Raw genomic sequence first — 72089 nt, 5'->3', positions numbered from 1 at the left:
AACAACGTATAGCTCATTGAACTAATGCTATTTCAAGATGATCATTTCAGAAAGTTCAATGATTGGCATGGCATGGATTAGGAATGTGGACCCCTCAAAATGCTAAGGACACATATTGGCTCAAGCTCAAGACTCTACATTTTCATTTTAGTGATCCAAGATCACATTGAGTCCATAGGAAAATCCAATACTATTAAAAGGGGATGAGGTGTTGCTTAATGGCTTGCTTGCTCAAAATGCTTAGTGATATGCTCCAAAAGTCCTCAACCACTTTCTCATATCCACATATGTCCCAAACCAAAAATCAAACTCGCCCCCATCGAAATTATCTATTTGGCGCCACCGAGTTCATTTGACATAGCCACTGCCAGAAACCCTAGTCACTTCGGTCTCACTGATAGGGATCTCGGTCTCACCGAGATGGGATTGCAAACTCTCTGTTTCCCTTCGTAATGTTTCGGTCCAACCGAGATGAGCGATCAGTGCCACCGAGTTCGCAATGCAAACTCTCTGTTTCCTTTTCGTAACGTTTCGGTCTCACTGAAATGAGCGATTCGGTCCCACCGAGTTTGCCTGACCAACTCTCTGCTTGCCTATTACAAAAATCGGTCCTACCGAGTTTATGTGATCGGTCTCACCGACATTATGTTATGCCCTAACCCTAATGAAACCAGTCCTATCAAGTTGACATGTCGGTCCCACCAAAAATCCTAACGTTCACATTTTGAACTAAGTCGGTCTGACCGAGTTTTCTGATTCGGTCCCACCGAGTTTGGTAAATCATGTGTAACGGTTAGATTTTGTGTGGAGGCTATAAATACCCCTCCACCCACTCTTCATTCATGGAGAGAGCCATCAGAACATGCCTACACTTCTAGCATACATTTTCTAAGAGAGAACCACCTACTCATGTGTTGAGACCAAGATATTCCATTCCAACCACAAAAATCTTGATCTCTAGCCTTCCCCAAGTTGCTTTCCACTCAAATCTTCTTTCCATCAAATCCAAATCTATGAGAGAGAGTTGAGTGTTGGGGAGACTATCATTTGAAGCACAAGAGCAAGGAGTTAATCATCAACACACCATCTATTACCTTTTGGACAGTGGTGTCTCCTAGATTGGTTAGGTGTCACTTGGGAGCCTCCGTCAAGATTGTGGAGTTGAACCAAGGAGTTTGTACAGGCAAGGAGATCGCCTACTTCGTGAAGATCTACCCTAGTGAGGCAAGTCCTTCGTGGGCGATGGCCATGGTGGGATAGACAAGGTTGCTTCTTCGTGGACCCTTCGTGGGTGGAGCCCTCCGTGGATTCGCGCAACCGTTACCCTTCATGGGTTGAAGTCTCCATCAACGTGGATGTACGATAGCACCACCTATCGGAACCACGCCAAAATTCTCTTTGTCTACATTGCATTTGCTCCCTCCAAACTCCTCCCTTTACCTTCATATGCAAATGTTTTACGTTCCGCTGCTATACTCTTAGACTTGCATGTGTAGGTTGATTGCTTGAATTGTTCTAAGTTGCTAAAATCTACCAAGACTTAAAATTGGGAAAAGGCTAGATTTTTATTTGGTCAAGTTGTCTAATCACCCCCCCTCTAGACATACTTTCGATCCTACAATGGGTCGTATGATCGATTGGCCAAACATGGGCCAATAACGGATCGCATTATGGGTCGTAAATGGGCTAGAGTTGGAATTGCCCGTTCATGGGCCGACCATAACAGGCCGTCGTTAATCGGCCGTATTTGATGACGCTATGAAAACGGCCCAATGGATTAACGGGCCACAAACGGGCCAACTGTAACCATGGGCTGAATTTGGCCCACAAGCAAAAAAGGCCAGTGATACGTCTCCAACGTATCTATAATTTTTTATTGTTCCATGCTATTATATATTCTGTTTTGGATGTTTAATGGGCTTTATTATACACTTTTATATTATTTTTGGGACTAACCTATTAACCGGAGGCCCAGCCCAAATTGCTGTTTTTTACCTATTTCAGTGTTTCGCAGAAAAAGAATATCAAACAGAGTCCAAACGGAATGAAACCTTCGGGGGCGTGATTTTTGGAACATAGTGATCCAGAGGACTTGGAGTGGACGTCAAGCAACCAACGAGGAAGCCACGAGGTAGGGGGCTCCTACCCCCCTGGGCGCGCCCTCCACCCTCATGGGCCCCTCGTGGCTCCACCGACCTACTTATTCCTCCTATATATACCTACATACCCTGAAAACATGAGAGCACCACGAAAACCTAATTCCACCGTCGCAACCTTTTGTACCCGTGAGATCCCATCTTGGGGCCTTTTCCGGCGCTCCGCCGGAGGGGGCACTGATCACGGAGGGCTTCTACATCAACACCATAGCCTCTCCAATGATGTGTGAGTAGTTTACCTTAGACCTTCGAGTCCATAGTTATTAGCTAGATGGCTTCTTCTCTCTCTTTGGATCTCAATACAAAGTTCTCCTCGATTCTCTTGGAGATCTATTTGATGTAATCTTATTTTGCGGTGTGTTTGTCGAGATTCGATGAATTGTGGGTTTATGATCAAGATTATCTATGAACACTATTTGAATCTTCTCTGAATTTTTTCATGTATGATTGGTTATCTTTGCAAGTCTCTTCGAATTATCAGTTTGGTTTGGCCTGCTATATTGATCTTTCTTGCAATGGGAGAAGTGCTTAGCTTTGGGTTCAATCTTGCGGTGCTCGATCCCAGTGACAGTAGGGGAAATGACACGTATTGTATTGTTGCCATCGAGGATAAAAATATGGGGTTTATATCATATTGCATGAGTTTATCCCTCTACATCACGTCATCTTGCTTAAAGCGTTACTCCGTTCTTATGAACTTAATACTCTAGATGCATGCTGGATAGCGGTCGATGTGTGGAGTAATAGTAGTAGATGCAGGAAGGAGTCGGTCTACTTGTCACGGACGTGATGCTTATATACATGATCATACCTAGATATTCTCATAACTATGCTCAATTCTATCAATTTCTCTACAGTAATTTGTTCACCCACCGTAATACTTATGATATCTTGAGAGAAGCCACTAGTGAAACCTATGGCCCCCGGGTCTATTTTCCATGATACAAGTTTCCAATCTATTTTATTTTGAAATCTTTACTTTCAATTTATATCATAAAAATACCAAAAATATTTATCTTATTATTATCATCTCTATCAGATCTCACTCTTGCATGCAAGTGGTCGTGAAGGGATTGACAACCCCTTTATCGCGTTGGTTGCGAGGTTCTTATTTGTTTGTGTAGGTACGAGGTGACTCGCGCATGATCTCCTACTAGATTGATACCTTGGTTCTCAAAAATTGAGGGAAATACTTACGCTGCTTTGCTGCATCACCCTTTCCTCTTCAAGGGAAAACCAACGCATGCTCAAGAGGTAGCAAGAAGGATTTCTGGCATCGTTGCCAGGGAGATCTACGCCAAGTCAAGACATACCAAGTACCCATCATAACTCTTATCCCTCGCATTACATTATTTGCCATTTGCCTCTCGTTTTCCTCTCCCCCACTTCACCCTTACCGTTTTATTCGCCCTCTTTTCCTTTATCCCTCTCTTTCCATTCGCTTTATCTTCGCTTGTTTGCTTGTGTGTTGGATTGCTTGCTTGTCATGATGGATCAAGATAATACTAAATTGTCTGACTTTGCCAATACCAATAATAATGATTTTATTAGCACTCTGATTGCTCCTCTTACCGATGCTGAATCTTGTGAAATTAATACTGCTTTGCTGAATCTTGTCATGAAAGATCCGTTTTCTGGCCTTCCTAGTGAAGATGCCGCTACCCACCTAAACAACTTTGTTGATTTGTGTGATATGCAAAAGAAGAAAGATGTGAATAATGATATTTTTAAACTTAATCTATTTTCGTTTTTGCTTAGGGATCGTGCTAAAGCTTGGTTTTCGTCTTTGCCTAAAAATAGTATTGATTCATGGAATAAGTGCAAAGATGCTTTTATCTCTAAGTATTTTCCTCCCGCTAAGATCATCTCTCTTAGAAACAATATTATGAATTTTAAGCAACTTGATCATGAGCATGTTGCACAATCTTGGGAGAGGATGAAATTAATGATACGTAATTGCCCTACACATGGTTTGAATTTATGGATGATTATACAAAAAAAATTATGCGGGGTTGAATTTTGCTTCTAGAAATCTTTTAGATTCGGCCGCGGGAGGCACTTTTATGGAAATCACTTTAGGAGAAGCTACCAAACTCCTAGATAATATTATGGTTAATTATTCTCAATGGCACACTAAAAGATCTACTAGTAAAAAGGTGCATGCAATTGAAGAGATTAATGTTTTGAGTGGAAAGATGGATGAACTTAAGAAATTGTTTGCTAATAAGAGTACTCCTACTGATCCCAATGACATGCCTTTGTCTACTTTAATTGAGAATAATAATGAATCGATGGATATGAATTAGGTTGATAGGAACAATTTTGGTAACAATGCATATAGAGGTAATTTTAATTCTTGGTCGTTTCCTAGTAATTCCTCTAATAATTATGGTAATTCCTACAACAATTCTTATGGAAATTATAATAATATGCCCTCTGATTTTGAATCTAGTATTAAAGAATTTATTAGTTCGCAAAAGAGTTTCAATGCTTTGATTGAAGAAAAATTGCTTAAGATTGATGAGTTGGCTAGGAACGTGGATAGAATTTCTCTTGATGTTGATTCTTTGAAACTAATATCTATTCCACCTAAGCATGATATCCATGAGTCTCTCAAAGCCATGAGAATTTCCATTGATGAGTGCAAGGAAAGAACCGCTAGGATGCGTGCAAAAAAGGCTTGCTTTGTGAAAGCGTGTTCTTCTAGTTTTCATGATAATAAGGATGAAGATCTAAAAGTGATTGATGTGTTCCCTATTAAATCCTTGTTTTGCAATATGAATCTTGATAATGATGGGACTGGATATGAGTCAACTTTAGTTAGAAGGCGTCCCAAAAATTTGGAGTTTTTAGATCTTGATGCAAAAATTGGTAAAAGTGGGATTGAAGAGGTTAAAACTTTAGATAGCAACGAACCCACTATGTTGGATTTCAAGGAATTTAATTATGATAATTGCTCTTTGATAGATTGTATTTCCTTGTTTCAATCCGTGCTAAATTCTCCTCATGCTTATAGTCAAAATAAAGCTTTTACTAAACATATCGTTGATGCTTTAATGCAATCTTATGAAGAAAAACTTGAGTTGGAAGTTTCTATCCCTAGAAAACTTTATGATGAGTGGGAACCTAAAATTAAAATAAAAATTAAAGATCATGAATGATATGCTTTGTGTGATTTGGGTGCTAGTGTTTCCACAACCCCAAAAACTTTGTGTGATTTGCTAGGTTTCTGTGGATTTGATAATTGTTCTTTAAACTTGCACCTTGCGGATTCCACAATAAGAAACCTATGGGAAGAATTAATGATGTTATTATTGTTGCAAATAGGAATCATGTGCCCGTAGATTTCATTGTTCTTGATATATATTGCAATCCTTCATGTCATATTATTCTTGGTAGACCTTTCCTTAGAACAATTAGTGCAATTATTGATATGAAGGAAGGGAATATTATATTCCAATTTCCGTTAAGGAAAGGCATGGAACACTTCCCTAGAAATAAAATTAAATTACCATATGAATCTATTATGAGAGCCACTTATGGATTGCCTACCAAAGATGGCAATACCTAGATCTATCCTCGCTTTTATGCCTAGCTAGGGGCATTAAACGATAGCGCTTGTTGGGAGGCAACCCAATTTTATTTTTATTCCTTGCTTTTTGTTCCTGTTTAGTATCTAGCCTCTGTTTTGGTTGTGTTTTTTATGTTTAATTACTGTTTGTGCCCAGTAGAACCGTTGGGAAGACTTGGGGAAATTCTTTGCGATCTTGCTGTAGAAACAGAAACTTTAGCGCTCGCGAGAATTGCTGCCATTTTTTATTGGAGAGTGATATTTATTTAATTATTTTTTAAGATGATTAATAGATAAATTCCTCATGTCCAGCAATTCATTTTAGAATTTTGGGGGTTCCAGAAGTATGCGTTTGATACAGATTACTACAGACTGTTCTGTTTTTGACAAATTCTGTTTTTCGTGTGTTGTTTGCTTATTTTGATGAATCTATGGCTAGTAATGGAGTTTATAAACCATAGAAAAGTTGTAATACAGTAGGTTTAACACCAATATAAATAAATAATGAGTTCATTACAGTACCTTGAAGTTGTGTTTTGTTTTCTTTCACTAACGGAGCTCACGAGATTTTCTGTTAACTTTTATGTTGTGAAGTTTTCAAGTTTTGGTAAAGATTTGATGGATTATAGAACAAGGAGTGGCAAGAGCCTAAGCTTGGGGATTCCCGAGGCACCCCAAGGTAAAATCCAAGGACACCAAAAAGCCTAAGCTTGGGGATGCCCCGGAAGGCATCCCCTCTTTTGTCTTCGTTCATCGGTAACTTTACTTGGAGCTATATTTTTATTCACCACATGATATGTGTTTTGCTTGGAGCTAAATGTCACTTTCATATACTAGTGGGAATTTTACATTATAGAACTTGGCTTGTATATTCCAACTCAATACAAAGTTATCCCCCTCTCTTGTGGAGATCTATTCGATGTAATCTTCTTTTTGCGGTGTGTTTATTGAGACCGATGAATTGTGGGTTTATGATCACGTCTATTTATGAATAATATTTGATCTTCTCTGAATTATTTTATGTATGATTGGTTATATTTGCAAGTCTCTTGGAATTATCCGTTTGGTTTGGCCAACTAGATTGGTAGTTCTTGCCATGGGAGAAGTGCTTAGCTTTGGGTTCGATCTTGCGGTGTCCTTACCCAGTGACAGAAGGGGCAGCAAGGCACGTATTGCATCGTTGCCATCGAGGATAACAAGATGGGGTTTATTTCATATTGCATGAATTTATCTCTCTACATCATGTCATCTTGCTTAAGGCGTTACTCTGTTTTTAACTTAATACTCTAGATGCATGCTGGATAGCGGTCGATGAGTGGAGTAATAGTAGTAGATGCAGAATCGTTTCGATCTACTTGTCACGGACGTGATGCCTATATACATGATCATGCCTAGATATTCTCATAACTATGCTCAATTGCTCAAGAGCATAAGTATTCTACGGTGGGTGAACAAATTACTATTGAGCAATTGACAGAATTGAGCATAGTTATGAGAATATCTAGGCATGATCATGTATATAGGCATCACGTCCGTGACAAGTAGATTGAAACGATTCTGCATCTACTACTATTACTCCACTCATCGACCGCTATCCAGCATGCATCTAGAGTATTAAGTTAAAAACAGAGTAACGCCTTAAGCAAGATGACATGATGTAGAGAGATAAATTCATGCAATATGAAATAAATCCCATCTTGTTATCCTCGATGGCAACGATGCAATACGTGCCTTGATGCCCCTTCTGTCACTGGGTAAGGACACCGCAAGATCGAACCCAAAGCTAAGCACTTCTCCCATGGCAAGAACTACCAATCTAGTTGGCCAAACCAAACGGATAATTCGAAGAGACTTGCAAAGATAACCAATCATACATAAAAGAATTCAGAGAAGATTCAAATATTATTCATAGTTAGACTTGATCATAAACCCACAATTCATCGGTCTCAACAAACACACCACAAAAAGAAGATTACATCGAATAGATCTCCACAAGAGAGGGGGAGAACTTTGTATTGAGATTCAAAGAGAGAGAAGAAGCCATCTAGCTACTAACTATGGACCCGAAGGTCTGAGGTAAACTACTCACACTTCATCGGAGAGGCTATGATGATGTAGAAGCCCTCCGTGATGACGGCCCTCTTCCGGCGGAGCTCCGGAACAGGCCCCAAGATGGGATCTCGTGGATACAGAAAGTTGCGGCGGTGGAATTAGGTTTTTGGCTCCTCCTCTGATCGTTTGGGGGTACGTGTGTATATATAGGAGGAAGAAGTACGCCGGAGGAGCAACGAGGGGCCCACGAGGCAGGGGGCGCGCCCTAGGGGGGGCGCCCCCCACCCTCGTGACCGCCTCTTTTGTTCCTTGGAGCAGGGTCCAAGTCTCCTGGATCACGTTCGGTGAGAAAATCATGTTCCCGAAGATTTTATTCCGTTTGGACGCCGTTTGATATTCTGTTTCTCCGAAACACTGAAATAGGCAAAAAACAGCAATTCTGGGCTGGGCCTCCGGTTAATAGGTTAGTCCCAAAAATAATATAAAAGTGGAAAATAAAGCTCAATATAGTCCAAAACAGTAGATAATATAGCATGGAGCAATCAAAAATTATAGATACGTTGGAGACGTATCAGGCATCCCCAAGCTTAATTCTTGCTCGTCCTCGAGTAGGTAAATGATAAAAAGAGAATTTTTGATGCGGAGTGCTACTTGGCATAATTTCAATGCAAATCTTCTTAATTGTGGTATGAATATTCAGATTAGAAAGATTCAAGAAAATAGTTTATATTGACATAAAAATAATAATACTTCAAGCATACTAACAAAGCAATTATGTCTTCTCAAAATAACATGGCCAAAGAAAGTTATCCCTACAAAATCATATAGTCTGGCTATGCTCCATCTTCACCACACAAAGTATTTAAATCATGCACAACCCCGATGACAAGCCAAGCAATTGTTTCATACTCTAACTTTTTCAATCTTCACGCAATACATGAGCATGAGCCATGGATATAGCACTATAGGTGGAATAGAATGGTGGTTGTGGAGAAGACAAAAAGGAGGGGAAGATAGTCTCACATCAACTAGGCGTATCAACAGGCTATGGAGATGCCCATCAATAGATATCAATGTGAGTGAGTAGGGATTTCCATGCAATGGATGCACTAGAGATATAAATGTATGAAAGATCAAAATGAAACTAAGTGGGTGTGCATCCAACTTGCTTGCTCACGAAGACCTAGGGCATTTTTGAGGAAGCCCATAACTGGAATATACAAGCCAAGTTCTATAATGTAAAATTCCCACTAGTATATGGAAGTGACAACATATGAGACTCTCTATATGAAGAACATGGTGCTACTTTGAAGAACAATATATGAGACTTGCTATATCATGGTGCTACTTTGAAGCACAAGTGTGGAAAAAAAGATAGTAGCATTGCCCCTTTTTTTGGGGGGCCTTCTTTTTTTTCTTTGGCCTTTCTTTTTTTATTGGGACAATGCTCTATTGAATGATGATCATCACACTTTTATTTATTTACAACTCAATGATTACAACTCGATTCAAAAACAAAGTATGACTCTATATGGATGCCTCCAGCGGTGTACCGGGATATGCAATGAATCAAGAGTGAAAAGTATGAAGAAATTATGAATGGTGACTTTGCCACAAATACTATGTCAACTACATGATCATGCTAAGCAATATGACAATGATGAATGTGTCATGATGAACTAGATGGTGGAAAGTTGCATGGCAATATATCTCGGAATGGCTATGGAAATGCCATAATAGGTAGGTATGGTGGCTGTTTTGAGGAAGGTATATGGTAGGTGTATGATACCGACGAAAGGTGTGCGGTATTAGAGAGGCTAGCAAAGGTGGAAGGGTGAGAGTGCGTATAATCCATGGACTCAACATTAGTCATAAAGAACACACATACTTATTGCAAAAATCTAGAAGTTATCAAAGCAAAGTATTACGTGCATGCTCCTAGGGGGATAGATTGGTAGGAAAAGACCATCGCTCGTCCCCGACCGCCACTCATAAGGAAGACAATCAATAAATAAATCATGCTCCGACTTCGTCACATAACGGTTCACCATACGTGCATGCTACGGGAATCACAAACTTTAACACAAGTATTCTTTAAATTTACAACTACTCAACTAGCATGACTTTAATATTATCACCTCCATATCTCAAAACAATTATCATGCTTCAATCTTTTCTTAGTATTCAACACACTCAAAAGAAAGTTTCACAAATCTTGAATACCAAGCATATTATTATTAAGCAAATTACCATGCTATTAAGAGACTCTCAAAATAATTTAAGTGAAGCATGCGAGATCAATAGTTTCTTTAAAACAAATCCACCACCGTGCTCTAAAAGATCTAAGTGAAGCACATAGAGCAAAATTATAATGCTCAAAAGATATAAGTGAAGCACATAAAGCAAAACTACTTAGCTCAAAAGATATAAGTGAAGCACATAGAGCAAAACTACTTAGCTCAAAAGATATAAGTGAAGCACATAGAGCAAAACTACTTAGCTCAAAAGATATAAGTGAAGCACATAGAGTATTCTATCAAATTTTATTTCATGTATGGCTCTCTCAAAAGGTGTGTACAGCAAGGATGATTGTGGCATACTAAGACAGAAAGACACAAATAATACAATACGCTCCAAGCAAAACACATATCATGTTGGTGAATAAAAATATAGCTCCAAGTAAATTACCGATGGAAGTGGACGAAAGAGGGGATGCCTTCCGGGGCATCCCCAAGCTTTGACTTTTTGGTGTCCTTGGATTATCTTGGGGGTGCCATGGGAATCCCCAAGCTTAGGCTCTTTCCACTCCTTGTTCCATGATCCATCAAAAGAATTCACCCAAAACTTGAAAACTTCACAACACAAAACTCAAAATAGAAAACTCGTGAGCTCCGTTAGCGAAAGAAAACAAAAGACCACTTCAAGGTACTGTAATGAACTCATTATTTATTTATATTGGTGTTAAACCTACTGTATTCCAACTTCTCTATGGATTATAAACTATTTTACTAGCCATAGATTCATCAAAATAAGCAAACAACACACGAAAAACAGAATCTGTCAAAAACAGAACAGTCTGTAGTAATCTGTAGCTAGCGCAAGATCTGGAACCCCAAAAATTATAAAATAAATTGCTGGACGTGAGTAATTTATCTATTAATCATCTGCAAAAATAATTAACTAAATAGCACTCTTCAAATAAAAATGACAGTATTTCACGTGAGCGCTAAAGTTTCTGTTTTTTACAGCAAGTTAAACAAGACTTTCCCCAAGTCTTCCCAATGGTTCTACTTGGCACAAACACTAATTAAACACAAAAAACACAACCAAAACAGAGGCTAAATAATTTATTTATTACTAATCAGGAGAAAAAAGCAAGGAATAAAAATAAAATTGGTTTTCCTCCCAACAAGCGCTATCGTTTAACGCCCCTAGCTAGGCATAAAAGCGAGGATAGATCTAGGTATTGCCATCTTTGGTAGGCAATCCATAAGTGGCTCTCATGATAGTTTCATATGGTAATTTTATTTTCTTTCTTGGAAAGTGTTCCATGCCCTTTTTTAATGGAAATTGAAATCTACTATTCCCTTCCTTCATATCAATAATCGCACCAACTGTTCTAAGGAAAGGTCTACCAAGAATAATAGGGCAAGAAGGATTGCAATCTATTTCAAGAGCAATGAAATCTATGGGCACATAATTCCTATTTGCAACAATAAGAACATCATTAATCCTTTCCATAGGTTTCTTAATAGTGGAATCCGCAAGATGCAAGTTTAGAGAGCAATCATCAAAATTACGGAAATCTAGTAAATCACACAAAGTTTTGGGAATAGTAGAGACACTAGCACCCAAATCACACAAAGCGTAAAACTCATGATCTTTAATTTTAATTTTAATAGTTGGTTCCCACTCATCATAGAGTTTTCTAGGGATAGAAACTTTCGACTCAAGTTTTTCTTCATAAGATTGCATCAAGGCATCAACAATATGTTTGGTGAAGGCTTTATTTTGACTATAAGCATGTGGAGAATTTAGCACGGATTGCAACAAGGAAATACAATCAATTAAAGAGCAACTTTCATAATTAAATTCCTTGAAATACAATATAGTGGGTTTAGCAATATCTAGATTTTTATTTCTTTCAATCCCACTTTCATCAATTTCATCATTAAGATCTAAATACTCCGAATTTTTAGAATGCCTTCTAGGTAAAGGAAGATCATATTCATTTTCATCAAGATTAATATTGCAAAACAAAGATTCAATAGGGGACACATCAATAACTTTTAGATCTTCATCTTGATTTTCATAGGAATCCGGTTTAGCAGCTATCTTATTAACTAAGGTGGCTTGCATATCCGAAATTTCAGCAGTCATCTTTTCTAGACGAGCAATTTGGGATCTTATGCCATCAAATTCTTTAGACATATCATCAAGCTCTTTATTCATATAACTCATAAAACTTTTTTGTTCTTTAAGCTCGTTTCTAATGAAATTATTATGCTCAAATTGCAAAACCATAAATTTCCTAACGTTGTTTTCGATCTCACTAACCTTTTAAGGTGAAGATCACCAAATCTTGGTTGAGCCATAGCGATAAACAAGCAATCTAACACACGAGCAAACAAAAAAAGCAAGCGGGCAAAAAAGAGGCAAATAGAGAGGGAGGATAGAGAGAGAGAGGGCGAATAAAACGGCAAGGGTGAATTGGGGGGAGAGGAAAATGAGAGGCAAATGGCAAATAATGTAATGCGAGAGATAGGGATTGTGATGGGTACTGGTATGTTGACTTTTTGCGTAGACTCCCCGGTAACGGTGCCAGAAATGGCTCGTTGTCGGGAGTCAAATCTTGACTTGCGCGAACCTCCCCGGCAACGGCGCCAGAAATCCTTCTTGCTACGTCTTGAGCTTGCGTTGGTTTTCCCCGAAGAGGAAGAGATGATGCAGCAGAGTAGCGTAAGTATTTCCCTCAGTTTTTGAGAACCAAGGTATCAATCCAGTAGGAGGCCACGCTCAAGTCCCTCGTACCTGCACAAAGCGATAGCTACTCACAACCAACGTGATTAGGGGTTGCCAATCCCTTCACGGTCACTTACGAGAGTGAGATCTGATAGATATAATATTTTTGGTATAAAAATGCAAAGTAAAAAAGTAAAGGGAAAATAAAAAGCAAAGCAAGATTAAAGTGATGGAGATTGATATGATGAGAATAGACCCGGGGGCCATAGGTTTCACTAGTGGCTTCTCTCAAGAGCATAAGTATTCTATGGTGGGTGAACAAATTACTGTTGAGCAATTGACAGAATTGAGCATAGTTATGAGAATATCTAGGCATGATCATGTATATAGGCATCACGTCTGTGACAAGTAGATCGAAACGATTCTGCATCTACTAGTATTACTCCACTCATCGACCACTATCCAGCATGCATCTAGAGTATTAAGTTAAAAATAAAGTAACGCCTTAAGCAAGATGACATGATGTAGAGAGATAAATTCATGCAATATGAAATAATCCCCATCTTGTTATCCTCGATGGCAACGATGCAATACGTGCCTTGCTGCCCCTTCTATCACTGAGTAAGGACACCACAAGATCGAACGCAAAGCTAAGCACTTCTCCCATGGCAAGAACTACCAATCTAGTTGGCCAAACCAAATGGATAATTCGAAGAGACTTGCAAAGATAACCAATCATACATAAAAGAATTCAGAGAAGATTCAAATATTATTCATAGATAGACTTGATCATAAACCCACAATTCATCGGTCTCAACAAACACACCGCAAAAAGAAGATTACATCGAATAGATCTCCACAAGAGAGGGGGAGAACTTTGTATTGAGATTCAAAGAGAGAGAAGAAGCCATCTAGCTACTAACTATGGACCCGAAGGTCTGAGGTAAACTACTCACACTTCATAGGAGAGGCTATGATGATGTAGAAGCCCTCCATGATGACGGCCCTCTTCTGGCGGAGCTCCGGAACAGGCCCCAAGATGGGATCTCGTGGATACAGAAAGTTGCGGCGGTGGAATTAGGTTTTTGGCTCCTCCTCTGATCGTTTGGGGGTACGTGTGTATATATAGGAGGAAGAAGTACGCCGGAGGAGCAACGAGGGGCCCACGAGGCAGGGGGCGCGCCCTAGGGGGGGCGCCCCCCACCCTCGTGACCGCCTCTTTTGTTCCTTGGAGCAGCGTCCAAGTCTCCTGGATCACGTTCGGTGAGAAAATCACGTTCCCGAAGATTTTATTCCGTTTGGACTCCGTTTGATATTCTGTTTCTCCGAAACACTGAAATAGGCAAAAAACATCAATTCTGGGCTGGGCCTCCGGTTAATAGGTTAGTCCCAAAAATAATATAAAAGTGGAAAATAAAGCCCAATATAGTCCAAAACAGTAGATAATATAGCATGAAGCAATCAAAAATCATAGATACGTTGGAGACATATCAGACCGCTAACCAATTCTCACTTATTATGACAGCCAGTTTTCGGCTTTCTCCACTGAGGTACTTAACCAGGTGAGCTGGAAGTACAATCGCAGTGGTTCTCCCTTTACACTCCTAGCTGAATATGCGGAACGTAAGAGGGTAAACACAAGAGCCGGGCAAACCCAACTATTGGCCCAAGACATAATTCGGAACCAATTCATATAATGCAATATATGAGACGCCAAGCACATGAAATAGGAACTCGTGATGGGGTGATGCTTGGGGCGGGTTTTATAATCGAGCCCCCAGTCTATGAGCTAATTGCATCTAAAGAAAACATTGTACCGAACTAGTTTGTTTCGGCGTCGAAGAGCGGAAAGAGTTATGCAACATGAATGACTGCAATGTGACCATAAAGAATGGTCTTTATTTCCAATGAACTCGAGACATCTAACCGTACAATCCAAACTACTGGAGCAACTGTTACAGATACTTTATTTTAAAAGTAAATTTTACAAAGGAAAGGTTTACACTGGGCCTTTATGCGTGGTTTGACGTCCCTACTATGACCTGCTGCATATCTTCGCCTTTGCTCTTGAGGGGGGGGAGAGAACTCCTTGGGGGGGGGGGATAGAGATCGGCTGACGGGCCGTTGAGAGAGGGTCTTGAGAAGTCGCAGGAACGTATTAGCTTGATGTCGGATAGGTCCTAGATGGTACCTATGATTGTCTGAAGACGTGTTTGACCACAGCTCGGCTAAGCCGAACACTTGGCCCTTGGATGCTTAGTCCCCGCAGTTGCCCATGGTATTTTAAGCGCGAAGTTGTGCATCTGAGGCACTGCGGCTGGAGTGGGCATGTTTTGGGGTGTGTGTCCCTATTTGCGTTGAGCGTAGGGAGGCTCCGGGAGCTGAGATAGGGCTCAGGCCCGTTTGCTTGCCTCTCGCGCCTTGACGGCGGGCTGGTACTTCGGCCCCTCGTTGCCAATTTGGACTTCAGTTGCCAGAGCTGCTGTACGCTCCTGGATCCGGAGTGAGCGCTCCATGTTGCCATTAACAGTGGTAACACCCTTGGGATCCGGGCATCTTTAGCTTCAGATATGCGTAATGAGGGATGGCATTGAAGCGAGCGAACGTCGTATGGCCAAGAAGTGCGTGATAGCCACCGTAGAAAGGGACGATGTCGAAGATCAAATCTTCACTGCAAAAGTTGTCAGGTGAGCCGAACACTACTTCCAAAGTCATAGTGCCCGAGCAGCGGGCTTCGATGCCTAGGATTACTCCTTTTAAAGGTGGTGTTGTTGGGTTTGATCCTTTACGGATCAATACTCATTTTCCTTACTGTATCTGAATAAATCAGATTGAGGCTACTACCTCCGTCCATGAGGACTCTAGTTAGGTGATACCCATCGATAACGGGGTTAAGCACCAGGGTTGCCGATCCTCCATGGCGGATACTGGTTGGGTGGTCCATGCGATCGAAGGTGATCGAGCATGCCGACCATGGGTTGAATTCGGGGCCACCGGCTCTACGGTGTAGACGTCCCAACGCGTGCGCTTCCTCTCCTTCTTAGGTATGTGCGTGGCAAGATCATGTTCATAGTTTTTACCTCAGGAGGGAATTTCTTCTGGCCACGAGGCTCATCATCGTCCTTGCTGCGGGGGCCCTTGCCTTGCTCCTCGGCTATGAGTTTGCCAACCTGTTTGATCACCCAACAGTTACGGTTGGTGTGGTTGGCGGGCTTTTCTGGGGTGCCGTGGATCTGGCGGGGCCTATCCAGGATTTTGTCGAGCGCGGTCGGGCCGTCCTTATTCCCTTTAGAGGGCTTCCGTGGTCCCGATTTTAAGTTGTTAAATCCAACATTTACTATCGTGTCCTCGGCTTCACCACCGTTGTGCCGACGCTTGTTCTTGTTGCGTCGTGGTTTCCCGTTTCTGTCCCGGACTTCTGAGGTGCCGGTGTCTTCGTGGTTGTTGCTTCTACGAGCCAACGAGCTGTCTTCGCCCGCACAAAAGCGGGCCATGAGTGAGGTAAGGGCCGACATTGTCTTCGTCCTGAATGCTGTGTCTAAACACGGCTATCGACTCAACATCCAGACAGTCGACGATTTGGTTCTTATTAGTCAAGAACCGATTCCAAAATTGCCGGGTTGACTCACCGGGCTGTTGGACCACGTGGCTCGGGTCATCGGCATCTGGAGGCCGAACATAAGTGCCTTGAAAGTTAGCTCGGAAAGCATCCCCGAGCTCTTCCCAGCTCCCTATGGAGTTTTCGGGGAGGCGTCGTTCAACCAATGCCTGGCTGGTCCTTTAAGCTTTAATGGCAGGTATTTTATGGCGTGGAGATCATCTCCTTGGGCCATATGAATGTGGAGAAGGAAGTCTTCAATCCACACGATCGGGTCTGTTGTCTCATCGTATTGTTTGATGTTTACGGTTTTAAACCCTTCGGGAAACTAATGCTACATCACCTCATCTGTAAAACACACTGGGTGAATGGCGCCCCTAACCCGGGCCACGTCACGCCGGAGATCGGCTGCCATCCGGGCCCAGTGCTGCTCCCGAGCTCTATCGTATCAGTCGCGCCAAGCTTGGTATCCATCCCGTCCAGCGGGAGTGTATCCTCTAGATCCATATATGGATCTTGTCTGACTTGCTCTAGTGGCCAGGTCGTGTCGTAGGTCGTATGGGTCCTCTAGCAACATTGGTTCCTTGCCTCTCTGACTAGGTAGTGCGGTCGGTCTTCGGCCTCTCCAGCTATCATGTCCCTTCCTCGAGGGGGCGGTTGGGCTGGTGTGCCTAAGTATATCTTGGGGGTGCAGGCTCAAGGGCCTCGTCATTGAATTGTGGCAACAAACATCGGCGTAGGTAGGTTTTGTTCTGATCTTGCCGCTCATTGCCATACCCTTCTTCGGCTGCTAGGACTTTCGTCCATCTGTCATTGAGGGTGTCTTGTTCAGCTTTCATCTGCTTCTTCTTCTTCTTCAGGCTTCGTGAAGTGGCTATAAGTTGCCGCTTGAACCGTTCTTGATCCAATGGGTCCTCAGGGATGATTAAATCCTCAGCTCCAAGGCTGACCTCCTCTTCGGAGAGAGGGAGGTGGTTGCTGTCCTTGTAGTCATTGAGGTCCTCGAGGTTGTACTGATCCTCGCGCCCCTCCGAGTCATCGAGCTGTTGCTCGGGGGCAACATGGTCGTCGAGGTCTTCCATATTGTCTGGGGTATCATTTTTCTCTGGTGCCCATGTTGCTTTCCCTGCCCCTATGCCCCTTGGATCGTCTGCGCTATCGTCGATGTTTGGGCGGCTCCTCGCCGGGCTTATCGCCATCTTTTCTGGGGGTGCCGTTGTCGTTCTTCCCATTGGTGCCATTGCCCTTATCGTTGGGGGTGTCCACCATATAGACATCGTAGGTGGAGGTGGTTGTCCATCGTCCAGTAGTGGGAGGGGTAGTAGCAGTATGAGCCGTGGCGTCGACATCTTCATCCATGTCGTCGGCCTCCTCAGAAGCGTAGTTCAGCAAGTCGGTTAAATCTTCGACTGTGGCTACTAAGTGGGTGTGGGTGGGATGTAAAATTCCCCATGGCCTGCCTCAAGACCGATCTGAGCATAGGTCAAGGACGGGTCATCCGTAATATTCATCGTCTGGATCCGATCTAGCATCTTGCTTAATAGGGAGAGACTAGCCGGATCGGTATCCGAGATTTCTTCGAAGCCAACCTCCGGTATGGTGGTGTGAGGGGCGAGTCTGGCCAAGATTGACTCCTGGTCTTCGGATGCCAAAGTCATATCCGGGCTTGAGGCCGGATCCGAGGAAAGGGCCAACCCAGGGATAGGGTCGGAAAGAGAGTTCGAAGTCAAACCTTCAGTGTTTTCGAGTTCTTCAAGCAAGGCTGAGAACCCGGCGAAGATCAGATCGCCTCGAGCATCAACGACGTACTCTAAGTTGCCGAACCTGATTTGACGCTCAGGGGCAAAGCGTCGACCTGGTCGAGGTGACCCTACGAGTTGGCGTGCAAACGATGCCGCCGAACATGTAGAGCTGGCTGGGAACAAAGATGTCCCTGGTGCGGATGCCGTCTCCGATGACTAGGCGAGCCATCGATCCTTCGACGATCCCACAACGGAATTCTCAATGAAAGCACCAATGTCAGTGTCAAAACCGGCGGATCTCGGGTAGGGGGTCCCGAGTTGTGGATCTTGTATCAATGGGGAACATGGGACACATGGGCAGTATTTTCCCAGGTTGGGCCCTCTCGAAGAGGTAAAACCCTCTGTCCTGCTTGATTGTATTGATATGTATAGGATGGTTACAGAGTCGATCTACCACGAGATCAGATGAACTAAACCCTAGGTAAGTAGGATGATGGTTCTTCTTCTAGCCTCTACGGACTAAACCCTCTTGTTTATATAGACACCAGGGGTACTAGGGTTACATATGGTCGGTTACAATAAAGTGATAAACATGTCGATTCTCCTATCTTGACTTGGAGGACACACCAAGGCTTCGAAGGTTTCTTGTCCGGACACGAAGTCGCCTTATAGCTCGGCCATCTAGTAGTTGCAGAGCGGCCCACCCATCCAGCCCATAAGAGATAGACAGCAACCCAAGGACACCTTAGTCCAGGACTCTCTCACACGGGGCGTGCCAGATTCTGACGAGATCCAGAGCGACGCGCCACCCCCACCTAGCCACACGTTCAGATCCGGTGGCGAGCTTCGCCTCGCCATGCCCTGTCCCACACCATAGTCGTGGTGGCCGGAGTTGTCTTCGATGCGCACAGCCGCGTCGTCACCCGCCTCATCTGCTTGCCAAGACCACTGCTGCAGCCGCGAGATGGGGCAGAGTAGGCGACGGCGAGGAGCACCCGAGGTCATCGAAGTCATGCCCAAAATCCCAGCCATGGTCGCACTAGAGGCCAGGAGCAGCGGATCTAGCTTGGGGAAGGAAGCAGCGGAGGGAGCGTGACGCGCGTCATCGGCGGCCGGAGGAATCAGCCGATGTAGGTGGCAATGTCATAGGTGGTCGTGGGAGGAGAAAGGGTCGTCGTAGGTGTAGTGGGGGTGTGGGGCGGATTTGGCAGCCGCCTGGTCTGTGAGGAGAGGGGTATGAGACGAAGTGGTGGGTGTCAGCGGCGATGTGGGTACGGGAGTCGACGAGGCGATGAGTTTTTTTTCTCTTTGGCTTCGAAGTGGGAGACTAGGAGCTGAGGTTCGAGAGAGGCCAGCAACAGGTGGCAGTCAACATGGGATGTTCAAGGCAAAACCGGGAGACGTCAACCCAATACCACTCCGTTTCTGGTTTTGGACTAATTGTGTCCGATTTTGAGACACGAGGGACGAAATGTCTTCCGAAATTTTTCGAGGGACCAAATGTATACTTTTGGTGAATATAAGAGATCAAAACATACTTTTCTCTAAAGTTAAACCAACATAAATAGAGTAATTTAGAATAATCTAACCAAATTGCTATGTTCCCAAAATCACGTCCTGCATTAACTCAATTAAATTAAAAAAATCTTATCAAAATCATAACTAAATTGAAATTTTCCTTTCCTTCCCCTACAAATATTCAAATCAAATCTTATCAAAACCTTGATTAAACCAAAACTTTCCTTGTATTCTCTACCCATACTCAAATTAAAATTAAATCTTATCAAAATATAAAATATGGTAAGTGTAAGTGTTTTTTAGATGGAGATATAATTAGTGTTGAGCCATCAAAATACGTAAATTAGCTGGTTATTATTCACTTCTCAGTCTCAGTCCTTCCTCACAATTTCGTGCGCCTCGTCACCCGGCAATCTCTCCGCCGGCGACGGGAGACGAGAGACGAGACAACATGCCAGACCCTCTTCTGCACCCGAGCCTTCTCGCAGGCGTGGAGTGAAGAAGCGAATGATCCCGACTTTGATATGTTTCTTCTTTTACTGGTGATGTTGGTGAGGAACCCTATCTTTGATCCGATGGATTGCTGTAATGACATTCTTCATTCTCGGGTATCAGTTCTGTTTTTATGTTGCTTGCAGCAATCAAATCCAAATCTAACCGAGCTCTCCACAGATTACGCCAGTGTTCTTCAGCGCGCAAGATCGATTTCAGTTGACCCCACAAGAGTCGCCGCAGTTTATATTCCAAGAATCTTTTAGGGGGATTCAGTTGAACCTCCATGCCCGCGCTGAGACTTCCCCTGGAAATCAAGATTCAAGAACCATCTCCATCAATGGATGACGCGGGAGGGGACATACTCCCGTCTCTCGGCCGCGTGCGCCTCGGTGATCTCGCGGCCGTCGAGGGCCTCGCTTCCGACAGCTACAAGATATGCGTATCGACACTGATGCAGTCGCTGGCTCAGTACTCGGCAGCCATCATCCAGCTGCCTCCGGCCGATGCTGCCCTCTTAAGGTCTGGTCTGGACTCGGCTCGCCTCTTCTTCCACCAGTGAGTGTATGATTCGGTGGGCGATGTTGTCCATTCGGATGACGCCCGCGAGTGGAAGACATCTTGTTACTACGCAGATCCTCAAATGTGGCTGGAAATGTATGATTATAGGCCTGGTGTTAGTGTCAGAGAGCATGGTGGCGCAATGGAATTGTCTCCGTCTGGGCTGCCCGACATATTTTCAATGCTTGGGAAAGTTTGCCGAGATATCTTGGATGCGGTTAGCTTCTCACTGAATCTCCGTAGTTGTGTGTTTACTGAGATACTCGGCAACATGCCATTGAGAAGCCAGGAAGTGTCGTCCTCTGTTCTTTCAGCATGTTGCCATTCGAGGCCATCATTTGAAGAAGCACAGCAGCATGGTATTGCTTCTCCTGATGACAGTCAATTGCTCGTGTTTTCTGAGCAGGAGCAACAGATCGACAAGGCTTTGCTTACACTAGTTAAGTCTGATAGGTCAGGCTTATATATCAAGGACTTGCATGGGCGCTGGATTCTTGTTGATGGGGACCTTGGTCCACATGATATTGTTGTATATCCTGGCCTTGCACTTTATCAGGAAACCTCTGGCTATGTAAATCCAGCTGTGCACAAGACAGAGGTTGGAAATTTGCAGGAATGTATGTTTGGGCGTTGTTCTTTGGCGTTTAAGCTCACACCGAGATTTGTTGCTAGGCCTGGTGGTTCAGAGATGGGAGCTGCTGGTCATGGTGTTGATACTCAGTTTCAGGCCCCCATAACAGTTACTGAGTTCATGCAAACAAATCGTTCCGCTGATCAACTTTTTCCCAAGAACAATGAATCATCATCCCAGTCAGAGCAGGATGGTAAGTTATTACCTCCCAGTCTTTGCTATGTGAATTATGCTTGAAGCTATTGTTGTGCCCCCATGTTGTTGTTATTTCCTCCAGGACGAGCACATTCCTTATTCCTTCTGTCCTAATTTACGAGCCATAGTCTGACTGCCAAAAGTCATGCTTTGTTCTAGATAATATATCTGATGCATAATGTGGTGCAGTCTCACAGAAGTATAATTTGTCATATATGAGTTCTGGGTGGTGGAGTGCAAGGATACACGAGCGGAACAAAATTAAAGAGGGGCCAAGATTGATTGCTAGATCAATTAGGCCCTAATTTTGATGCTAAATCAGATCAGCATAGGAGCTTCACATAGGGCTATTAATCAAGGGGATTTCAAGCTTGAGGGTAGGCCATGTATCACCCCGGACCGGCAATATGCAGATGTAGCAACCTCGGCTAGCCTCTACATAATATCGATCCTAAGGCGCCACCTTCACACGATGTACATGTGGAACGTGCATGCCATCTGGGTGGAACGGTCGGTATCACAACACAAGTCACGAAAGAATCTGCAACAACAACATAGATAAACACAACAACTCCGGAGGGTCAAATTTAACGAATGAATACAACAAGGCCCTTTAGACCAAAATACAACTCATACAACGGAAGCAAATATACAACTCATACAACGGAAGCAAATATACCTTAGACATGTAAATAATACAAATGCTTTAAGAAGGCTTTAAAGAAAAGCAAAGGGCGTCCATATCCCTGCCAAGATCATTGTCTGTGGGATAACCACCTGACATTGTCCATCAACACACGTGCTTCCTGAAATGCTACCGTCTGGATTGCAACAATCCATGGAAAAAAGAATAATTAAGCAAGGTGAGTACTCAACTGTACTTGCAAGACTTATATCAGATCTGCACTACATATGCATCATTCTCAAGGAATGGGTATGTATGTGGTTTCAGTGGCTTCAAGCGCTAAGCATTCTATAGAGACACGCTGCAACTTGCGTCTATTAGAGATAAGGAATGAGAGCGCATAAGTAAGGCTCGCATATGAACCAATTATGCCTGCTGTAAAAGATAACACTACCTTGCATTCTTCCTCGCATCTCCCTGTTAGGAAGTATCAGTATAGGTCTAGAAGTCCTTATTAGACTATGTTTCCTTTCCTTGTACCCCATGGGCTATGCAATAGAGATAAGTTGCTTCCATAACATAGTATTAGAGCTTACGTTTTTTTAGCACGCGCAACTCGTGCTATTGATCCACTATCGCGTCGCCACCAAACTTTTTGGTCCCGTTGTTTTCTTTTCTCTCTTCCGTAGCCGCCGGATTTCTCACGGCTGCTGCTGCTGCTACCTCCACACCTAGGCTGGCTCCTTCCCTCGTCCCATCCGCCCCCATGGTGTGCTGCCCGCCACTCCTGATCGAGCCGTCTGCTTCTGGATCGAACGTAGGATCAAGCCGCTAGTTGCCGATCTTCGACGAATCTCGCCGCCAGCCAGCCTCTGGATCGAACACAGGATTGAGCCGGCTACCTCTGGATCCGATCTCCGCCGCCGGCCGCCAGATTTTGCCCCGCTGCATCCGCCGGTTCCTCTTCTTGGCTGGTTGTGCTCTGCTTTCGTTCACCAGGAGCTTCTGCTAGCCTTTGCTAGCTGCCACCGGCCGCTGTTCTCGCTGGGTATGCATCGCCCTCGCCGCCCGCTGGCTCTTGACGATGTTTCCTATATTGGTCCTGTCTCGCACATGCGTCGTGTTTCGTTGTTGTGTGCTCTTCTGCTGCCATTGCATATAGTCTAGTATGTGCTTTCTAGTTTTCTTTGTTTCCCGCTGCGTCCATCAAATCCGTTGATATTTTGTGTTTCTCATGTGTCGGAGTAATGGGCCACGGGTAGGCCAACCCAAGGCCCAGAACCTTTCAAAGCATCGGGGCAGGCTGCGCCCCTCAAGACCCCAAGACGACGAGCCGCCCTCTAAGGAGCCGACGGCAAGACGGCCGACTGACCACTCACGGCCGAGTCCCAGGGACGACTGCAGGGATAAGCCGACTCCTGACTGGCGACTTCCAGAGAAGCCGGCTTTGGGGAGTCGGCCTGCGACTCCAACAAACCCCATGACCTCATCGAGAGAGATGGGGCAGGGGAGTGGCTACAGTGAAGCTCACTCCCGCCCCTTACCAAGGACAGACATGGCCACAGCACGCCATACCCCAGAGGATCTCCGTGCGGCGTGGCACTGTTGCCATACCGGCCCTGACATCAGCACCACAGGATCGAATCATGTACCCACGACGGCTTGTTTGTACGGCCCAAAGGCAACGGGTCCCACCAGTCAGTGAGACCCCAGGAGACGGCAAGAGGCCCACTAGTCGGCCCCGGGGAGTCGGCCGAGCCCTCCCCCGAGGGCCACACGCCATTAATCAAGATGTGATGGAGAGTGGCAATAGTGATCGCCCGCCAGACGGCGGGACTGTTGCCACGACCCCATGATCAAGCCCGCGTCACCAGGAGCACGGCTACAGTAATCAGCCGCTGGCAAGACCCGCCCGCGGCGGACGCGGCCTGTCGGTTCCGTACCAGGCCAGTCGGCGGGGCCCACCAGTCGGCGGGCCCCAGCGGACGGCGGGGAAGACGGAGGCCATAGGCGCTGATGGTTGGGCCCGCGTCTAGCCGGATTACCATTGTACCCCCAGGGGGTAGGCCTATATAAACCCCCCAGGGCACCCATGCAAAGGGTCGGAACCCATTAGCTCTAGACCAGATCATATAGAAGGGAGAGAGCTAGCCTTGCCCTCTCCTGCCTCCAGAAACAGCTCAAGGAGCAACCGTGTAGACACTTTGCCATAGTGATCATGCGGAGACTCCGCAGAGCATCAGTAGGGGTATTATCTCCCCGGAGAGCCCCGAAGCTGGGTAAGATTCGTCGGCGTGCATGTTTTCGCCTCATCCCGTTTCCAGGCACCGGCGACGTTCTACTCGCCCCCACCATGATAAGCCATCCTTTGGCATATGTCGCACCTAACCCCCGACATTTGGCGCCCACCGTGGGGCATGGTGCACCGCCATCCGGAGACCTGATCTGAACGGGAACCCTTTTCCTCCCTGGCGAGCGCAGCCAGCCAAGCACGCCAGACGGGGTTTGCGCCGACGCACTGCGCGGCGTTGAGATCGCCTGCGCGGCTAGCTGCCTGGCCGAACTTGTCGGCGAGGTTCGCCTCTCCGACGAACCTGCATCCAACGCAGGCACGGGCGGCTCTGAGAGCCTCCTCGCGGGCCTCCTCGATCAACTCCACGTATCCGGCGAGCCTGCCGTAGACTTGGAGTCTGTAGGCTCCACCGACCCGATGCTGGTCGACTCCGACACCGCGTCGCTCGACGCGTTCCCCAGCAATGTGGTGGTTTACGACGAACCTCTCCCTCGCGCGGAGAGCGACGGAAGCACCGTCATCGAGGTGCTCGTCATCGGTCATGACGAGTTCCCCGGCGGAGGAGCGCACGACTCACTCGGCGCGGCGCTACAAGACCTAACTGCGCCCATTCTGGAAGACGCTGACGCAGAGACGTTGGAGGCGCGCCGCCTTCAGCTCGTTGAAGGCGCGAAGAAGCTGGCCAGCATGAGACGCTTGTCAGAAGCCTACCAGCGGGAGATGGATCGCGCCGTTGGCGGCTCGCCGGCCACGGCGGGGCCCAGCCGCCTTGGCGCGGTCCAGCAGTGCGGCATAGCCATCGCCGATCTGTTTGGGGCAAGCCGCTCTGTGTACGCTACACCAGCGGAGAACATCCGAGCCGCCCAGGCAGCGGTGGACGAGCTGGACAATTTCGAGGGCGAAGAACGCCGCCTCATGATGGAGCGAGTCCAGCGGCTCCTCGACGCGGCTGCCGCACAGAACGAGGCCGGCTGCCGCACGGAGGCGCCGCAGCGGCAAAACGATGACCTTCGCCGAGATCAAGGCGCGACGTCTCGGACGCCGACTGGCGGCGCCCGAGGAAGAAGAGACAAGGATCCAGCTGTCAGCCACGGTCAGACTCGCATTACCATAGAGCGCGACCGAGACGGCCGCCCAAGAGCAGTGGAACGACGGGACGACTGTCCGCCTCCCCCTCCTCGCAAGGAGAGGCGAGTCTCCCTGCCGCCTGTTGACCATCTGACTCTCGGCGACCGCCTTGGCCGCCGAGAGGGAGTTGGAGAGAATGACGCCCGCCACCGGATCGACCGACTTCACCGATCCCTAGCGCTAGAAGAAGAAGACGAGCTGGGTCCGCCTTGTTTCGGGCCCCGCATTCGGGACGAGCCCTTCCCCAGAGGGTTCACGCTCCCAAGAGACACGCCCAAGTATACCGGATCCGTGAAGCCGGAAGACTGGCTAGTCGACTACTCCACGGCTGTCAGTATAGCAAACGGCAACAAGCGTGTCGCCGTAAAGTACGTTCCGCTCATGCTCCAGGGCACGGCCCGGACATGGCTGAACAACCTGAAACCCCGCAGCATCAACAGCTGGGTCGACTTCACCGAAGCGTTCGTCCGCAACTTCACCAGCACGTACAAGCGTCCTCCCAAGCCTCGTCAGCTCTCCTTGTGCGTGCAAGGCCCCGACGAGTCGACTCGCGATTACCTCACGCGTTGGGCCGAGCTTCGGAACTCCTGCGAGGGCGTGCACGAGGTGCAGGCCATCGAGTACTTCACAGCCGGGTGCAGAGAAGGCATCCTCCTCAACCACAAGCTCCTCTGCGACGAGCCAGAAACCCTCGACGAGCTGCTGATCATAGCGGACAAGTACGCCATGGCTGACTCCTCCATGAAGGCGGAGATTCAAATCAGCACGACTGGCAAAGTGGCCCCTCAAGCTCCAAGAACTCCGGCGGGAGACGCCAATCGGCGACAACAGCAGGGCGACCACAAGAGCAAGGCCCCGCAGCCGGCTTCCAGCAGCCGGCAGGTCACGACCGTTGAAGCCCAGCAGCCGGATGGGAAGCCTCCGCCCAAGCGACAGAAAGGGGGCAAGCCAAACTGGTTGCCGGCCTTCTCCTACGAGCAGACCTTGGATGGACCTTGCAAGTTCCATAGCGGCGTGAAGCCATCGAATCACACCACCCGGAAGTGCCACTGGCTCACCAGGATCGCCAAGGGAGACGACCTCCTGCCTCCCCCGCCTGCTGGGTAGCCGCCTCCGCCTCCGCCCCAGCAGCCGGTTGCCAGGCCAGTCGGCGTAGTACAAGACGAGTACCCTGAAGAACACGGAGCCTACGTGGTGTTTACCAGTATGGCTGATGATCGACGCAGCAGGCGGCTGCAGCGACAAGAGGTGAATGCGGTAGCATCAGAGACGCCTGAGTTCATGCACTGGTCTGAGAAGCCCATCAGCTGGAGCAGGGCTGACCACCCAGAGGTTATGCCAAGTTCGGGCTCCTATGCTTTGGTCTTGGACGCCACCTTTGCTATGGATAGACGAGCCGCGCGTTTCTCGCGGGTTCTGATAGACGGAGGCAGCAGCATCAATATCCTATACAAGGACACCATGGAGAAGTTAGGAATCAAGCAAAGACAGATTCAGAACAGCCGGACTGTGTTCCACGGCATTGTTCCTGGGCTTTCCTGCTCACCAATCGGCAAGATCCTGATGGACGTCCTCTTTGGAGACAAAGATCACTTCTGCCGAGAGTCTGTTTGGTTTGAGGTGGTGGACCTCGAGAGCCCATACCATGCGCTGCTCGGCCGACCCGCCTTGGCCAAGTTCATGGCGGTCCACCACTACGCCTACCTCAAGATGAAGATGTCCAGTTCCAGGGGAATTCTGACTGTAGCCGGCGACTACCGGAAGTCGTCTGCTTGTGCGGCTGAAAGCAGTCGGCTGGCCGAGTCCCTGGTAATCGCGACCGAGAAGCGGCTCCTTGAGCGAGTTGTGGCGATGGCCGGCAAGCAGCCTGAGGTATCGCCCAACCCAAAGGAGTCGGGGGCTGAGGGTTCGTTCAAGCCGAGCAAAGAGACAAAGAAGATACCCTTGGATCCGGAGCACCCAGAGAGGTACGCCGTCGTAGGTGCAAACCTCGACAGCAAATAGGAAGGCGAGCTCGTCGATTTCCTCCGTTAGAATCGGGACATCTTCGCATGGTCCTCCAAAGACATGCCATGTGTACCGACGGAATTCGCCGAGCACAAGTTACATGTCCGATCTGATGCAAAGCCGGTCAGGCAGCCCCTGTGCCGCCTATCAGAAGAGAAGAGAAGAGTTGTCGGAGAAGAGATAGCCCGACTCCTAGCAGCCGGCTTCATTATGGAAGTATTCTTTCCAGAATGGCTAGCAAATCCGGTCCTGGTATTGAAGAAGAACAAGCAGTGGCGAATGTGTATTGATTACACGAGCCTCAACAAGGCCTGCCCAAAGGACCCATTTGCTCTACCAAGAATCGATCAGGTGATAGACTCCACAGCCGGATGCGAGCTGTTGAGTTTTTTGGATGCATACTCAGGATATCACCAGATCAAGCTGAACCTGGCTGACAGACTGAAGACCGCCTTCATCACGCCGTTTGGAGCCTTCTGCTACCTCATCATGACGTTCGGCTTAAGGAACGCCGGCGCCACCTTTCAGCGTTGCATTCAGAAGTGCCTCCGCAAGCAGCTCGGCAGAAACACCCACGTCTACGTGGACGACGTGGTGGTGAAGACGGAAAAGCGTGGAACACTGCTGGAAGACCTCAAGGAGACCTTTGAGAACCTGCGCCGATTCCAGATCAAGCTCAATCTCGAGAAGTGTGTCTTCGGAGTACCAGTCGGCCAGCTCCTTGGATTCCTGGTCTCTGAACGCGACATAGAATGCAACCCAGTAAAGATCAAGGCCATTGAGAGAATAGAGGTACCCAGCCGACTGCTGGATGTGCAAAAGTTCACCGGCTGCTTAGCGTCCATCAGCTGATTCATCAGTCGGCTGGGCGAGAAAGCCCTCCCCTTATACCAACTCATGAAGAAGACCACTTTTTCGAGTGGAATCATAAGGCAGACGAAGCTTTTCTCCAGTTGAAGAAGATGCTGACTACTCCACCCGTCTTGGCGGCTCCGACTCCCAAGGAACCTATGCTTCTATACATCGCCGCCACCAGCCGGGTGGTCAGCACGGTCATTGTAGTGGAACGCAAGGAGGAAGGCAAGGCAATACCTATCCAGAGACCGATATATTACCTGAGCGAAGTGCTGTCGATCTCCAAGCAGAACTACCCCTACTGCCAGAAGATGTGTTATGGCGTACATTTTACTGCCAAGAAATTGAAGCCTTACTTTCAAGAGCATCCAATCACGGTGGTCTGCATGGCCCCGCTTGCCGAGATCATTGGTAGCCAAGATGTCTCTGGCCGAGTGGTCAAGTGGGCCATAGAGCTGGCTCCCTACACCATTCACTACCAGCCCCGCACCGCTATCAAGTCACAAGCACTGGACGACTTCCTCGTCGACTGGGCCGAGACCCGATACCTACCTCTAGCGCCTGACTCCACCCATTGGCGGATGCATTTCGATGGCTCCAAGATGCGCACCGGCTTAGAAGCCGGCGTCGTCCTCACCTCTCCTAAGGGCGACAAGCTCAAATACGCACTGCAAATCCATTTTGCCGCCTCCAACAACGTCGCCGAGTACGAGGCGCTCATTCACGGGCTCCGGCTTGCCAAAGAGCTTGGCATCCGCCGGATCTTGTGTTATGGCGACTCGGACTTAGTGGTCCAGCAGTCATCTGGCGACTGGGACGCGAAAGATGCAAAGATGGCGAGTTACTGTTTTCTCATGCAGCAACTCAGCGGGTATTTTGAAGGGTGCGAGTTCCTCCATGTGCCAAAAAACGACAACGACCAAGCAGACGCCTTGGCACGAATCGGCTCTACCCGCCAAGCAATACCATCCGCCGTCGCCCTTCAACGCCTCCTCAAGCCGTTTGTCAAGCCTTCACCAGAATCAGACTCCATTTTTGTGTCGGCTCCTCCTGAAGACGTCAGATCCGACTCCAGAGCCCCGGCAGTCGGTACGGGGATTTTGGCAGATAGCTCCAAAGCCGCCACAGTCGAGCCCGGCCCGGGGACTGCGGCGGCGGACTTGAAGACTCCAGAACTCGACCCAAGGGCCGCGCCAGCCGGCCTGGGGACTTCATCAACCCAGCAAGCGGTTGTTGGCTCCAACCCGCCGCCTCCCAACCCAACCGCCCTCGTCCAAGTCGCAATTCTGGCAGTCGAAGAAATAGCAGCACCCTCATGGGCCCAACCCATCCTCAAATTCCTGGTGAGCAAAGAGCTGCCGACTGACGAGACCTCAGCTCGGCAAGTACAACGCCAGGCGGCAGCCTACACCATAGTCAACAAAGAGCTGGTCAGGCGCAGCATCACTGGTGTCTACCAGCGCTGCGTAGAGCCAGAGCAAGGCCAAGCAATTCTCAAAGACATCCATCAAGGCGAGTGCGGCCACCATGCGGCTTCAAGAGCACTCGTCGCCAAAACCTTTCGACACGGTTTCTTCTGGCCGACTGCCCTAGAAGAGGCCAAGGAGTTGGTCCAAAAATGCAAAGGGTGCCAGAAGTTCAGCTCCAAGCCGCACCAGCCGGCTTCTGCACTCAAGACCATCCCCATTGCCTGGCCTTTCGCAGTTTGGGGCCTAGACATGGTGGGACCATTCAAGACAGCACGAGGTGGCTTAACTCACTTGTCTCAGTGGACAAGTTCACCAAGTGTATAGAAGCAAAGCCAATCAAGAAGCTAAACGGTCCGGCTGCCGTAACTTTCATCGCCGATATCACAATTTGGTACGGCATACCACACAACCTCATCACCGACAACGGCACAAATTTTGCCAAAGGCGCCTTGGCCCGTTTTTGCGCAACACAGGGCATCCGACTGGACCTAGCGTCCATCGCCCACCCACAGTCAAACGGCCAGGTGGAGCGAGCAAACGGCCTTATCCTGTCCGGCATCAAACCCCAGCTGATCGAGCCTCTGGAGCGCTCGGTTGGCTGCTGGCTCGACGAGCTACCAGCCGTCCTCTGGAGTCTGCGCACGACTCCAAACAAGTCAACCGGCTTCACGCCTTTCTTCCTCGTCTACGGTGCCGAAGCCGTCATCCCAACGGACATAGAGTTCGACTCCCCATGAGTCATCATGTACACCGAGGAGGAAGCAGAAGAAGCACGACAAGACGGCGTCGATCTGCTGGAAGAGGACCGGCTGTTGGCACTCAGCCGGTCCAGTATCTACCAGCAGAGCCTGCGCCGATACCACAACAGGAAGGTCAAGCCAAGATCTTTCCAAGAAGGCGACCTTGTGCTCCGGCTGATCCAGCGAACAGCCGGCCAGCACAAGCTGTCGGCGCCTTGGGAAGGCCCTTTCATCATCAGCAAAGTACTGGGCAACGACTCCTACTACCTGATTGACGCTCAGAAGCCCCGAGCACGCAAGAGGGACGACTCCGGCCAAGAGACGGAGCGGCCATGGAATGCAAACCTCCTCCGAAGATTTTACAGTTAATGCAGTATGTACCACGCTACCTTTTGTATTAAAATACCAAGACTTCGGGCCCCCCGAGACGAGCTCGGGGACTGCCCTCTTTTGTCTGTATGATAAAAATTATGCCTACAAGTATGTTACTCTTTGTTATGCCGTTTGGCACCAGGCTCGACAAGTCGGCCCGGGGACTTGCTGCCTTGCAGTATGAAATGCTTCCTACAGTCGGACAAGTAGTGTGTAAACGCCTAAACCGTCTCCTGTCAGAAGCCGCAGCTCGCAGAGCGACTGTACGGTGGGCAGAAGTAAGGTAGAATGGGCATTCGCATGAAAAATGGCTAAGGACTCAAAGCATAAAGCATAGTTCAAGACGGCCTCCAGCCTTCTTGCAAACCGACCCTCGAGTAGTTGGACTGCCGCCTTCTATTCAACTTGCTCAAAAACTCTTAAAAACGACTAAGTACTTGCCTTCCCAAAGTAGCCAAGCATTTGATCCAGCTGCAGTTCGCAGAGCGGCTGTCTGATTGGTAAGGCAGGCAACTAAGAAAAAGCGGCAAAGGAAAAAAGCCAAAAGAGCAATGAGTAAGAAAAGATAGAACTTGGATAAATATATTTACATAGCATAGGCCCTTGGCCGAATCTTCGAGCAGAAGTTCAAAATACACCCCGCGGGTGGAATTGTGCGAATTAACAAGTTCTTCAATGACTACTGAAGCAGATAAAATAAAGGTAAAGCGGCAGCTTAAGAAGCAGCAGACGGATTCAGAGGGTCGGAGGAGGCGGCAGCGTCAGGCGTCGGGGCGACCGGCTGGCTAGTCTCGGCTTGATCGCCTCTGGCGGCAGTTCGGTCGGTCGCACGTGGCTCGTTGCTGGAGGCGCGGTCGAGCTGAGGCTGGCCGTCTGCTCCGTCTTCTGGCGCCTCCTTCTCGCCTCCGTCCTACGCCTCGCCTTCCTCCTCGACGCTGGAGCCAATCACCTCCGCCGAGTCTTCGCCGTAGTCTGGGTTCATCCCAAACCACTCCGGTGGTACCTCCTCGCCGTCTTCAGACCGCTCAAGGACGAAGATGCTGGTGTCGGTGTACTCGGCGATCGCCGCAGCACGCTTGACGAGGGCGTCTTCCGTAGCTGCCAGCTTCGGCTGGGCCTCCGACCGAAGTGTGCCCAGCCGGTCTAGATCCAGCCCCGGATACCACGCCTTGACGAACTCCAAGGCCCGGCGCGCTCCAGCTCGGGCCGAAGTGAAAGAAATATGCCCTAGAGGCAATAATAAAGTTATTATTTATTTCCTTATATCATGATAAATGTTTATTATTCATGCTAGAATTGTATTAACCGAAAACATAATACATGTGTGAATACATAGACAAACAGAGTGTCACTAGTATGCCTCTACTTGACTAGCTCGTTAATCAAAGATGGTTATGTTTCCTAACCATGAACAAGGAGTTGTTATTTGATTAACGAGATCACATCATTAGGTGAATGATCTGATTGACATGACCCTTTCCATTAGCTTAGCACCCGATCGTTTAGTATGTTGCTATTGCTTTCTTCATGACTTATACATGTTCCTATGACTATGAGATTATGCAACTCCCGTTTGCCGGAGGAACACTTTGTGTGCTACCAAACGTCACAACGTAACTGGGTGATTATAAACGAGCTCTACAGGTGTCTCCAAAGGTACATGTTGGGTTGGCGTATTTCGAGATTAGGATTTGTCACTCTGATTGTCGGAGAGGTATCTCTGGGCCCTCTCGGTAATGCACATCACATAAGCCTTGCAAGCATTGCAACTAATGAGTTAGTTGTGAGATGATGTATTACGGAACGAGTAAAGAGACTTGCCGGTAACGAGATTGAACTAGGTATTAAGATACCGAGGATCGAATCTCGGGCAAGTAACATACAGATGACAAAGGGAACAACGTATGTTGTTATGCGGTCTGACCGATAAAGATCTTCGTAGAATATGTAGGAGCCAATATGAGCATCCAGGTTTCGCTATTGGTTATTGACCGGAGACGTGTCTCGGTCATGTCTACATCGTTCTCGAACCCGTAGGGTCTGCACGCTTAAGGTTTCGATGACAGTTATATCATGAGTTTATGAGTTTTGATGTACCGAAGTTAGTTCGGAGTTCCGGATGTGATCACGGACATGACGAGGAGTCTCGAAATGGTTGAGACATAAAGATTGATATATTGGACGGCTATATTCGGACACCGGAAGTGTTCCGGGTGATTTCGGAGAAAACCGGAGAGCCGGAGGGTTACCGGAACCCCCCCGGGAGAAGTAATGGGCCATATGGGCCTTAGTGGAGAGAAAGAGGGGCTGCCAGAGGTGGGCCGCGCGCCTCCTCCCCCTGGTCCGAATTGGACTAGGAGAGGGGGGGCGGCGCCCCCCTTTCCCTCTCCCTCCTCACTTCTTTCCCCCTCCTAGTAGGAGTCCTACTCCTACTAGGAGGACTCCTCCTGGCGCGCCTATAGGGGCCGGCCGGCCTCCTCCCCTTGCTCCTTTATATACGGGGGCAGGGGGCACCCCTAGACACACAAGTTGATCTTCGTGATCGTTCCTTAGCCGTGTGCGGTGCCCCCCTCCACCATATTCCACCTCGGTCATATTGTAGCGGTGCTTAGGCGAAGCCCTGCGACGGTAGAACATCGAGATCGTCACCACGCCGTCGTGCTGACGGAACTCCTCCCCGACGCTTTGCTGGATCGGAGCCCGGGGATCGTCATCGAGCTGAACGTGTGCTAGAACTCGAAGGTGCCGTAGTTTCGGTGCTTGATCGGTCGGGCCGTGGAGACGTATGACTACATCAACCAAACGCTTCCGTTGTTGATCTACAAGGGTACGTAGATCACACTCCCCCCTCTCGTTGCTATGCATCACCATGATCTTGCGTGTGCGTAGGAAATTTTTTGAAATTACTACGTTCCCCAACAGTGGCATCCGAGCCTAGGTTTTATGTGTTGATGTTATATGCACGAGTAGAACACAAGTGAGTTGTGGGCGATATAAGTCATACTGCTTACCATCATGTCATACTTTGGTTCGGCGGTATTGTTGGACGAAGCGGCCCGGACCGACATTACGCATACGCTTACGCGAGACCGGTTCTCCCGACGTGCTTTGCACATAGGTGGCTTGCGGGTGACAGTTTCTCCAACTTTAGTTGAACCGAGTGTGGCTACGCCCGGTCCTTGCGAAGGTTAAAATAGCACCAACTTGACAAACTATCGTTGTGATTTTGATGCGTAGGTAAGATTGGTTCTTGCTTAAGCCCGTAGCAGCCACGTAAAACATGCAACAACAAAGTAGAGGACGTCTAACTTGTTTTTGCAGGGCATGTTGTGATGTGATATGGTCAAGACATGATGCTAAATTTTATTGTATGAGATGATCATGTTTTGTAACCGAGTTATCGGCAACTGGCAGGAGCCATATGGTTGTCGCTTTATTGTATGCAATGCAATCACGCTGTAATGCTTTACTTTATCACTAAGCGGTAGCGATAGTCGTGGAAGCATAAGATTGACGAGACAACAACGATGCTACGATGGAGATCAAGGTGTCGCGCCGGTGACGATGGTGATCATGACGGTGCTTCGAAGATGGAGATCACAAGCACAAGATGATGGTGGCCATATCATATCACTTATATTGATTGCATGTGATGTTTATCTTTTATGCATCTTATCTTGCTTTGATTGACAGTAGCATTATAAGATGATCTCTCACTAATTATCAAGAAGTGTTCTCCCTGAGTATGCACCGTTGCGAAAGTTCTTCGTGCTGAGACACCACGTGATGATCGGGTGTGATAGGCTCTACGTTCAAATACAACAGGTGCAAAACAGTTGCACACGCAGAATACTCAGGTTATACTTGACGAGCCAAGCATATACAGATATAGCCTTGGAACACGGAGACCGAAAGGTCGAGCGTGAATCATATTGCAGATATGATCAACATAGCGATGTTCACCAATGAAACTACTCCATCTCACGTGATGATCGGACATGGTTTGGTTGATTTGGATCACATAATCACTTAGAGGATTAGAGGGATGTCTATCTAAATAGGAGTTCTTAAGTAATATGATTAATTGAACTTAAATTTATCATTAACTTAGTCCTGGTAGTATTTTGCAAATTATGTTGTAGATCAATAGCTCGCGTTGTTGCTTCCCTGTGTTTATTTTGATATGTTCCTAGAGAAAATTGTGTTGAAAGATGTTAGTAGCAATGATGCGGATTGGATCCGTGATCTGAGGTTTATCCTCATTGCTGCACAGAAGAATTATGTCCTTGATGCACCGCTAGGTGACGGACCTATTGCAGGAGCAGATGCAGACGTTATGAACGTTTGGCTAGCTCAATATGATGACTACTTGATAATTTAGTGCACCATGCTTAATGGCTTAGAATCGGGACTTCAAAGACGTTTTGAACGTCATGGAACATATGAGATGTTTCAGGAGTTGAATTTAATATTTCAAGCAAATACCCGAGTTGAGAGATATGAAGTCTCCAACAAGTGATTGACAGACTAGTGAGCATGTGCTCAGATTGTCTGAGTACTACAATCGCTTGAATCAAGTGGGAGTTAATCTTACAGATAAGATAGTGATTGACAGAATTCTCTAGTCACCATCACCAAGTTAGTAGAACTTCATGATGAACTATGATATGCAAGGGATAACGGAAACGATTTCCAAACTCTTCGTAATGTGGAAATTGACGAAGGTAGAAATCGAGAAAAACATCAAGTGTTGATGGTAGACAAGACCACTAGTTTCAAGAAAAGGGCAGAGGGAAGAAGGGGAACTTCAAGAAGAACAACAAGCAAGTTGCTGCTCAAGTGAAGAAGCCCATGTCTGGTCCTAAGCCTGAGACTAAGTGTTTCTCTTGCAAAGGGACTGGTCACTGGAAGCGGAACTACCCCAAGTGATTGGCAGATAAGAAGGATGGCAAAGTGAACATAAGTATATTGGATATACATGTTATTGATGTGTATTTTACTAGTGTTTATAGCAACCCCTCAGTATTTGATACTGGTTCAGTTGCTAAGAGTAGTAACTCGAAACGAGAGTTGCAAAATGAACAGAAACTAGTTAAGGGTGAAGTGACGATGTGTGTTGAAACTAGTTCCAAGATTGATACGATCATCATCGCACACTCCCTATACTTTCGGGATTAGTGTTGAACCTAAATAAGTGTTATTTGGTGTTTGCGTTGAGCACGAATATGATTTGATCATGTTTATTGCAATACGGTTATTCATTTAAGTAAGAGAATAAATTGTTGTTGTGTTTACATGAATAAAACCTTATATGGTTACACACCCAATGAAAATAGTTCGTTGGATCTCGATCGTAGTGATACACATAAACATAATATTGAAACCAAAAGATGCAAAGTTAATAATGATAGTGCAAACTTATTTGTGGCACTGCCGTTTAGGTCATATTGGTGTAAAGCGCATGAAGAAACTCCGTGCTGATGGGCTTTTGAAATCACTTGATTATGAATCAGTTGATGCTTGCGAACCATGCCTCATGGGCAAGATGACTAAGACTCCGTTCTTCGGTACAATGGAGCGAGCAACAGATTTGTTGGAAATCATACATACTGATGTATGTGGTCCGATGAATATTGAGGCTCATGGCAGGTATCATTATTTTCTGATCTTCACAGATGATTTGAGCAGATATGAGTATATCTACTTGATGAAACACAAGTCTGAAACATTTGAAAAGTTCAAAGAATTTCAGAGTGAAGTGGAGAATCATCGTAACAAGAAAATAAAAGTTTCTACGATATGATCGCAGAGGTAAAATATTTGAGTTACGAGTTTGGCCTTCAGTTAAAACAATGTGAAATAGTTTCATTACTCACACCACCTGGAACACCACATCATAATGGTGTGTCCGAACATCATAACCGTACTTTATTAGATATGGTGCGATCTATGATGTCTCTTATCGATCTACCACTATTGTTTTGGGGTTATGCATTAAAGACAGCTGCATTCACGTTTAAAAGGGCACCATCTAAGTCCGTTGAGACGACACAATCTGAACTGTGGTTTGGCAAGAAACCAAAGTTGTCATTTCTTAAAGTTTGGGATTGTGATGCTTATATGAAAAAGTTTCATCCTCATAAGCTCAAACCCAAATCGGAGAAATATGTCTTCATAGGATACCCAAAGGAGACTGTTGGGTACACCTTCTATCACAAATCCGAAGGCAAGACTTTTGTTACTAAATTCGGAGTTTTTCTAGAGAAGGAGTTTCTTTTGAAAGAAGTGAGTGGGAGGAAAGTAGAACTCGATAAGGTAATTGTACCTTCTCCCTTATTGAAAAGTAGTTCATCACAAGAAATCTGTTCCTGTGACTACTACACCAATTAGTGAGGAAGACATGATGATCATGTAACTTCAGATCAAGTTAATACCGAATCTCGTAGGTAAACCAGAGTGAGATCCGCACCAAAGTGGTACGGTAATCCTGTTCTGGAAGTCATGTTACTAGACCATGACGAACTTGCGAACTATGAGGAAGCGATGATGAGCCTAGATTCCGCGAAATGGCTTGAGGCTATGGAATCTGAGATGAGATCCATGTATGAGAACAAAGTATGGACTTTGATTGACTTGCCCAATGATCGGCGAGCCATTGAGATTAAATGGATCTTCAAGAGGAAGACGGACGCTGATAGTAGTGTTACTATCTACAAAGCTAGAATTGTCGCAAAAAGGTTTTCGACAAGTTCAAGGTGTTGACTATGATGAGAGTTTCTCACTCGTATCTATGCTTAAGTCTGTCCGAATCATGTTAGCAATTGCCGCATTTTATGAAATCCAGCAAATGGATGTCAAAACTGCATTCCTGAATGGATTTCTGGAAGAAGAGTTGTATATGATGCAGCCGGAAGGTTTTGTCGATCCAAAAAGAGCTAACGAAGTGTGCAAGCTCCAGCGATCCATTTATGGACTGGTGCAAGCCTCTCGGGGTTGGAATAAACGCTTTGATAGTATGATCAAAGCATATAGTTTTATACAGACTTGCGGTGAAGTCTGTATTTACAAGAAAGTGAGTGGGAGCACTACAGCATTTCTGATAAGTATATGTGAATGGCATATTGTTGATCGGAAATAATGTAGAATTATTCTGCAAAGCATAAAGGAGTGTTTTTAAAGAAGTTTTTCAAAGAAAGACCTCGGTGAAGCTTCTTACATATTAAGCATCAAAATCTATGGAGATAGATCAAGACGCTTGATAAGTTTTTTCAATGAGTACATACCTTGACAATATTTTGAAGTGGAACAGTCAAAGAAAGAGTTCTTGGCTGTGTTACAAGGTATGAAATTGAGTAAGACTCAAAGCCCGACCACGGCAGAAGATAGAAAGAGAATGAAAGTCATTCCCTATGCCTCAGCTATAGGTTCTATAAAGTATGCCATGATGTGTACCAGATCTATTGTATAACCTACACTGTGTTAAGCAAGGGAGTACAATAGTGATCTAAGAGTAGATCACTGGACATTGGTCAAAATTATCCTTAGTGGAATAAGAAAATATTTCTCGATTATGGAGATGACAAAAGGTTCGTCGTAAAAAGTTACGTCGATGCAAGCTTTGACACAGATCTGGATGACTCTTAGTCTCGATCTAGATACATATTGAAAGTGGGAGCAATTAGCTAGAGTAGCTCCGTGCAGAGCATTGTAGACATAGAATTCGCAAAATACTTACGGATCTGTATGTGACAGACCCGTTGACTAAAATTATCTCACAAGGAAAACATGATCACACCTTAGTACTCTTTGGGTGTTAATCACATAAATGATGTGAACTAGATTATTGACTCTAATAAACCCTTTGGGTATAGGTCACATGACGATGTGAACTATGGGTGTTAATCACATCGTGATGTGAACTATTAGTGTTGAATCACATGGCGATGTGAACTAGATTATTGACTCTAGTGCAAGTGGGAGACTGAAGGAAATATGCCCTAGAGGCAATAATAAAGTTATTATTTATTTCCTTATATCATGATAAATGTTTATTATTCATGCTAGAATTGTATTAACCAGAAACATAATACATGTGTGAATACATACACAAACAGAGTGTCACTAGTATGCCTCTACTTGACTAGCTCGTTAATCAAAGATGGTTATGTTTCCTAACCATGAACAAGGAGTTGTTATTTGATTAACGAGATCACATCATTAGGTGAATGATCTGATTGACATGACCCATTCCATTAGCTTAGCACCCGATCGTTTAGTATGTTGCTATTGCTTTCTTCATGACTTATACATGTTCCTATGTCTATGAGATTATGCAACTCCCGTTTGACGGAGGAACACTTTGTGTGCTACCAAACATCACAACGTAACTGGGTGATTATAAAGGAGCTCTACAGGTTTATCCAAAGGTACATGTTGGGTTGGCGTATTTCGAGATTAGGATTTGTCACTCCGATTGTCGGAGAGGTATCTCTGGGCCCTCTCAGTAATGCACATCACATAAGCCTTGCAAGCATTGCAACTAATGAGTTAGTTGTGAGATGATGTATTACGGAATGAGTAAAGAGACTTGCCGGTAACGAGATTGAACTAGGTATTAAGATACCGACGATCGAATCTCAGGCAATTAACATACCGATGAGAAAGGGAACAACGTATGTTGTTATGCGGTCTGATCGATAAAGATCTTCGTAGAATATGTAGGAGCTAATATGAGCATCCAGGTTCCGCTATTGGTTATTGACCGGAGACGTGTCTCGGTCATGTCTACATTGTTCTCGAACCCGTAGGGTCCGCACGCTTAAGGTTTCGATGACAGTTATATTATGAGTTTATGAGTTTTGATGTACCGAAGTTAGTTCGGAGTCCCGGATGTGATCACGGATATGACGAGGAGTCTCGAAATGGTCGATACATAAAGATTGATATATTGGACGGCTATATTCGGACACCGGAAGTGTTCCGGGTGATTTCGGAGAAAACCGGAGAGCCGGAGGGTTACCGGAACCCCCCCGGGAGAAGTAATGGGCCATATGGGCCTTAGTGGAGAGAGAGAGGGGCTGCCAGAGGTGGGCCGCGCACCTCCTCCCCCCTGGTCCGAATTGGACAAGGAGAGGGGGGGGGGGCGGCACCCCCCTTTCCCTCTCCCTCCCCACTTCTTCCCCCCTCCTAGTAGGAGTCCTACTCCTACTAGGAGGAGGACTCCTCCTGGCGCGCCTATAGGGGCCGGCCGGCCTCCTCCCCTTGCTCCTTTATATACGGGGGCAGGGGGGCACCCCTAGACACACAAGTTGATCTTCATGATCGTTCCTTAGCCGTGTGCGGTGCCCCCCTCCACCATATTCCACCTCGGTCATATTGTAGCGGTGCTTAGGCGAAGCCCTGCGATGGTAGAACATCAAGATTGTCACCACGCCGTCGTGCTGACGGAACTCCTCCCCGACGCTTTGCTGGATCGGAGCCCGGGGATCGTCATCGAGCTGAACGTGTGCTAGATCGTCATATTGGTGTTATGTTCCCGGATTTTGCGTTCCTTACGCGGTTGGGTTATAATGGGAACCCCTTGACAGTTCGCCTTGAATAAAACTCCTCCAACAAGGCCCAACATTGGTTTTACCATTTTCCACCTAGCCTTTTTCTTTCCCTTGGGTCGGCCAGCCCAAGGGTCATCATTATTAAACCCCCGGGCCAGTGCTCCTCTGAGTGTTGGTCCAACCCAGAGCACCGTGCAGGGCCATCCCTTGGCAACTTGGGTTACGTCGGCTCCTGTACGCTTAGCTTATCCGGTGTGCCCTGAGAACGAGATATGTGCAGCTCCTATCAGGATTTGTCGGCACAGCGGGTGGTCTTGCTGGACTTGTTTTACCATTGTCGAGGATGTCTTGTAGAACCGGGATACCGAGTCCGATCGGAATGTCTCGGGAGGAGGTCTATTCCTTCGTTGACCGTGAGAGCTTGTCATGGGCTAAGTTGGGACACCCCTGCAGGGATTTGAACTTTCGAAAGCCGTGCCCGCGGTTATGGGCAGATGGGAATTTGTTAATGTCCGGTTGTAGATAACTTGAACCTTAACTTAATTAAAATGAATCAACTGCGTGTGTAACCGTGATGGTCTCTTTCCGGCGGAGTCTGGGAAGTGAACACGGTGATGGAGTTATGCTTGACGTAGGTTGCTATAGGATCACTTCTTGATCATACTTTTATCGACCGTGCTTTGCCTTCTCTTCTCGCTCTCATTTGCGTATGTTTAGCCACCATTTATGCTAGTCGCTTGCTGCAGCTCCACCTCATACCTTTACCTTGCCTATAAGCTTAAATAGTCTTGATCGCGAGGGTGCGAGATTGCTGAGTCCCTGTGGCTCACAGATACTTCCAAACCAGCTTGCAGGTGCCGTTGAACCGTGCAGATGACGCAACCAAGCTCACAGAGGAGCTCGATGAAGATCTTGTCCTTTGTGTTGTTTCGTTCTAGTTGATTAGTAGTGGAGCCCAGTTGGGGTCGATCGTGGACCTTGTTGCATTTGGGGTTCTTCTTTTATTTTGGCTCCATTGTCGGGCCCTGATTGTATTTGGATGATGTAATTCTTTATTCATTGTATTTGTGTGAAGTGGCGATTGTAAGCCAACTATTTATCTCTTTTCCCATGTATTACATGGGTTGTGTGAAGATTACCTCACTTGCGACATATGCCTTCAATGCGATTATGCCTCTAAGTCGTGCCTCGACACGTGGGAGATATAGTCGCATCGATGGTGTTACAAGTTGGTAATCAGAGCCTTCCCCGACCTTAGGAGCCCCACTGACTTGATCGTTATTAGCAGCCGAATTGTGTCTAAAAATGTTTTGAGTCAATTAGGAATTATATATCGGAGAGTTTAGGAATTCTTTTTACTTCCCAGTCTCCTCATCGCTCTGGTAAGGCATCCTGACGTAGAGTTTTGACTCTTCTCTTTTCAAATTTCACTAAAAAAATTTAGGATCACGCGGGTATCTTAGAATCCTTCCGATGGTTTTGTGACGAGAACATTGTCTTGGTGCCTCCTGTTAGGGGTTTTGTGGCAGTGTCCCGGGGAGTTGAGCTCTGAGGTGTTGTCGTCACAATTTTATCGTTGCAGTTCTGGAATACCTGAGATAGTTTCGCCGACATCGAAAATCTCTTTTATGCAGTTGTTGGTGAGATAACCTCGACGCCACCCAGTACTGGGGCGGGAGTTCGGGAGTATTGCCATAACTCGTATAACGGATGCTTTTCGAAGGTTGAGGTAGACAATTTCCGAAGGTTTCTTGGTTATGTGTTGAAGGATGGATACAGCTGGATGTAGGATTTGCTAGTTTTGGGTGAGATATTATGCTTCCCCTGTATCCCCAACACCTGATTGCATAACCGGAAAGGTTCGGGAGTTTCATAAGTGGGAATTCAAGTAGCTCTTAGGATATCTTTCCGACAGATGTATGATATGAAATTGGGGTTCGACGTCTAGTGGTCCGCCTATTCACGGTCGGTTTTACAGTGGTCTCGTTGTGTCTTAAAGAGTCCTTGGCTATGCCGACTCGGGGACGCTTCGTATGTCATGTGCACTGCCTTGTACATGATGGTGATGTACGATCGAGCCCGTGTAGGCCCCACCACGAAAACTTCGGATGAAATCTCTATCATATGTTTGTTCCGGCTTATTTTGCAAGTCATAATCCTTTGTTTTTGTTTTTTTGAGTTGTGGTATTCGAGTTGCTTCGAAGTCAAATGTTGATTCCATACATTCCCCAAATGGTGTTCTCATACTCCGATGTGGATACCAATCCTTCTTGATTATCAAGATTGTCATGTCAATCCTTTTCAATTGGTGTGTTTCTCTTCAAGTGGATCTGATCATTTCAACATTCGCAAGATCTAGTATCAGTTCTTCTCAACGATGTTCGTTTCATCCATTTCAAATTGTCTTTTTTCCCCACCCTCCCTCCCTTTGTTTTTCTCCAAGGATTCAGATCTCTTAATCGAGTATCCATCTTATTGATGTGAAGCCTCTCCATTCTTTTTCTATCAATATTCTTATCCGGTGATTCTCATGAAGATTCTAACGGATCTTCAAGTTCGTCTCTCATCACTCCTTTTCTTCTCCGGTGGAACCAATTCAAGCTTTCGGTGTTGGTCATATCTTTTTCCTCGTTTCAAATGCCTTCTCATAATGCTACACCTAATAATCTTTCACCGCTCGCTACTCAATTGTTCTGGAGTGCTCAAGATATCTAGAAGAATCGTGTTTCCATTCTGCTTTCATTCAAGCTCTTTCGAGGATGTTATCTCTTTTGAGCTATGTAATTCAACTGGTGCAATCTATCTTTTAAATACTTCAACGATGTTTCTTTTGAGTGGGCCCTAACCCACAGGTCTTTTCCCAGGATCTTACCTGACTCTTCTTATTTCCTGGTGATATCCTCAAATTTCTTGTCAAAGTTTGACGTAAGAATGAATTATCATCAGTCAAATGTATTTCTCCAAGATCTTTCAAATTCTTTTCATCGTTGGTTCAACCTCTTCGCTTTTGATTCTTTCGGAGGGTTTAAATAATTCTTGGTGGTGTTTCTCGTCATCATTCTCAACATTTGAAGACCGAAGAAGAGTTTTTCCTCCATATCTTATCCGTTCTCTCAGGGATTCGTGGTTCTAGTTCGAGACCATCCTCTCATAATTGTTTTCGAATGTGAGATTTCTTTTCACCTATCCGGAGCAATTTAGGAGTCTTTTCAGTTTGATTCTCTTGAGGCCATCATATCAGAATTATTCGTTCCAGCTTTCAGCTCTCATACTCCAAATTTTACCGGTGCTTCGTTCAAGTGATCTCTAATCAGTTCGTGATCCCTTCGTTCTCATGTATCTAAATTCTCTCAAGCTTCTTCATTCATTTGCTAATTCTTCCCGGTGTTGTCCTTATCTTTTCTTCGTTCATTTTAATTCTTACGGTGGTTCATTGAAGACTTCTCTTCCTCATCAATTTATTCGTTATTTCAATTCTACCGGTGGTTCGTTGAAGACCTTCTCAAGTTTTGATATGTCTCTTTTAATCCTTTCTACGAGAATAAGTAGTATGCCAAATCCACTGCTTGTCATCAATTTAATTGGTGAAGGATGAGCATAATGTAATTCTTATTTTTGTTTCATCGAGTGAATTCAATTCCTTATTCCGGAGGCTCTTCAAATTCTCGGTTTCATTTGATTCACCTTTCTTTTCCCGGAGTTCCAAGCTCTCTCAATTTTTTCATCATGAAGATCCATCTAAATCATTGCAAGGCTTCAACCTTATTCTTTTCATCCTTCATTTCGTTTGTTCATTCTTTTTTTACCGGAGTTCTTCATGGAGGTTCTACATGACGGTTCATCAAGGATTTAATTCCTTCTCCAAGTGTTCATCAAGATTCTTTTCAGAGGAGCTCAATCATTCTTCATTTGGCAATCGGAGTGCAATTCTTTCTACCGTATCATTGGAAGTGGTATTATGTCATTCTTGATAATTTTAGTTCATGTTTCATGATTCACAGGTTGTTAAGAATGATGTATTTTAAATCCACCAATATTTTCGTTCGAGTTAGCTTGCGTCATGTTTCACCTAAATCCTTCCCTAAGGATTTTCCTAGTGTGAGGCGTATATTTGACCCAAGTTTTTCTTTTGTCCTCCCGGTGAAATAGTTTCTCGTCTCCTTGTTCTTATCAATCCAATCTTGTTTTCGTTAGTGGCAGAAGTTCACTTCAGTGTTGAGATGTTTTCCATAAGCCCACTACAAGCTTATTCGTTTCGTTGTTGGTTTTCCAACAACTCCGTTATAATTTTCTTGGAAGGGTGTTTTCCAAGCTCAATTGTTGGCAGAAGTTGTCATTTTCTTCTCAATTCTTTCATTTCCAAACGATCTAGCTTCTATTCTTTCTCCCGGAGGCTTTGTGATGTTGCTCTTTTCAATCATCATCTTGGATTGCGAGGATTGTTTTCTTTTCATGCTTATCAATTTAACCGGAGTGTGTGCCCTCTGCTCAAGTTCTTCATTTTATTAAGCCCTGCATATCTTTCCAACCGGAGTGCTGTTGAATTTCTTCTTCCTTGTTCCTTTTCCTAACGGATTGTTTTCAACTTTGTTCATCTCTGTTGTATTCTTTTCTCGTTATGACTTAACCTTTCCAAGGTTCTTTGGTCTCACTCGTTTGTCAAAGAAGCAACTTAGTTTTATCTCTTCTCTTTCTCTTCCGTTTTTCCCTTCGGTGCCATTCTAGATCTCGAGACGAGATCCTCTCATAGTGGTGGAGTGTTGTAACGCCCCGAGACCGATGTGCCAGGTGTCTTCCAGTTATTCGCTGTCGTTGCCATGTCATTTGCTTGCGTGTTGCATCTGATCATGTCATCATGTGCATTGCATCATCATGTTTTAAAACTTGCATGCGTCCCGACCTCCTCGTTCTCTCCGTTGTCCGTTCTGAGCCCAGACACACTTGCACGTGCCCGCGGCATGTCCGAAATAGCATTTTATAAGTGGCCGAAAAAATGTTCTCGGAATGGGTCGAAAGTTGGCGTGCGGTCTTATTATAGTGTAGATAGACCGCCTGTCAAGTTTCATCGCATTCAGAGTTCGTTTGATAGCCCAACCGTTAAACTATAGCGACAATATAGTCGGTCTAACGTCAGACGTTTTCGGTCTCCGGAAACAGTTGCCGGGCTGCACTCCTCTCCTCTCATCTCAGCCCAACCTCTCTTCACAGCCCACTAGCCCACCTATCTAACCCCCCTCCACTCCGGGTCGTCCAATCGAGATCGAACGGCTCCGGAGCAGACTAAAACCCCCAACCCTAGCTCCTCCTGCTATATATAGCAGCCCCACTTGCCATTTTTGGCCTTCTCCTTCCTCCTCGAAATCCGCACCCCCAATCATCAGCCAGTCACGTCCCACCTCCTCTCCTCTATTTCCACCGCCGGCCACCTCATCCCTGCCACTTGGCGCCATCCTGGTGGCCAGCCGCCACCACGCAGGACGCCCGCAGCCAACGGGAAGCCGCCACGTCGCCTCCCCGCGCCCCACATCGCCCCGCGCCGCCAGGCCCGCTCCAGGCCCGCCCGGGCCCCGATCTGGGCTCTGAGGCCCGCACCGCGCCGCCCCTGCTCCCCGAGCTCCAGATCGGGAGAGGAGATCCCGATCCGAGCTCCTCCGCCGCGTTGCCCCGTCGTCCGCGCTCGCCGGCGACGAGCGCCGCCCATCGCCGGAGACCTCCAAAAAGACAGCCTCGCCGCCCCGCCTCTCTACTTCCTTCTCCTCCCTCCTTCGGCCTCTCCCTCTAAATTCTCCCTCTCTCTCGCAGGTGCCTGCTGCCGCCGCCCAGGGAGCTCGTCGTTGGCCCCGTCTTCGCCAGATCCGGCCAGGATCCACCGGATCCGGGGCCCCGCGACCCGTTCCCGGCCTCTCCAGCTTCGCCGAACCCCGCCGTCACCGGAGTTTTGTCACGCCGCCGCCGTCTTGTTCTTCTGCCCGTGAGGCGGACGGGAGAAGGACGACGCCGACGCTCGCCCCTCTCGCCCGCATGGGCCACCGCACGCCCTGGCCTGGCCCAGCTCCCCGCTCGGTCTCCAAGGCCCAGCTCCTCTTCGCCAGATCCGCCGACCCGCCGCTCTGCTTCCCCTTCGGCCCGTTGGCCCAGTGTGAGAAGCCACCTTTTTCCCTCGCCCTGTGCGCTGCATACTATCCTGCGCCCATGCTCTGTTCCAGATTCGACCCGTTGTGTTTTTTTCCCGGTCCTGCGAATTTTGCTAATTTCCTGAGACTGCAGTTTTACAGAAAAGTCCCCCTGGTTCATGCATTTAATAACTCACTAACCGTGCATCGGATTAAAATGTTTTATATATGAAACTTGCTTAGAATTGTGTCTAGTTTAATAATATGTATTTTCCATCCATGTTTAAAATGTTTAAAATGTTGTTTGTTTTAATTTGCCCCTATGCCATGCTAAAATGATTTAATTCATAACTATTTAACCGTAGCTCCAAACCTAACAAACTTTATATGTAAATGGGGTAGGATTTTGCCTAGTTTATCATGGTGACTTTGTTTTGCATGCCTAACAACTCTAAAATATGGTTTTGGTAAGAACAGGACCTAACCTAATATATGCACATGAGGAGTTTGGAATTGTTGTTTGTTGTTCCCGGCCTCGTTTAAATTGGACTAGATGGGTAGTTTTATTTTGCTTCACCCTCTTGCCATGTTTAACAACATTTAATATTGGTGGGTACATAACTGAGAGAGAACTAAATAATGGATGTGGTGTTCCGTCAATATGCAACCCGTTGCATATTGAGCTCCACTTAATTTGTAGTTTTGGTTGTTGCACTTTGCCATGTCATGCATATTTAAACCGGACATGCATCATACTTGGTTGTGCATCATGCCATGCTTTTGTGTTGGTTGTTTACTATGTTGTTTGCTTCTTTCCGGTGTTGCTTCTTCGGGTTAGTTCCGTTAACGTCGTGTTTGTGAGGATCCGTTCGACCTCGTCCGTTTGTCTTCTTCATCAACTCGTTCTTCTTCCTTGCGGGATCTCAGGCAAGATGATCATACCCTCGAAATCACTTCTATCTTTGCTTGCTTAGTTGCTCGCTCTTTTGCTATGCCTATGCTGCGATACCTACCACTTGCTTATCATGCCTCCCATATTGTTGAACCAAGCCTCAAACCCACCTTGTCCTAGCAAACCGTTGTTTGGCTATGTTACCACTTTGCTCAGCCCCTCTTATAGCGTTGTTAGTTGCAGGTGAAGATTGAAGGTTATTCCTTGTTGGAATATGGAGATGTTGTTCCTTGTTGGAACATGTTTACTTGTTGGGATATCACAATATATCTTATTTAATTAATGCATCTATATACTTGGTAAAAGGTGGAAGGCTCGGCCTTATGCCTGGTGTTTTGTTCCACTCTTGCCGCCCTAGTTTCCGTCATATCGGTGTTATGTTCCCGGATTTTGCGTTCCTTACGCGGTTGGGTTATAATGGGAACCCCTTGACAGTTCGCCTTGAATAAAACTCCTCCAGCAAGGCCCAACATTGGTTTTACCATTTGCCACCTAGCCTTTTTCTTTCCCTTGGGTCGGCCAGCCCAAGGGTCATCTTTATTAAACCCCCGGGCCAGTGCTCCTCTGAGTGTTGGTCCAACCCAGAGCACCGTGCAGGGCCATCCCTTGGCAACTTGGGTTACGTCGGCTCCTGTACGCTTAGCTTATCCGGTGTGCCCTGAGAACGAGATATGTGCAGCTCCTATCGGGATTTGTCGGCACAACGGGTGGTCTTGCTGGACTTGTTTTACCATTGTCGAGGATGTCTTGTAGAACCGGGATACCGAGTCTGATCGGAATGTCTCGGGAGGAGGTCTATTCCTTCGTTGACCGTGAGAGCTTGTCATGGGCTAAGTTGGGACACCCCTGCAGGGATTTGAACTTTCGAAAGCCGTGCCCGCGGTTATGGGCAGATGGGAATTTGTTAATGTCCGGTTGTAGATAACTTGAACCTTAACTTAATTAAAATGAATCAACTGCGTGTGTAACCGTGATGGTCTCTTTCCGGCGGAGTCCGGGAAGTGAACACGATGTTGGAGTTATGCTTGACGTAGGTTGCTATAGGATCACTTCTTGATCATACTTTTATTGACCGTGCTTTGCCTTCTCTTCTCGCTCTCATTTGCGTATGTTTAGCCACCATATATGCTAGTCGCTTGCTGTAGCTCCACCTCATACCTTTACCTTGCCTATAAGCTTAAATAGTCTTGATCGCGAGGGTGCGAGATTGCTGAGTCCCTGTGGCTCACAGATACTTCCAAACCAGCTTGCAGGTGTTGTTGAACCGTGCAGATGACGCAACCAAGCTCACAGAGGAGCTCGATGAAGATCTTGTCCTTTGTGTTGTTTCGTTCTAGTTGATCAGTAGTGGAGCCCAGTTGGGGTCGATCGGGGACCTTGTCGCATTTGGGGTTCTTCTTTTATTTTGGCTCTGTAGTCGGGTCCTGATTGTATTTGGATGATGTAATGCTTTATTCATGTATTTGTGTGAAGTGGCGATTGTAAGCCAACTATCTATCTCTTTCCCTTATGTATAACATGGGTTGTGTGAAGATTACCTCACTTGCGACATTGCTTTCAATGCGGTTATGCCTCTAAGTCATGCTTCGACACGTGGGAGATATAGCCGCATCGAGGGCGTTACAATAAAAGAGTGTAACAGAGCTAGGTTAATAACTACCCATAAGCAGGATAAAGCAACAGACAACCTGGTAAAGCATAAATCTTAAGCATGCATACTAACATGGCAAGGTTGAAATGAAGCAGGTCATCCTAGGACAAGTATAACCAAGGCAATATGCTAGATGATCAAAATCAGGCCATGCAAGGAACATGTATCGCAAACCACTAAAGTACCATAACCCTAGCGCAATAAGGAGGGAGAGAGCATGAGTAAGGCATGATCAAGGAGGGGGTTGTAAGTCTTGCCTGGAATCCACGCTTGGTACATTCGCAAACCTTGCTAGTAGCTCACATCATATCCAGATCCTATCCGTGAAGAAGCAAAACAATACTAGAAAGGGAACAACAAATTCAAGTCTTACTATTACATCAAAGGATCCAACATGTTCATGATATGTGATGCATGACATGGCAAGAATAATATGCAAATGCCGCATGAATCAAGTTAATGGGTTAACATGTAATATATGACTTGTTCATTAACCACGACAATTAAGGATGAAGGTTGTCAAGGGTGCTTAACATGGATGGACACAATAAGGATGGTGAGATGCATAAACTAGGACTACCTGCACACATTTTAAATGAAATGTGGAAATATATGTAAAGCATTCCCCAAATACTCTATAACAAAAGAAAGGTTAATTGTGGAATAAGCCTAATCCCAATTTTACTTGGTGCAAACATGCATGAATATGACATATTCATGGTCTATGTATCATGCTGATCAAAATAGCATGTTTAATCATATCGATATGACCTAGGATGATTTAGTTATTAATTATGCATGTAATTAGTGCAATTTAAATGAAAACAACATGTTAAACAGTTCAAACATGGATGCAAATGGCATATTCATGATCTAGACAATTTTCAGAGCAAGTTTCATATGTAACTTGTCAAATTTGGAGCTACAGATTAAAATATATGAATAATATAAGATTAAATGATTTTCTAGAAATTATAATCCAAATTATAATCCCTAGAATATTTTGCATCACGACAAAGCTAGCCTGTGTGACTGACAGCGGGACCGGGGAAGGCTGACTGTGCAGTGATGTGGTCGTGGGTAAGTTGTGGGTTTCACATCAAAGCCAACCCTAGCCAGGGAGGCTGATGGGCGGGCCATGGGCTCATCTGCCTTAGTCAATAGGTAACTTGGTCGGACGGATCCACGTGCTTGTGGCCTAGGGTCTAACTGAAAAGAACTAAGCCATACTGCATCGAGACGGACCGGCTAATGAGAACCAACCAGCCAAAATAAACCGGCTCGGTTGGACAAAATCGGACTGGGCCCACATGTCATGGACTCGGCCAGGAAAATAAATCGCGGCGACACCCTCTCGCAATCAGCGGGCGTGGCGGTGATGCATGGGGAGGGTGCTCTTGACCACTCTTAGGATTGGAAGGAGGATCTATGTGGTGCGGTCGACGTGGTGCGTCTAGCGGCAGCACAAGCATGAGCTATGGAAGTCGGAGATGCCAGGGGAGACAAGGCCGGTATCACCTAGAGGGTGCCGGTGCAGACAGGGAGGTTGTGGAGGACCAGAGCTACGACAGAGGTAGCCGCCGGAGCGTGGTTTTGCGGAGGAGCTAGGGAAAGTGGTGCTTGCTAGGAACGCGCCAGGAGATGCGCATGGATGTCATGGAGTTGATGGAGGAGTTGGAGAGGGCACAACGACAAAGAGCAATTTGACGACAACGGATGGCGAACGGTGGGGAAGAACTGGTAAACTTCATGCACAAGCCAACACAACCAAAAGGCCGAACTGATGGAAAGGGCTAGGCAATCCACATATACACAAGTCCCAAACAAGTGGTAGGCTAGAGGTGAAACCCATAAGATCTCACGACCAACTCATGGTTCTGGCACATGGATAACAAGCTTCCACGCACCCCTGTCCATAGCTAGTTCATTGGTGATACTCCAACCCTTTAGATCTCTCTTTACGGACTCCTCCCATGTCAAATTCAGTCTACCCCAACCTCTCTTGACATTATCCGCACGGTTTATCCGTTCGCTATGCACTGGAGTTTCTGTAGGCCTGTGGCACAGACCATCTCAGACGATGTTGGAGAAGCTTCTCTTCAATTGGTGCTATCCCAACTCTATCTCGTATATCATCATTCCGGACTCGATCCTTCCTTGTGTGGCCACACATCCATCTCAACATTTGCATCTCCACCGCACTTAACTATTGAACATGTCGCCTTTTAGTTAGCAAACACTTAGCGCCATACAACATTGCGGGTTGAACCGCCGTCCTGTAGAACTTGCCTTTTAGCTTTTGTGGCACTCTCTTGTCACGGAGAATGCCAAAAGCTTGGTGCCACCTCATCCATCCGGCTTTGATGAGATGGTTCACATCTTCATCAATACCCCCATCCTTTTGCAACATTGACCCAAATATCGAAAGGTGTCCTTCTGAGGCACCACCCGCCCATCAAGGCTAACCTCCTCCTCGCGCCTAGTAGTACTGAAACCGCACCTCATGTACTCAGTTTTAGTTCTACTAAGCCTAAAACCTTTCGATTCCAAGGTTTGTCTCCATAACTCTAACTTCCTATTGACCCCCGTCTGGCTATCGTCAACTAGCACCACATCATCCGCAAAGAGCATACACCATGGGCTATCTCCTTGTATATCCCTTGTGACCTCATCCATCACCAAGGCAAAAATATAAGGGCTTAGAGCTGACCCCTGATGCCGTCCTATCTTAATCGATAAGTCATTAGTGTCGACATCACTTGTTTGAACACTTGTCACAACGTTATCATACATGTCCTTGATGAGGGTAATGTACTTTGCTGGGACTTTGTGTTTCTCCAAGGCCCACCACATGACATTCCGCGTATCTTATCATAGGCCTTCTCCAAGTCAATGAACACCATATGCAAGTCCTTTTGCTTCCTGTATCTCTCCATGAGTTGTCGTACCAAAAAAATGGCTCCATGGTCGACCTCCCAGGCATGGAACCAAACTGATTTTTGGTCACGCTTGTCGTTCTTCTTAAGCGGTGCTCAATGACTCTCTCCCATAGCTTCATTGTATGGCTGATCAGCTTAATTCCATGGTAATTAGTACAACTCTGAACATCCCCCTTGTTCTTGAAGATTGGTACTAATATACTTCGTCTCTGTTCTTCTGGCATCTTGTTTGCTCGAAAAATGAGGTTGAAAAGTTTGGTTAGCCATACTATCGCTATGTCCCTGAGGCCTTTCCATACCTCAATGGGGATACAATCAGGGCCCTTGCCTTGCCTCCTTTCATCCTTTTTAAAGCCTCCTTGACCTCGGACTCGTGGATTCTCCGCACAAAACGCCTGCTGGTCTCATCAAAGGAGTCGTCCAGTTCAATGGTAGAACTCTCATTCTCCCCATTAAACAGCTTGTCGAAGTACTCCCACCATCTATGCTTAATCTCCTCGTCCTTCACCAGGAGTTGGTCTACTCCGTCCTTGATGCATTTGAGTTGGCCAACATCCCGCATCTTCCTCTCTCGGATTTTGCCCATCTTATAGATGTCCCTTTCGCCTTCCTTCGTACCTAACTCCAGGTAGAGGTCCTCATACGCCCAACCCCCTGCTTCACTGACAGCTCGCTTTGCGGCCTTCTTCACCATCTTGTACTTCTCTATGTTGTTTGCACTCCTATCCAGGTATAGGTGTCTGAAACAATCTTTCTTCTTCTTAATCGCCTTCTAGACATCATCATTCCACCACCAGGTATCCTTGGCTTCGCCTCTCCTTCCCCTGGACACTCCAAACTCCTCCGAGGCTACCTTACGAATGCAAGTGGCCATCTTCATTGACACATTGTCGGCATTCCCTCCTTCCTCCCAAGGGCCCTCCTTAATCACCCTCTCCTTGAACGCCTGAGCTACCTCCCCCTTGAGCTTCCACCACTTCGTTTTAGCGACTTTGGCACGCTTATCCCGCTGGAAATGAATCCGAAAGCGGAAGTTAGCAACCACCAGCTTATGCTGAGGGACAACACTCTCTCCAGGTATCACCTTACAATCTAGGAACGCACGCCTATCTTCTCTTCTCGAGAGGAGGAAATCAATCTGGCTACTGTTAGCCACTACAAAAAGTCACCAGATGTGATTCTCTCTTTTTAAAGAGGGTGTTAGCTATGATTATGTCGTAGGCTAGAGCAAAGCTTAAGACATATTCTCCTTCTTGATTCCTGATGCCGTAGCCAAAGCCCCCATGCACCCCTTCAAAACATGTGTTAGATGTACCCACGTGGCCATTGAGGTCTCCTCCTATGAAGAGCTTCTCGTCAATCGGTACACTCCTCACCATGTCCTCCAGGCCTTCCCAGAACTCTCTCTTGGTGTTCTCATTGTGGCCTACTTGCGGGGCATAAACACTGATAACATTGAGAACTAAGTCCCCAATTACCAGCTTGACCAGGATAATCCGGTCCCCACGTCTCTTGACGTCTACCACTCCATACTTGAGGCTCTTGTTGATCAAGATGCCTACGCCATTTATGTTTGCAGCCGTTCCCGTGTACCACATCTTGAAGCCGGTATCCTCCACCTCCTTCGCCTTCTATCTCCATTTGGTTTCTTGGACGCAAAGGATATCAACACTGCTGCATCCATTGTTTTTAAGGCGTCCTGCCTTGGACGCTTAGGCTATAAGGCGCCCTGGTAGCGCCTTACAAATATGCCCGCCTTAGGCACTTAGGCGTCGCCTAGGCACTAGAGCGGGTGGTGCTCGCCTTAGGTCGCCTTACCGCCTTAAAAACAATGGCTGCATCAACTAGCTTCAAAAGCTTCCCTGTCAGAGACCCTACGTTCCAGCTACCTAAGCGGATTCTCCTAGGCTCGGCTAGCTTCCTTACCCTTCGCACTCGTCGAGTCAAGCAAAGACCCTTGTTCATTTTCCACTACATCCGGGTGCCGATGTAGCGCACCTCTAAGGATGTGACGACCTCGCTCACTTGCCACCGTATCCAGATCAAGATACGGCACGCCACCCGGGGGGGTGACGGCCCGACCCTTGCCCATTTGACACCACACCGGGGTTCCAATGAGGCACGCCACTGAGAGGGTTACGCCCCAACGAAAATCTTTTGGGTTTCATCTCCATAAGAGTGGCTGACTTTTTACGTTGGCTCGCCAAGCCTATCACAACCCTCCTCCTTTACCCGCGCTTGAGGCCGGCTATGTTGAGACAACATAGGCGGAGTTAGTTGGATCCTCCACACAGAAAAGAAATGGGCCAACTGTACTGTGCACTGCAAAGATTCTTTCCTATTTAAGTAAAAAACAGAAAACAAAAGGAGGGAAAAGAATTATTTGGGGGTCCAAATAATTTCCAAATTGAAAGAAAACTTTATGGTGTCCTCTCTGAATGATTTCCAAGCTCCACTAAAATTTCCAGAAGGTTTGAGCAATGTTTGACAAGAATTTGAATATAAGAGAGAGAAAAGGGCATGGAGGAGATTTGAACTAGAGGTTGGAGTTAGGGGCTTGTACAATTAAACAGTTCGTGTGGCTCACAAATGTCACAAGAAAAACTTGTGCAAAGTGTGGAGAGAGTCTTGGGTTGAAAGATCAGAAGGGAGAAGGGTTTACTTATTTACCATTTAACAAATGGCAAATAAAATATCCAAATTATTTAATTTAATTAATGCAATATGATGCTTATGCAACACTTATGATGCAAAAATAAAATAACAATCAATTTCTATGTGGGGTGCTACCCCGGGCTGTTACAGGCCACTGGTCGCCACTCACCACTACTCTCCTCTGCTGGCTGGGGCAATAACATGCTTGTTCCAGCAATAAGGCAAACAACAAATAATAATCGTGTGCCTGCTTGACATGAATATTATTACATATGATTTTTTTATGCCTTTCAGTATCACTGAGTAACATCAGGGGACTCTAGGAGGTTTGATTTCCGAGGGCCTGTCAATGGTAATAATCGTGTGTTTTGAAATGAAGACATGGTTTTCCTAATTGCCCTTCAGAGTTCATACCGTCCTAATTGATTACCATGTTAAATGTCGGTGTGGTGTATCAAACTTCTACGACTTCATGGATTACAAACTGGGAGTCCCACTTCACAGGGCCGTCGACGAAGTGGGGCCCCCAAATCGTACCAATCATGCACTAATTGCACACAGGATGTCATGCATGATCGATCAAACCGGCTAGTGCTTTATTTCCTTATTTACGCACGGCCCCGAAGTCTCCTTATTATCTCCTTGCATGCATGGGATTCCTTTTATTCATGGAGTAGAAAGATCTTTTTTCTTTCACAGAAGGCAGAACTCCCTACTGCATGCTTCCTTTATTTTTGGATCTGCCCGTTATGCGTGAGAATTGAAGAGGAGCTGAAATCACAAAGCAACATTCATGGGCCTTTTTTAGGGAATCCATTGGCCTTTTTTTACCGTAGACCAACCAGGGGCAAATTAGGGAATCAAACAGGTAGAAATCAAATATACCTAGTTTTTTTATTCCTAATGCACCTAATAATATGAAATGGAGGGGGTATGCATTTTTAAAATTTTAGAACCCTATTTTATACTTGGTGTTCATACCACGTGAATGTGCAACCTCTAGTACTCCAAGGCAATGGAATTCAGGTAGTGCGATTGGATGCTCAGCAACCACACATGCAAATATCATGGAGTGATAATGTCTCAAATGATATATGTGGCGATGAGCGTGCATCGTGCTAAATTATTACCACACCGTAACACAATCCTTTTATATTTCGCACCGGGACCCCAAATTCCTGGAGACGGCCCTGTCACTGCAATACCATGTATCCATGACTTGTTTAATTGTTTTATGTAGCATCACCTAACTACACGACAAAGAAAAAAAAGGGAATTACAAGAACAAAGTCACTCCCTCCTTCCAAAAGACTTCGCTTAGAGGCACAAAGAGTGCTCAAGGAGCGGGTCCAAGATATTGCAGACAGGAGAGGCATCAAACTGAGATTTTGCAATCTCAAAGAATGTGAAAGTCACATACGGTCATTGGACAGTCCTTGTGATAATATCCGAACTGAAATCGGATGGCCGCAAGGGGTTCCATTTGTCCATCCACATGACCTCCCAAACAAGGCAAAGCTTGGGTTTCTGGAAGCTTATGAACCGGGATGGACTGCTTCCCAGCAAGACGAGTTAAGTTTTACTGAAGCATGATAGACGAATTAAGTTGTAACAGTAATTTTGAGGTTGTAGAACCATTTCCACTTTTAGGGCACAACAGTATAAATCGCTTTACTTTATTGATTGGGAAAGAAATATAAGGGATTACAGTTTTACTCTTACATATATATACTCGGGAGTAGGGACAGTAGATTGCTGTTCTGCACAAGATTGTGACCTACCATATTAGCTAAGCTTAGTTACATCTTCTAAGAGCAGCCAGAGAAGAGCTGTTTCTTTCCAGTCCTCGTGCCTGAATGATTTGCACTCAGTTGGTCCTATCATGCCACCATACCGTCCCGTGCCAGATGCATGGATGCATGGCCGCATGCTGGGGCCCACCCCTAGTCGCAAAGCCAAAAGAGGAAAGCGGGGTGGAAAGAAAAAGCACGCCAGGATTCAGGCTGCGCTGGCCAAAGCTGCAGCTGCAGCGGATCCCAGGCCGACCGGGTCGCCCACCCTAGCGGTGGTGCTTGCCACTGGCAACAGCCAATTGGCGCCCGCCCACACTCCTCCTGCAGCCGGGCCCATAACGATCCAGTCTTCCGCGTCGCCGTGTGCGCAGGGAGATAGCCAAACTGGCGATGGACCCACTACGGCCAATGCTTGCGCGCTTCGGGATCCGGACAACTTATCCTCTACCAGTGAGGTCCCGGACTCGCTCCCTGTGGCTCCCGAGGCTGATCCGCTGTCGGGATCGCTTTGCCCTCGTCAGCTCTTGTGGCCAATGAAGTACCTGCTGCTTTGCATGCCGGCCCCGCCACTTTGCAGGTCGGCCCCTTCACTGCGACGCGTGATGCTGCGCCCTCGTCCGCCCCTGTGGCCCTGGCTGAGCTGCATGCCAGCCCCTCCTCGGCTACGGGGGACGCGGGTCGTGTGGTTCCATTCATCGCGCCTTCGCCCCCTCCTGCCGCTGCCATCGGGGACGCTGACTTGGGCTGCCCCTCCCCCGCGGCCCAGGAACCCAGACGCATATTGCAAAGGCCCACACCTCCTAATGCCCATGCCAGTAGGCCTGCTTCCCCAAGCCCGTCAACGCTGCAATCCACCCCTGTGTCCCATGCGCCTCACATGCGCAGCGCAGGGCGTTTTGCCATGCCACCAATCACTCTGCGACGAACCAGACAGCCGGCCCCTGTCAGCTCCTGGACCCTTGGAGATTTCCTCGCCGCGGCAACAAAGCAGACTTGCTCTGCCCTCCCCAACCCTGTGCGCAAACGACGCCGGCAGCCCCTGAACTTCTCGCCGCGCCGCGGACGATCTGCCACCGTGCGAAGGCCAAGCCCGGCGTGCCGCCCACCGCTGAGCGCCGTGCGCAGGTCCAAATACTACGCACCCTTGGCATCATCGGCACCGATCAAGTGATCTCCGCCGAGGCCATGAAGGCATACGATGGGGTCTTTGCTGCGCCCCTCTCTCATGCCGTGTTGACGGCCATTGCCGCGCTTGTTGGCCGCGTGCTACCCGCTGACCCGTCCACGACGCCTATCACCATGGTGATCTCGGGCAGCCCGATCGAGGCCTAGCCGCGCCGATGCGCGCCCATTCGCCGACCTCTGCCAAAATGGATCACGGCCTCAAAATCATCAATTGGAACGTTCGCGGCCTCAACGCCCGTGCCAGACGTACGGCAGTACGCTCGCTTGTTGTAACTTCCAGTGCTTCGATCGCTTGCTTCCAAGAGACTAAAATGGAATTCATCTACTCGTCGACTGTCCTTGAGACGTTGGGATCTGAGTTTGATGAATATGTTTATCTCCCGGCGACCGGCACCCGTGGCGGGATCCTGTTGGCGTGGAAGAGCCGAGACGTGACGATCACGGACCCGATGTTCAGCACCAACACCATTTCTGCCCGGGTTACGACCCCTGGTAGCACAAGCGTGCCGTGGTGGCTCACTATCGTCTATGGCCCCCAGGACAACAATGCCAAGATCGCTTTTCTACAGGAGAAACGCGATGTCCGCGACGCCTGCCCCGGTCCATGGCTCATCTGCGGAGACTTCAATATGATCTACCGTAGACCTGGCCATGGGCAGCCTGACTCGGCCGGCCCGGCCTGACGCTACTCCTGGGCCAGGCTCGGGCCTAGATTTTGAGCCTGGTGGCCTGGCCGGGCCGGGCCCAGGCCCGTCATCTTTGCAGTTTTCTAAAGGGGGCCGGCCCGAGGCCCGATGGGCTTTTGCATGTTCGGGCCGGGCTTGGGCCCAAAAACTAGGCCCGATGGCCGGGCTTGGCCGGGCTCGGGCCCAGGTTTTTTGGCTCGGGCTTGGCTAGGCCCGGCCCAAAGCCCGGCCCGGCCTAAGGTTTGGCCAGGTATAATCTACCGTAGACCTGGCCATGGGCAGCCCGGCCCGGCCGGCCCGGCCCGCCGCTGCTCCCGGGACGGGTTCGGGCCTATATTTTGAGCCCGGTGGCCTGGCCGGGCCGGGCCTGGGCCCGTCATTTTTGCAGTTTTCTGAAGGGGCCCGGCCCGAGGCCCGAGGTCCGGCGGGCTTTTGCATGTTCGGGCCAGGCTTGGGCCCAAAAACTAGGCCCGATGGCCGGGCCGGGCCGAGCTCGGGCCCAGGTTTTTTGGCTCGGGCTTGGCTAGGCCCGGCCCGAAGCCCGGCCCGAGGTTTGGCCAGGCATAATCTACCGTGACGAGGACAAGAGCAACGGCAATATCAATCGGAGAATGATGGGGCGGTTCCGACGCGTCCTCAATGACCTCGCGCTCAAGGAGATTTACCTCAGCGGCCGGCGCTATACATGGTCCAATGAGCAGAGCCCGCCCACCTTGGTCCATCTCGATAGGGTGCTGTGCTCCACGGACTGGGATGAGCTACACGGCAAATGCCACCTGCGTTGCCTGGCCTCGGTCGTCTTGGATCACTCCCCCTTCTTTCTCGATTGCTCGCCTCTCCCATCAGCGCATCGACGATTCCACTTCGAGGAGTACTGGACTCGCCTCGCCGGTTTCCCGGAGATCGTGGCGACCTCGTGGCATTCGGTGGATGACGCTGATCCGTTCTGGCGTTTCATGCGGCGCATGCAGGCCACAGCATGTAAGCTCACCAGCTGGAGCGCGCGTTCCGTTGGCAACGTGCGAGACCAGCTTGCGATCTCTCGTGAGCTGCTGCTCCGCTTCGACGCCGCACAAGAACAGCGTGCCCTATCACCGCATGAAGACTGGTTGCGTCGTCAGATCAAGCTCTCCTACCTTGCCCTTGCTTCCCTTGAGCAGACGATCGCCCGGCAGCGCGCACGCATTGCACCTCTCAAAGATGGCGACGCGAACACTACGTTGTACCATCGCCAGTGCACGTACCGCAAGCAGAAGAACTGGATCCATGGCATCTCTGTCGACGGCGCCATGCTCACTGATCCTAGCGACATGGCCGCGGCCACTTTTGAGCACTTTGATAGCCGGATTGGGACGGACACGCCGCGTGACTGCACCATTGACCTGTCGCAGTTCATTGAGCACTCAAACCTGGAGGACCTCGACGCGCCATTCAGCGAAGATGAGATTTGGCAAGCCATCAAAAGCTTGCCGTCTCGCAAGGCGCCCGGCCCTGACGGCTTCACCGCGGACTTCCTCCGCTCCTGCTGGCCGGTCATCAAGCACGACCTCCGATGCGTCTTTGACCAGGTTTACGCGCTGCGTGGACGAGGGTTTAGCTGCCTTAACCAGGCGCTAATTACGCTCCTCCCCAAGCGCGTCGATGCCAATGGCCTGGGGGATTATAGGCCCATAAGCCTAATTCACATTGTCGCCAAGGTCCTGGCCAAGCTGCTTTCGCTCCGCCTGGCTCCCAAGCTCAACAACCTTGTCAGCAACGTCCAGAACGCGTGCATCCCCGGGCGAAGTCTTCACGACAACTTCATCCTAGTGCGTCAATCCGCGCGGCTATTGCATCAGCTTGGTGCCCCTCGCGTGCTTCTGAAGCTTGACTTGGCGCGGGCTTTCGACTCCGTCTCGCGGCCTTTCCTGTTTGAGGTGCTGCGATGCCATGGCTTCGGCAACCGCTTCCTTGATTGGATCGCCCTTCTCCTGTCGTCGGCCAGTACCAAGGTCCTCCTCAACGGCAACCCCGGACCAGCGATTTGGCACCGCTGTGGACTGCGCCAAGGTGATCCAGTTTCCCCGCAGCTCTTTGTCCTTGCTGTCGATACGTTGGGCAGGCTCTTCCATCGCGCGGTCGAGCTCCGGGTCATGCAGCAGCTCCACCCGCGCCGCACCATTCCTACCATATCCCTCTACGCCGACGACGTAATTCTCCCGTGCCACCCCTCGCCGGATGATATTGCATCGGTGAAGGAGATCTTGCAGCTCTTTGGGCGCGCCTCCAGCCTGCACGTGAACTTCCTGAAGAGCGCTGCGGCCCTCATCCGCTGCGACACCGTGGACGCTGCTCATGTTGTCGCGCACCTGGGATGCCCCATCGTCGAATTCCCGCTCACTTACTTAGGCATCCCGCTCACGCTGCGTCGCCCCACTGCTGCCCAGCTCCAACCCGTCGTTGATAAGGTCGCTGGGAAGCTACCCTTCTGGAAGGCTTGGCTCATGAACAAAGTCGGCCGCCTTGCCTTCGTCAAGGCTGTCTTGAGCGCGATCCCCATACATCAGCTCCTTGTTCTTGCGCCGCCAAAGAAGACCATCAAACTCTTGGAGAAGATTGAAAGAGGATTCCTTTGGGCTGGCCGCGCCAAGGCCAATGGTGGCAATTGCCACGTCAACTGGCGGCATGTCTGTCAGCCTATCCAGTTCGGTGGCCTCGGCGTTCACGACCTCGAGCGCACCGGCCTCGCCCTTCGCATGCGGTGGCAATGGCTCAGCCGAGTCGATGATAGCAGGGCCTGGAGCGGCCTTGACTTGCAATTCGCGCCCGAGGAGCGCGCGCTCTTCTTCGCCTCCACTACCATGACTATTGGCAATGGCCAACACACCCTGTTCTGGGAGGACAGATGGATCAATGGGCGTGCGATCCGTGAGATCACGCCTCGCCTTTATGCTCTCATCCCCAAACGGCGTCGCAAGTCCAGAACTGTGGCGGACGGCCTTCATGCGAACCAATGGGCCACGGACATCCATGGCATGATTGGCATCCTGGAGATTGGAGAATACCTATGCCTCTGGCACATGCTTGCCGAAACTGCCCCCAGCGACGCATCAGACTGCATTCGCTGGAAGTGGACCGCGAACGGCGAGTACTCCGCCAAGTCCGCATACCTTGCCACTTTTCATGGCTCCACCAGATGCCAGGCTTGGAAGCTTACTTGGAAGTGCTGGGCACCGCCTCGGGTGCGCTTCTTCCACTGGCTTGCCAACCTCGACCGGTGCTGGACGGCCGACTGCCTAGCGCGACGCAACCTGCCGCGCCCACAGCGTTGCCCACTTTGCGATCAGGCTCCGGAGACGATTCATCATCTTCTCCTGGAGTACCCTTTCAGCCGCGAAGTGTGGCATGAGATCCTTTCATGGCTACGCCTCTCCTGCCCGCTGCCCAATGATGATGCCACTCTCCACGACTGGTGGCGCTCTGCAAGACATGACACCCCTAAACCTATGCACAAGGGACTGGCCTCTGCTGCCTTGCTCGTCCCTTGGATGATTTGGAAGCACCGCAATGGATGCGTGTTTGAGGGCGCACCACCGTCGGTTACCTCCCTGACTGCTAGGATTAAGGAAGAGGCCGCACTCTGGGCCATCTTGCCATAGACCTGGGATGTCCACTAGTGTGCCTGTACTCACCTTGTAAATCTGCCTCCTAGGAGGATTGTACCAAACCCCTTCTTTCCAATACAATGAAACGGAAAAGTCTTTTGCGTTTTCTCGAAAAAAGGTAAAATCAGTAATCTGTACCGACTTCACCACTGGTGTCCAAAACCTAGCCTGTAGTACCTACCACGAAAACATGTACTTGGACAGCACCCAAGTCTGGTGAGATATGCATTATGGATGGAGTCATAGGAACATGTGCATACTGCTGCATAAGATATGACAATTTTGCAGATTGTTGACTGTAGATTGTTCAAACCCAAGTTGTTTTGTTACGTACCTGTTTCACTGTTATCAGCACCATAGTGCGTTGGGCTTTCCCTAGATTTCAGCATAACCAAATAGGAGTTTGTTTTGTTGAACGACACTTTCTTTCTTTCTTGCGGGGGTTGAACAACTTTAAAGGGGCACTTTTTTTCACACTCAACCTACCAATATGAATTTACTAGTAATTTCTATGCCATATACTAACATAGCCGCATCTGGATTCTTTGTTCTGCAGGAGCCAATCTCTGTAAATCTATATGTGCTACCAACCCTGGATACTTTTTGACTTGCCAAGGTTGGCCAGTAGTCTGATGATCTCGCCACATGTTTGAGGAGCTGATCATGTACTGACACCCAGACACCGTTGACATATATACCCGTAGTGTTCAGCTCGTGTAGTTAGAAACTACCTTGTGAACTGTAGATGGTAAATGGTTGCTGCTTCATGGCCCTACTTCACCGTGCGGTCGTGTTGCAGATATGGCGGCAAACTTGGAGATCTTGGGCTTCTAGCTGTGTGATGAAACTCTTCATTTGGTTGGCCATCTAGGAGCCTGGACCTTGTAGCGAGGAGACCATGCAGCACCTTCCGAGCGGCCAAATCTGGTATGAGGAACTGTTCGACAAGTTTTATTGAGTCGACTGACAAGGCCTTCAATGTAGACTGATGCCTTGGTGATGCTTGTCACGGTTTGGGGGATTCAGAAGCAGCAGTACCGTTGAATCTTTACCAGCGATCGCCGCCTGAATGTACGTTGATGATGCTTGCAATTAAGTTCGTTCTAACAGTGCATCCAAGTGCAAAAGCTTTTGCCATTTCTTGAGAAAGAAACAAAAGTGTAGTTCTTGTCATTGGCTGCCAACTTGTCATGATTTCTTGTTCACTTTTTACTTGAACTAGATGACCCGTTGCGCCAATGGCGCAAAGGCCGAGTGTAAGATAATTATTGTGAGAGCATGCATTAATATATTGTTGTTTAAAAAGAATAGCTCATATACTATATGCAGTAAGCACATAAGATTGGAAATGATGCACTAAGTCATGTAGGAAAGGGCTCTTGTGATCTGTTTAGATTCGATACACAATTATGCAGAGGCCTTTGGATGTGCACTTGAAGGCGAAAGCATATATTTCTTTTATCATGGTTGTTTCAAAAGCACACCACACAGTAGTTTAAGCAGAAAATAACCGATAGCTAAATGCACATGATGGTCTTAGGGGTTTACATAAGATCCAAAAGGACAATAAACATAGAAGTCTTGATAGACATCTATACTAATACTGAGTTATATAACAAGGGGCTCTTGCAACTTGCTTATATTGGGTAGATGATCAAGCGCACTCCTTTGGAAGTGCATTTGAAGGCGAAAGCATATGCTTACCCTTTGTTCATGCTAGATGACCCGTTGCAACGATGACGCAAAGGGCGAGAGCAAACCAAGTACTGATAGAGTTAGTGATCATTAAAGTACGTAGATACCTATTGTAGCGTATGAAATGAGTAGCTACTGCTGGCAGATAGTTGCCTGGTAATAATATAAAGTGTTCTAAGAAGCTTATGAATGATTATCTATAATGATAGTCATAAGACACATTATATAGGCGGTACGAAGTGAAAACATTAGATAGATCCATCGTGACGTGCTTCACTGGCATTGAGAATGACCCTCTTGCCTCGGCAACTCTTTACAGTGGCTGTGATTGGTGGTTGGTATTGCCCAAAGCCGAAATACCTTCGATGTCGCCGGCTAGGCTCCAATAGTACTTGTTTATTTGATGGAGATCATACTCTGATTGTGTAGTTGTATCACTAAGACGGTCAGCAACATATCTTATGTGTGACAAAATATGATTTAAATTGTTGTCTTTTGATGTTGACCCGGCTGTGAAGTTGGCATTTATTATGCCATAAAGTTCCTTTGCTGCCATGTGATCTCCACTGAGGCTGCTACTCCAGCTGTTGCTAAAATAGTCTATTATTCCTTGTTCTTTTTGCTTATGCTTAAGAGACTTGCATTTTTCCTGAGCCAGTTGTAGTTTCTTATAGTTTATGCCTTGCAAAACTTTGCTGTAAGAGTCTTCCATGCACTTGAGAGCTTCAGCTCCTAGCTGATCTTGTGCTTCTTCAACTTTGCCATACACATGGATGGATATTGAATTTCTTGGAAGTATATTGTTCAGATGGTGCTTACACCCATAGAAGTGAATTGTTGCATCAAGACCAGCTGGCTTTCCCTTCTTTGTTGAGTATAATGCGCTTGGGAGGCCAAGTTGCTGCAACATAGCATCTAGAAGCACCTTTGTTGGAATCTTGACCTTTTCCATTTTGGCTGCTTAATGACAAGGAAGATGTTAGCAAGTGAAGTTTATCAATTTGTATTAATTAGTAGAAAGACATATAAGGATTGAAGCCTTCTACTGGCCTATTTTAATGCAAACGATTTTTTTTGTATTTATAAAGCAGCCTACTTCTGTACAGTGTATAAAAAAAGGCAAATATTTGGCACAAATTTGCCGAAGTAAAATAGTATTTTAGTATATGCATTTGTTGCAAATATTTGGCACAAATCTCTGTCTCTATCTCTCTGTGTGTGTGTTTATGAAGGTTATCCGCACAATTGAAAGAGTGATGATAGAAAACTTCAGACACAAATCAAAATATACTTAGTAATAATACATAATGTTTTAACAAGCTTACGATTGATTATTTATAATGTTATTAGCAAGGAAAGTAGATAGCCAGACAAACATCATATCGGCGCATTGAAGTGATGAACGTTAATTGAGCTATTGCTGCACGTGCCATCATCATTGAAAATGACCTTGTTGTCCAGCATAGCCGCTATATGGGCCTACATCTGTTGCAATTCTGTCCTAATCTTCTTCCCCGTGGTTGACTGCTAGTCTTTTTTTACAAACTCAAGCGCCCCAAGGAGAGCCTCCCTGCTTTCATTAAAATCAGAAACCAAAAGGCTGGCAGTTTGAGTAACATCACAGACCTCAAAGATAGAAAACTACAATCATGCCCTCAAGATACACGTGCTGAGAGACAACAACACACGCCAATTGTTGCTTCACGAGCTGCCACCACGTAGCACAATGCCTACCACGTACACGTGCTGAGAGACAACAACACACGTCAATTGTTGCTTCACGAGCTGCCACGACGTAGCACAATGCCTACCACGTGTCTCGCATGACCGTTGGTCTTGATTCCATCCACCAGTCTTCGTCCCATTCCTCTCCCCCTGTACTCGTACTGAAGTGAAGTGAGGAAGCAGCTGGAGGAGGCGGACGAGGGCACCTTGGGTTCCATCTTCGCGGCGGCTCACACTGCAACTTGGCGGTGGAGCAGCTCCTGCTGCAGCTCGGAGGTGCTGCGGCTCCATCTGCATCTCGGTGGCCCGGCAGCTCGGAGTTGCAGCGGCTCCATCTGCATCCCGACGGCCCAGCAGCTCCCGCTGCAGCTCGGAGCCACGAAATCGATAGATGGCGCCACCGTTTCTCGTATGGGTGAGACAAATCCACGCAGTTGCCACTGTCACTCCCCGCGTCTGTTCCGGCTGTGCTGGCACTCCCTGAAGCTGGTGACTTTCCATGACAAAGGAGGCTCCAGCAAGACGATACGACTGCTATTTCCACTCAGGTAAAAACTAACCTCCTTCGGTGTTTGATGTTTATAGTTTTTTTCATGAGCTCATTAGTTTGATCTCCATCGGTAGTAGTTACCTCGCTGCTGGAAAATCGAACTTTAATTCACCCCTGCAACCTTAGCTTCTGGAAGCCATTGTCAAGGGCGGGTGCATGGTCCTGGATAATATTTAACTGATCTATGACGAAAGAAAAGAAATCAAAATCGAATACACATCAACATAAGCTTTAATTTATCAAGAAAATGTATTTATATAATTTCTAATTAGCTCAGATTATAGTATAAACAAAAATAAATTACAACATGTTCAAATGAATTATGAGGGCTCAAGACCTCGAACAAGATGTGAAAACCCAAAGTCAGATAAATTCTAACTGCACACCTACTTGTAACTACTTCCTCTGTCCGAAAATAAGTGTCGTTGAGTTCTAAATTTGACACTTATCGCATGCATTTGTATGCTCGCTAAATCAAAGAAAAAATAAAGCAGGAAGTACATAAAGTCCGGGCTGGTCAAGTCTACATTGACAACCGCTACGTGGGAGGAATTAGACTTTGTTGCTAGTTAGTACGTACAATACAGTCTATTCATGCTAACAACATTTGCTATTACTCTTAAATCACACATCATGTTTCTATTTTCTAAATTAGAATAGTGACCTCGATATAGCAGGAAAAAACACACGTGTAGCTAGCTTAATTACCTCACAAAGCTATTACCAAGGAAGTAGCGAAATCTTGAGCTCCTTCTGGTTCTTGATCTGTTTCCACTTGAGCAATCCCTCTCTACCTCCCAATCTTCACTGATGCCTGCAAAAAGTATGCACATGGGACTGCATTAAGATAGCCAAATGAACAAATAATCCAACAAAATCATTCACTATAACCAATAATAGTTACCTTCCTAAACCACAACATGAAATCCTCTAGATAGCCTCGTTTCAAAAGAGAAAACTGAACAACTATAGGATGGCAGAGACGCCAAAATAGCTCAAATAATCCAGCCACTGGCTGATTTCCAGGCATTATTGTGATACATACTTGCACTTTCTAAAGCACATACAATAATAAGTTAGAAAACCAATTTTGGCCTTCATCACACAAGTACCGAGAAGACACTTCCTGCTCACTGATGAGTGACCTTACTTAAGTACCAAAAAATCAAAACAAAATGTTGATTTCAAGAGGGGAAGCAGACACAAGTAACTTCAGATATTGCTGTCATTTAAGATCTATACTGGAAGATGTTGTATCAATAAATATATATAATTCTTCAAATAAACCTGCGACAACATGCACACAAAATCAGAAAGAATCGGAAATGTTTCGTGCTTTGTAGAAATCTTTATAATTGAAAACTAAATATATAAAACTCATTGCAACTCATCTTTGTTTAGTACGACACTCTGTAACATGCAACCAAGAAACTCAAATTTTGTTCAACTTTCATACCCTCAAAATGCATGGCTAATTACTGATTGCAAGAAGTTTTAACTCATATAGGAGACAATACAACTCTATTTCACTTTAGATCAAGGATTCTGCCAAACTTTTGAAACTTATACCATAAATTCACATCTTATCTCTGCAAAGAAATGCAAAATTATGTAGAAGATAACATGGAGTTATTTTCACAAAGCCTCTACAGGATGGGATAGAGCTGATAAAGAAGAGTGCCATACCACTTGATAATCAGTGTCGGCCTTCATACCTGAGAAGAGCATAACAGAGGAAAACTTCGTAGTATTGAATAGAAAAATATGCAAAACACACACAATGGCGGGTAATAGCATGCTTACCTGTACCACATGTATTTTTGTAAGAAATTGCATGGCATCAACAATGAACTTGTCGTCAACTTGCAGTACATGGAAACACTGCAGGACGGCTTGTTCCCTACATTTGATAAGTTCACCATCTTGTTACGATGATATCAATAAGAAACAATTGCACATAATGGTACAGTAACATTTCCGTGATACCAATGATTCGCCATAATAAGAAATAAGGTGTAGAATTAAAACTATAGAGGAAATGAATGTACATAGGTCATTATGCAGTAGAGAAAAATATAACCAGCCAAAGTGATAAATCAGTCTCTATGTGTAAAGGCTGGAGGCTATATTCTGATAAGTCAGAATCCATCAAAGCAATAGCAATCCAAGATTATCTTTCCTAAAAATGTAGATGAATGAAATAATGCTTCGCATTCAGTATGCCATTCTTATTTCTTTCAGGACATTTAACAAGGAAATTCACAGAAATTAGAACATTACTTAAAATCATCTTTATTACCCGTGATCGTGAGCTTGTCAACAAAGTTAATTTGTGTCATTGTCCCTTCCTGAGATTACCCCGGCAGTCACCTCATTATTGACCTATATGCCATCTGACAGCATCAAATACCTCCTTCCATGGCAGAGGATATATTCTGCACCACTGCCACTGCAAAGGAAACATGAATGAACTAAATGAGCATGTAAAGACTATAAGAATAATATACATATGCTGACACCTTGAACAAATAGTACAAAATTACCCATGGCCTGCACACAACACACAACACCCACCTTATCGCAAATATCAATACAAATTTGTGAAAAATCAAAGACACAAATTCCACTCAAAGATAATCATATGCAATCCTGATATGTTAACCATTTGATGAAATGCATCGATCACATATCAAAACCAACATTGAGACCCAGCCTACTGATAGAGGCCACTATTTATAACCATTTTAATGGGCATTAGCTTTAACCTAAGAGCCTGACACGTTTATGCATTGAGAAATTGTAAAATATACATTGTGAAAACTAATTATATTCATTCATTGGCCATGCAACCATGTGAATTAGAACCTTACCAGATAGAGTATCTACATGAAAAAATAGATACAACATAAGAAGATAAGAGAAAATAATGTTATGTATCAACCCGCAACCAAAATTATGTTGGCAATATGAGGAAAATCATCTATAAAAAGTGTTATCTTAACCATTAATTCATAGTATAACATCACCATAAAATATCAGTATACTTGTATATATAATGTGTTGAATAAAAGTTGTACAACTCATTCCATTGAGCTGTGGGTCCGGCCGTCCGGGAATAAGCATGAGCAAAATATTTAAACACTCCATCTGACATTGGATCACTGGAGGTGGTCAAGAAATTAACATGTGTTTCCTGCCTGAAGAAAGAAAAATAGGCAGAAAGTCTGCACACTATCTTGACTGATTGGTATGATTATTATAAAGAAAGATCATGAACTGCAGCTCTTCCCAAAATATATAACGCAGATGCACCATTTCAACTACAGCATGGGATAATTTGGAACAGTTTCACTGTCTACAATGCACTATTTAATAGAGGAAAATTATGCCTAAACTAAACTTGCTGAGAACCTCGCAAGGCGGTCATAAAAGTATCACTCAAATTTGGCGCGGAACACACAAAATATCTTGTTGAGAGACGATGCTACTCTTTATTCCAGTTAGCTATATAAATGATACATTTTACTTTTTTGCACTTCGTCAAGCAGGTAAAATCTGTAACAAAAGAAATGTTCACACAAAGGAAACACTGAAATTACCTTTATAGATAAATATAACCAAGTCAACAAGCAGTAGATGCATCAGATCAGTCTTGCATGCCGTCAACTAAATGGAAGACAACCAGAATATATCGGATCTGCACTGAATGTTGGCTGTTTCTGTCAAAGGTGTTGCTAGCCCTCTTTTGTGTGAGGCAAAACTTGAGAAATCAGCAACCCATGAAGAAATCGTCGGCTACCAATCACATGGTCAGCAGCTGAAACAACAAGAAATTAAGCAATTAGTTAACTAAAATTAAGAACAATAGACTTCAAATATGAATCTGAAAGGCAATGAACGGGGGAGACATTTTTCTCTCTACAAATTCTTCTAGCAACAAAGAATTTGTGCATAGAAATAGGTGTCTTCCTTTAGTTGAGCTTTTCAGTTTGAGAAATTACCTCAAAAATCCTAGAATAGTTGAGATTTTCAGATGTGGGCCTCTTCATGCCTTCTCCACTACTGCCTATTGCCACTTGTGATGGTCAGACCTAAACTGTGATACAAAAAATAACACGGATTAACAGAGCAAGCTCCAAAACTCTACAGTAGGAAAACTATCTGAATCTCGCTGCAATGCAAAATGAGTTTGCGCATTAGTATGAAGTGACTCTAGTAACTATATTGTCTATTCAAATCTTATTAGCATTGCTTGTCATACCAAACCAAAGTTTCAGATTTCAAAAGTACCTGCATTAACTGAAAACCATGTACACCGAGCCCGTCCTGTTTGGACTCCTTTACATGTGTTTCTTAAAATTATCTGAATCTCACTGTAATGCAAAATAAGTTTGCGCATTAGTATGAAGTGACTCTAGTAACTATATTGTCTATTCAAATCTTATTAGTATTGCATGTCATACCAAACCAAAGTTTCAGATTTCAAAAGTACCTGCATCAAAACCTGAGCATAATCACCCCTTAGCCCGATGCTTCCAAAACCTGAGCATAATCACATACAAAATAAGGAAAATTTATTATAACAGCCACATCAATTCATTCATTTTGGTTATTTGCATCAAATTGGGAATCAATCAATGTATCAAAAAGCGAAACCTGATGAAGCATCAGGGAAATTAGCAGACCATCCTGCACGACCTGAATTATTACACCACCCACATCAATCAAATTAGTATAACAGCCTGAATTACTATTTGAAAAGAATAAATCATGAAAGAAGTGGACAAGAAACCATGAAAGGGTACCAACAGAGATGGAGGACAAGGGGCGAGAGTATGGGCCGCATGTCATCCAAGAAAATCTCTACAATGGTGGGATGACGTTGATGACAAAGAAATAACATGTGGTTCAATTCCTTCCTCTTCTCCTCTCACTCCAGCCCCCTCTTTTCCATCCCTCTCTTTCAAACACACGTGATGTCCTCCCCAGAGCAGTCCTCCGTGAGGATTTATACAAACAGCTGGTGGTCGCATCTACAGCCTCAAAAACAGATCACAATTTTAGAAATAATTATGTGCATAGCTGCAGCCACCTTTGCACAATAATAATTCTTGCAACGCAATGCAACCGAATCAAGAGAGAGGGAGAGAGAGATAGAAATTAGAGAAGGGTTTACAGACTCACTGGCACACTTGAGGCAGCGAAGACGCAAGTGAAGAGAGCACCTACGCGTTGGGGAAGAGGGGGTGGGCGTCGACGGACGGGACGGATGGCACCAAGCTCGTGGATCCTCCGTACATATCTGCCTCTTCTGGCCGCGAAGGCGCTCGAGGAGAGGACGGTGGCATTCAGCGGAAGGCTGCCCTCCTCACCCGCATGGCCGCAAACCACCTCTTCCTCACTCAGTTCGAGCCCATGCTCTTCTATGGCGGCTGCGCCCGATCCAGAAGAGAGGAGGAGGAGCCAGCCGGTGGCGGCTCCAGAAGAGAGGAGGAGGAGCCAGCCGGTGGCGGCGCGATGCGGGAGGCCATGGGAAAGAGGGAGGAGGCGCCGCCGGATGGGGAGGAAGGAGGAGGCGAGGGAGTGGAAGGAACGAGGAGGACGTGATCCTTTTGACTGCTCGATCTAGGTTTTCTCACGGGCGTCTTCATTGGTCACCAACCGAGTCGACGAGCACTTCGCTGCCGCGTGGACCAACGATTTTATGGGCTCAGTGGCAGTCACCCAGTAAATCAGTCAAAGATGTAACAAAAGATAGCAATGAATAGTAAAAATCGAGGGTGAAAAACGATCGAGCGAGTTGATCGAATGGCCGACCATTGCGCGCGCGCGAAGGCCTCCAGATGGGCGGGTACCCAAGCAGGCTTTATATGTTCGATGACTGCTGGCTGCTGCGCCTGCATATATAAACCGTTAGGCTAACTCAAACGCACGACCCCAAACAGATGTCTGTTTGGTCTGGATTTCATTCGTTTGGCGGTGG

General features: G+C 46.7%; 1 protein-coding gene and 1 long non-coding RNA gene across 10 annotated transcripts; one reads left to right on the top strand and one right to left on the bottom strand.

The window, feature by feature from the left end:
• Positions 1–19961: 19961 nt before the first annotated feature.
• On the top strand, positions 19962–63116 carry LOC125537337. Its single transcript, XM_048700645.1, is given in 3 exon segments — positions 19962–20150; positions 20238–21476; positions 62693–63116. Coding segments are annotated over 2 exon segments (1176 nt in total). The 5' UTR covers positions 19962–20150; positions 20238–20377; the 3' UTR covers positions 62770–63116.
• Positions 63117–66127: 3011 nt separating this feature from the next.
• On the bottom strand, positions 66128–71140 carry LOC125541553. 9 transcript variants are annotated; one of them, XR_007297587.1, is made up of 10 exons: positions 70599–71140; positions 70397–70479; positions 70108–70202; positions 69706–69923; positions 68406–68555; positions 67910–68006; positions 67793–67821; positions 67011–67160; positions 66815–66920; positions 66128–66268 (listed from the first exon to the last, which is right to left on the bottom strand). It is a non-coding gene; the product is annotated as an uncharacterized LOC125541553 (long non-coding RNA). The 9 variants fall into 9 exon arrangements; XR_007297585.1 differs by having other exon boundaries at positions 66129–66283; XR_007297583.1 differs by having other exon boundaries at positions 66133–66288; positions 66815–66943.
• Positions 71141–72089: the final 949 nt, after the last annotated feature.

The sequence above is a fragment of the Triticum urartu genome, chromosome 2 (genome assembly GCF_003073215.2).
Source record: "Triticum urartu cultivar G1812 chromosome 2, Tu2.1, whole genome shotgun sequence".
NCBI classification, from domain to species: Eukaryota; Viridiplantae; Streptophyta; class Magnoliopsida; order Poales; family Poaceae; genus Triticum; species Triticum urartu.
This window is presented reverse-complemented; position numbering and strand designations above follow the sequence as displayed.